At 33.4% G+C, this 72,089-nt stretch overlaps 1 long non-coding RNA gene across 1 annotated transcript; it reads right to left on the minus strand.

Moving 5' to 3' along the window:
* Positions 1 to 3,745: 3,745 nt before the first annotated feature.
* Positions 3,746 to 36,009, minus strand: LOC110665239 (uncharacterized). The gene is made up of 4 exons (XR_002496849.2): positions 35,215 to 36,009; positions 33,906 to 33,982; positions 33,770 to 33,829; positions 3,746 to 4,070 (listed from the first exon to the last, which is right to left on the minus strand). It is a non-coding gene; the product is annotated as an uncharacterized LOC110665239 (long non-coding RNA).
* Positions 36,010 to 72,089: the final 36,080 nt, after the last annotated feature.

Raw genomic sequence — 72,089 nt, forward strand, 5'->3', positions numbered from 1 at the left:
ACAATGTTTATTAAAAATCTTTACTACATTGCTTAATTAAAGATTTTCAAAATTTGCAACTAATTGCAGTATCCATTGCTATTAGCAACGGATGGTCGTTGGTAAATAGTTGCTAGTAGTGATTTAGTATTTTTTTTTTTTTGCAATTTTTATTTTTTTAGGTTAATTAAATTGGTAACGAAAGTCGTTGTCCATTGATATTTGCAACTAAATTTTTTGTTGCTAATAGCAATCGAAATAACAATTAGTTGTAAAGTAAACTAGTAATGAGTTGTTAACATCGATTAGCAACCGATTTGAAGGGATTAGGAACAGACCTAGTCTATTGGAAATCTGCCTTTTTTTTTTTTTTGGTGTCATGGGGTGGCTTTCCCTACTTAGGAGTTGTCCTTTTACAACAAAAAGGAAGGAAAAAAAAAATTACGTCATGTGCAGGTTATTAGTTTGCTTCAAGTTGATCAAGCTTCTTTTGTGAAACAAGAGCTCAACAAACGTACAAATCCTTTTCTTCAATTACCTATATGTTGAGAGTTTGTATATTCCTTTTAAAATACTAAAAAAACCTAAATCCATAAGCCATATTAATTTCAATCTATATAAAAAAGTTAATAGAAGAAAAAAATTATTGAACATTATGTCTTTCTCAATAATTTTCTTTGTTCTTGTTCTTGCAATTCCTACTTTCAGAGCCTTAGATTTAATAACTCAAACTTGTAAAAAAAACCTTATATCAGGATCTATAAAATATGCTTTAGGATCATCCAGTGTAAAAGATATGCAAAATTTGCACTGAAAATTACAACATTAAATGGAAGTTAAGTAGATAAGCGCATCACCCAACTATTATTGAAAAAAAGTTCTAATAAATTCATCCAACAATGCCTAACAGATTGCTTTGAGTGCATCAAGAAGCAATGGATAGGTTTAAAGATTTTGTAGCAGCTCTGAATTCTAATACTTTTCAATGATGTTAATACATGGGTCACTACTGCCATGGCCAGCACACAATCTACTGCCATGGCTGGCGCGCAATCTTGTGAATATGGATTCAAGAAAAAATCTAGGCTTTTATCTCCCTTGACTAATATCAACGCAAAGTTTAGCCAGCTTTGCAGTATTACATTATTAGTAATTAACTAATCTCTTGGTTAAAAATTAGCGAAACTTATCCTTTGTTTGGGTGGGGATCAACATATACGTGATTAAACAGTTTTTCATACCATCTTATATAATGTTTTCTTTGATTATTATATTTTTTTGAAAGGGAAAAATATTATTTAGTTCCTCAATTTTAATGAAACTAAATGTTTAATCATCTTATTTTAAAACAAATGCATTAGTTAGTCCTTGAATTTTTGTTTTATTTACTCTTTTATTCCTTCAATCATTTTAGGCCTTAATTTTAATTTCATTTAGTCCCTGTAATTTGAAAAATATAATTATATATATAATCCTTTTATTTTCTAAGCCATGAACTATTTAATCCCATAATGGTAATTTTTTTCTTTTTTGAATATAGCAACTAATTAAAAACTTGATTTATATTGGAACTAACTAATAATAGTTTCATTGAAATAGAAAGACTAAATAATAGTTTCTGTTTTTAAATCTAGACTGTTGGATTTATTGATTTGGTTATGTAGTACATGCATGTCAAATTTCACATCCCTCCTTTCTTTTCTTATGTCTTGCAACCCACCCAAAGTAATTAACACTTAATATGAGCTGAAAAAGATTGTCGCTTACAAGAAATCAAGTTTGTCCAACTAGGCATGCAGTTTGTGACCTCGAAACTGGCTATGTTGCCAAACACTTTGTTGACCATATTACTGATCTCTTACACAAAGGCAAATTGAAGAACGTTATCGGCATACCCTTTTCCAAAAAAGACCAACCAAGAAGCTTTTTCTCTCAGTATTCCTTCATTCAATATTGATTCCCGTGCCACCATCAATCCAACTATCAATTGCATTATTGAGTGGATGTTGACCTCAATTTGTTCAAGAGTCAAGGTGGGTTTTTACTAAGAGAGAAAATGATTGAGATTAGAGATTATGCCTTTTTATTGGAAATTCACATAAAAAAGGCTTCACCAGTTTTTTGATTATGTGGTTGCATGGCCAAGTTGAAGACTAATATAATGGCAGTGTAAATAGGTTTTTCATTTGTTATGGTATGTAAAAAAGGTAAATTACTACTTAGTGCCTTAATTATATTAAAATTGATGATTTAGTTATTGCATTTTTAAAAAATATGGTTTTGTCTCTCACATTTAATTCCACTAATTGTTTGATCCCTCCATCCATTTTTGTCAATTTAACTATTAGTCAAGGGACTAAAAGATGGTCAATGAAGGACAAAAGTGCTCATAATGGTAAAAAAAATTAGGGACAAAAATGTTTATAATGATAAAAACTTAGAGATAAAAGTGTTTATTATTAACAGTGCAAGTTGATAAAAATAGATGAAAGGATGGAAGTGTATATTAGAATCAAAACTTAGAGACTAACTAATATATTTTTCAAAATACAAGGATTAAGTCATTAATTTTGTTATAATATAGGGACTAAATAATAATTTTCCCTTACAAAAATTTTTCTTTGCCATTTTAGCACTTTGTGGTTTGTGTTTTGGATTTGTTTTGATTAATGAGTGATACAAGAGAGAGAGAGAGAGCCAGTAAGAAGAGGAAGGCAAAGAGACTAAAGAGAGAGAGAGAGAGAAGGAAAAGAGAGATAAAGCAAGAGATGAGAAAGGAGGAAAAAGTGTAACATAAAGGGGGTATTTTTGACCTTTCATCTCTTATTAAGAACAATTGCTCTTTGATTTGAGGAAAGATGATTTTGTTGATAAAATTAAGCTTAGGATATGGATGAGTTGTAGATAAGTGGCATTGGAGTCATCTCTGTAGGACTGTTAGGTTTCAAGTTCGAGTTCCGGTTGGAGCCAAAGCTAAATATACAAAAAAAAAAAAGGAAGCTTAGGGTATAAAATTATTTCATTTTCAAATAAAAGGAATTGAATTGTAGTTATTATCAAATTTCAAGTGCCATTTTGTAAACTAACCGTTTAAAATCAATCAAGATCAAAAATGAAAAATAATGAGAGCTAGATTTGTTAAGTCCTAAGCAATCTTTGAAACACTTCAAAATAAAGACTTTTATAACTATCTTAATAGCCATGCAAGGGACATGAGAGTTATATAACCTACCAAAGCATGGATAGTATATAATAGATATTGGAATTTTGATCCATGCCTTATAGCCATCATTTGATTAACATTAATAAATTGTTAAATAAAAATTTTCAATATCGTTACGAATTTCTTGGAAATCAATATCAATAAAAGAACTTAACAGGAATATATTTACCATAATCTACACAAACACAATAAATAGAGTAGCGAAATTAACATGGAAAGGAGAGAAAGTTGTGTGGTAAAGATAATTAAGTGAAATTTGAACTTAAATAGAAATATTTCAAAGCCAATTGTATTATAAAAATCAAAGTGGCTTGATTGAATATCTAATGGAAAAAAGGATGTGTCATTTTTTTATAAGCACAAAATTTTATTGACTTAGGAAAAAGGACAGCTAAACTGTACAACAAAAGAACAACAACCAAGAAGCAACTAAAGATACCTGAACACATTACTGTCATGTAAAGAGAAACAAGAACAAAGCACTGCCTTGCAGAGATGAGGCGCTAGGTCCCTTAAGAAATGTCCAGGGTTCGAACCTGGCATTATGAATGGAGAAGACTGAGTTGGGAGGATCGCCCCTATAATGGGCCTCTGCAGTACCTGATTCGGATTAATTGGCTAGTGGGCCGGATACCGGGTGGTTCTAGACCAAAAAAAAAAAGGACAACAAATCATAGGCACTCCAGCCGTTATATTATGCTTGCTAAAGTGCTCCAACCAGCCAAATGCCTTGTGCGCCAAAACCTCAACCTGGGTGCTTGAAAGAGAACAAACCTCTTATCTTTGCTTCCTCCTTGATACATCGATCTTTGCAGAGAGCAATTTTTTCGACCACCATTCATTCAGAGAGAGACTGGAGGCTTTGAATCTAACACCAAATCAACCTATGTTACTGTTGCAAAATCTTACAGATGGTTGAATGAACCAAGTCTAGAGCTACTAAATATAAATATAAGCAAACACCAAATACTGCAAAAACAAGAAGATTTTTGAGAATCATAACCACCTAATATGTGGTTCCACTTAACAATGGATGTGTTGTTATCTTAAAGAAGTGGACATATTTTACTTATTGTGATGCTAGTATTTTACTTGTTTTGATTATGATTCATGAATACTTTATGGTTAATCATTAATTTTTACATCATTGGAATTTGGATTATTATTTGAAGCTCTAAATTATTTCAAGCAACATGCAAGTTCAAACATTTTACAAGCTAGTCAAGCTAGGTTTACGGATCAAGTAAAAGATTATAACTTCTAATCCAACATATTATGTGGTGGGTGGCTTTGTTAGAATGTGTCTAGGATTAGTTTGCTTTTGAGGCTGATGCTCAAGCTCTTCTCTTATGAAATAAGAGCTTAACCATATTAATGGAGCAATATCAGGAATAGCCAACCAATCAGGAATGCAATCTCAGCATATCAATAAAGGAACATAATTTCAGTTTACCATCTTTGTAAATTAGTTGTCTGTATACAAATTTGTATAATTGCCTTATTTATTTATTTCTATTTGTACTCTCTACTTCTGTATAAAAAGGAAATCGGGTCAATAGTAAAGTATACCTTTAAACAATTTCAAAAACTTTATTATGGTATCAAAGCAACTTTAGACTCTAAAGAGTACAAGTCAGATCCTTTTTCCCAGCTTAAAACTTCTCCTTTCTGCTTTCATGGCTGATGAACAAAACTTTATAACAGGGGTAAATGTTTTGCCCACTCCCACACCAATAATGATAAATCCCTCATCTCATCCAACCTTATCTGGAAATACATCCAATTCCACCACTCAAATTATTACCTTCAATCCTTCTTTTCAACTTCCAATCAAACTTACAGGAATCAGCAATTTTGCAACCTAGAAGGCTTAGGTATACACACTCGGGTGGACATGATCTTCTACCATATCTTGATGGATCTTGTCAGTGTCCACCCAAAATAATCATTGAATGGAAGTAGATAATCCTGCTTACAAAGTATGGTTTTGTCAAGATAATCTTATACGAAATGCTCTAATGGCATATGTTGATCCTCCCATTGCACCATCTATAGCTGTTGCTACAACTTTCAAACAGGCTTAGGATCACCTTCACACAACTTATGCAAACAACTCATAGATTTGTATCTATAGTCTTTGTGACAAACTTGCTAAAGTCTTATGAGACTCCAAAACCATCTCAGAATATCTTTGCGAAATCCGATCAATTTCTGATGAATTGGCAACAACAGGATCTCCTATCAGCAGTGAAGAACTAGTAGTTAAAATTCTAAGTGGCTAGATCTTAATATCACGAGATAAATGCAACAATTCATGCACGAGATACACCTATCTCCTATGAAGAGCTGTTTGACAAACTCACTGATCATGAGCGTTTCCTCTAACATGAAGATTGGAAATGCCCTTTCTAGTTACTGCCCAAGTCGCACAATGAGCCAACTACAGCACCATAAATAACAAAAACAATTATTGGTGGAATGCTTGTTGACAATGTCTCAGGACTTGCAACTGCTGAAGTTGTTACCAGAATCATAGGAGAAGACCAAGTTTTTAGGCTTTCAGTTTCAGTTTGTTATTCTGTTTTTTAATATAGCTGATGGCATTTTTTTCTGTTATTAGTGGACAAATTTAGCTAGTTTTCAGCAATTTTTTTTGTAATTCAGATATATTTGCACTTGTATTTAAGCAAACATTTTGTTAAATGAAGTATCAGACTTTCCAGTCATTTTTTCTTGTCTTTGCTGATATACAATAATAGTGGTATCAGAGCTTTTTTGTTCTTAAGGGACTTGTGTGTAGCTTGTGAGTTTATTGACTGAGTGAACCCCAAACACTATATCTGACCCTCCATTAAAAAACCTGTAGAAAGATGGATGGAGAAACCTCATTCTCAACAATTGCTCCACCAGTGTTTGATGGAGAAAATTATCAAATTTGGGCAGCCAGGATGGAAGCCTACATGGATGCATGTGATCTCTGGGAGGCAGTGGAGGAGGACTATGAAATTCCTCTTTTACCAGGCAATCCTACTTTAGCTCAGATCAAAAATCACAAGGAGAAGAAGACCAAGAAGTCTAAGGCCAAGGCCAGCCTCTATGCTGTAGTATCTCCCAGCATCTTCTCTAGAATTATGGCACTTGGCTCAGCCAAGGCAATATGGGATTTTCTAAAGGAAGAGTGTCAAGGAGATGAGAGGATTCGAGGTATAAAGGTCCTGAACCTGGTGAGAGAATTTGAGATACAAAGAATGAAGAAATCTAAGACTATCAAAGAGTACTCAGATAGGCTTATCAGTCTAGCAAACAAGGTAAGGCTACTTGGTGCTGAATTTTCTGACAATAGAATTGTACAGCAAATTCTTGTTACCTTACCAGAGAAATTTGAAGCTACTATTGCATCTCTAGAGAATGCAAAGGATCTATCAAGGATTACCTTGGCAGAGCTATTAAATTCCTTGTAAGCACAGGAACAAAGAAGGCTAATGAGGGATGAAGGAACTGTTAAAGGTGCTTTACAAGAAATGCAACAATCCAACTCTGGAGTCAAAGGCAAGAAACAAAAAGGAAAGAAGAATAATGCTACATCAACTGAAGCTGCTATAAGTGACAGCAACACTAGCAGTAGCAACAAGGGGGAAAAATATCCGCCTTGTCAGTATTATGGAAAAAGGAATCATCCACACTTCAAGTGCTAGAGAAAACCTGATATGAGATGCAGAAAATGCCATAAACTTGGCCATGCAGAGAACATTTGTAAGGAAAAGGCGACACAACAATCAAATGAAGCTCAAATTGCAGATCAACAAGAGGAAGAACATTTATTTGTAGCTACCTGTTTTGTAAGTGGTAGTTCAAGTGAAAGTTGGTTGTACAAACCTTATGACTCATGATAAGGAACTTTTCAGAGACTTGGGCATAACTACAACCTCAAAAGTCAAAATAGGCAATGGTGATTATATTGCTGTAAAAGGGAAAGGAACAGTAGCAATTGAAAGCTACTCAGGTACTAAGCTTATCTCAAATGTACTTTATGTTCCTGAGATTGATCAGAATTTGCTATGCGTAGGCCAGTTGCTGGAGAGTGGCTTCAAGGTCATCTTTGAGGCCAAGAAGTGTATGATTATTAATGCAAACAGGCACGAGGTCTTTCATATCAAGATGAATGGCAAGAGTTTTTCCTTTAATCCAATGGAGGAAAAACAAGTTGCATATCCTAGCCAAGTAACATCAGTAGAAGTTTGGCATAAGAGGCTTGGACACTTCCATCACAGGGCACTCTTATACATACAAAAGAATGATTTAGTCCTGGGGCTACCATCTCTAGAGGAGGAGCTCCCAAGTTGCAGGGCATGTCAGCTAGGTAAGCAAACAAGGCTACCTTTTGCCAAGACAACTTGGAGGGCATCTGAGAAGCTCCAGCTAATTCATACAGACTTATATGGACCACAGAAAACTGCATCTCTTAATGGTAGCAAATACTACATAGCATTTATTGATGATATGACAAGAATGTGTTGGATTTATTTTCTCAGGTTCAAATCTGAAGTAGCAGAAGTGTTTTGGAAGTTTAAAGCCCTGGTGGAAAATCAAAGTGGCTGCAGAATGCAAGTGCTGAGATCAGATAATGGTACTGTGTACACATCTAATCAATTTAATAGATTTTGTGAAGAAGCTAGAATTGAACATCAGCTTACTGCCCCATACACTCCACAACAAAATGGGGTTAGTGAGAGGAAGAACAGAACAATAATGGAAATGTCCAGGTGTTTATTGCATGAGAAGGGCCTTCCAAAGTGTTTATGGGCAGAAGCAGCTAACACTGCTGTTTTTCTTTTGAATAGGCTGCTTACTAGAGTTGTAGAGGGCAAGACACCTTTTGAGGCATGGAATGGATATAAACCTTCCTTAAAAAATCTAAAAATTTTTAGCTATTTGTGTTTCTCTTACATTCCATAGGTAAAGAGAGACAAGTTAGATAAGAATGCTGAACCAGGTGTTTTCATTGGATATAGCACATCTCCAAAGCTTACAGGATTTTCCAACCAGATACAGGAAAGATCCTGATAAGTAGGGAAGTATTTTTCATGGAGGATGAACAATGGAATTGGGAGAAAGGTAAACAAAAGCAAATTCCAAATGATCTACAGGATGCTAATGAAGACATAGATGATCAACCTGTGAGAGGAACAAGGTTGCTCTCTGAAATATATCAGAGATGCAACGTGGCCATTTTAGAGCCTGCTGGATTTGAGGAGGCTATTTCAAACCCCATGTAGCAAGCTGCAATGGAGGAAGAGCTTGCAATGATTGAGAAGAACAAGACTTGGCAGCTTGTGGATAAGCCTCAAGACAGAAAAATCATTGGTGTGAAGTGGGTCTACAGAACTAAATTGAATGCTGATGGTTCTGTCAATAAGTTCAAGGCAAGACTTGTTGTTAAAGGGTACGCACAGATTTTTGGAGTCGATTACTCAGATGCTTTTGTGCCAGTTGCTAGACTTGACACTATAAGACTCCTACTAGCCATTGCTGCTCAAAAAGGCTAGAGGATCTTTCAATTAGATGTCAAGTCTACTTTTCTAAATGGTTTTCTGCAGTAGGAGATTTATGTGGAGCAGCCTCAAGGTTTTGCAGTAAAAGGACATGAAGATAAAGGGTATCTATTAAAGAAAGCCCTGTACAGTTTAAAACAGGCTCCAAGGGCTTGGTACAGTCGAGTTGATGATCATCTGCAAGGCTTGGGTTTTAAAAAAAGTTTAAGTGAATCAACTCTTTGTGTCAGGAAATCAAATTCTGATATTGTGATTATTTCACTGTAGGTTGATGATCTTCTTGTGACAGGTAGCAATCCCGAGTTAATTGAGGAGTTTAAGATAGAAATGAAGAAAGAGTTTGAGATGACAGACTTGGGAGAGATGTCTTATTTTCTTGGGATTCAGATTCAATAAGCCCAAAATGCTGTGTTTATCTGTCAAAAGAAAAATTCAAAGGAAATACTGAAAAAGTTCAAGATGGAGGAATGTAAAGCAATGAACATGCCAATGAATCCAAAGGAAAAGCTGCTGAAAGATGATGGCTTAGACAAAGTAGATGAAGGAATCTATAGAAGTATTATTGGCTGTCTCATGTATCTCACAGCCACCAGACCAGATATTCTGCAAAGTGTGAGTGTGCTATCTAGGTTCTTGAATTGTGCAAGTGAAATGCACATGAAAGCAGCAAAAAGGGTGATAAGGTATGTGAAAGGAACTTTGGATTATGGCATTAAGTTTACAAAGTGTCAGAATTTCAAGCTGCAGGGATATTCTGATAGTGACTGGGCAGGATCAGTGGATGATATGAAAAACACTTCTGGATATTGCTTTAATTTTGGTTTTGGTTGTTTTTCATGGTGCTCAAAGAAGCAAGACATTGTAGCACAATCAACTGCCGAAGCAGAGTTACTGCTACTGTAGCAGCGAACCTGGCCCTGTGGCTAAGAAAGATCTTAAATGGTCTTGATTTGGAGCAAAAAGGTAGTACTGAAGTGTTTGTGGTTAATCAGGCTGCCATAGCCAATCCCATAATCCAGTTTTCCATGGGAAAACCAAGCATTTTAATATTAGATTGTATTTTCTTAGGGAAATACAAGAAGGTGGCGAGGTGAAGTTACCATATTGCAGATCAGAAGAGCAAATAGCTGATATATTCACCAAATCTTTTCATGTAAACATATTTGAGTTTCTTCGAGAGAAGCTTGGAATTTGTAGTTCCTGATCCAGGAGGAGTGTTGACAGTGTCTCAGGACCTGCAACTGCTTAAGTTGTTACCAGAATCATAGGAGAAGACCAAGTTTTTAGGCTTTAGTTTCAGTTTGTTATTCTATTTTTTAATATAGCTGATGGCATTTTTTTCTGTTATTAGTGGACAACTTTAGCTAGTTTTCAGCAATTTTTTTTGTAATTCATTTATATTTGCACTTGTATTTAAGCAAGCATTTTGTTAAAAGAAGTATCAGACTTTCCAAGTCATTTTTTTCCTGTCTTTGCTGATATACAACAACAATGCTCAAAAACCTCAACGCCGAAACAATAATCGTCCTCAGCAATCATTGAATGCTTTTTCTCAGGAATGTTAGCGTCCATCATCTCTTGCCAATCAACAACTACGCTTGCAATGCCAACTCTATGACAAGTATGGCCATGTAGGGCATGTTTGCCATTCCAAGTCACATAATCATTTTGAGGTAAAGGCACTATTTGCAAATCGATAATCCAACACCATTGCCAATCCTTGGGCCCTTGATACCAGTGTTTCCCATCACATCACAGCAAAACCTCAAAATCTCATGCTCCCACATGATTACAATGGTGCTGATGAGATATCTATGGGTGATGGTAATGCAATTCCAATAACTCACGTAGCTCCTCTACTCTTATCACTTCCATTCATTCCTTTAACTTACATAATGTCTTATGTGCTCCTCTTATTAAGAAAAATCTTATTTTAGTTTCCAAACTCTGTAATCAAAATCAAACTTCCATTGAATTTTGTCCATCTGCTCGTGTTGTGAAGGCACTGAGCATGAGGCACGGGGGCACCTTCAGAATACGACCGGAATAAAGATGATCTGTATGAGTGGACGATCATTGGAAAATTGACCACCACAACACCAACCCTTTCATTATGGCATCGTAGGCTAGGTCATCTAAATATTCGCATCTTAAAAAGTGTCTTACTTCATTTCTCTCTATCATATTTAAAATCAGACAGCTTTCAATTTTGTAATTCTTGTTGCTGTAATAAAATTCACAGGCTTCCTTTTTCTAGCACATCATTAACTAGCGCTAAACCTCTTCAAATTGTTTACACTGACGTTTGGAGTCCATCTCCAGTTTTATCTGTGGACATGGGGATCACCATTGTCATGACTAATGCATAGTCTTGTGAAGATGGATTTAAGGGAGCTTCACCCATGACTGCTAAAAACACAAAGTTTAGCCAGCTTTGTAGTATTAGCTTATCAATTGTCGAATTGGCTAAAAATTAGATTCTATATATTACCCTCTTTTTGGATGGAAAGAAAATTGATTTTTTTTTTCTCCTTATCAGGCAACTTATTAATTATCTTGAAAAGTTGCCAATGATTATTGTTTCTCATTCTTTGTTAACAACACATTTATTGTTTGTATTTGATTTTGAGCTTATAAATACATTAGGTTGAATTCTTTGGGAGATTTTTGGGGATAGCTTTTGTATTAGAGGGGAGAGGACTTGTTTTGTATTTTGGATTGCTATTGGCAGCTGCCTCTTTGATCTCGTTTATTATATTTCTTTTCACTAGCCTGTATCTTCCTTCATTTTCATCTTTTCTTTATTATAACTTGTGAGCATAAGTAATGTCTCTTCTAGATTGTAAAAGGAATTTCCTTTTCTTGCATTTTTTTTTCTTTTAATTCTGACATGGGTAGTTGGGCGTTGAATAAAATTAAAAAAGTGATTTCAATACATTATGAATTTTGAGTTTTGACATAAATGATTTACTTTTAAAAGACAGGTTAGTCTATGAAACATTCAACACTTGCGAGTTCTGAAGAGGTTTAATGTATAAAATCTCACTCTTGTTTTACTGCAAGGTTATTTTTGTGATTCAAATTCGTGACCTTCTAACTACAAATAGAGAAATTTTACACTAAAGGTACCTTTCAAATGATTTATTCATTTCTATTAAAAAATTGAACAGCTCTCATAATACCAAGGAAAACAAATCAACGATATTTTTTTTCCAACAATGAAAAATCATAGGAAAATCATGTAGCTCAAATAAGTTGGGGATTCTGAACAAGGTTTACTCGCTTGCCTCCATTTTTTCGAAGCTCTTTTTCAGTACTCAGATTAAAACTACAATTGCAATGGGATCAAGATACTCAGATACCTGACCAAGGTTATGGGAATTTGCAAGGTTTCAAAGACATTAATGCCTCATGGAGGTGGAAATATTTGGGTTCTAGGGCAATCCTTGTGATGTTGAGCTTCTTATGTGCTTAGTGTGTGTTTGGTAGAAGGCTAAAAAAAAAAATCAAGGGTTAAATATTACCCTTGCAAGTTTTAGCCTTTGGAGAGGCTAATTATTAACTTAAGCCCTCCAAAGTTAACATTTAACCCCTCAATAAGGCATCAATATTATTTTTCAAAATAGAAGGACCAAGTAATTAGCTTTGTTGAAATAAAGAGACTAAATAAAAGGTTTTCTTTTTAAAACTAGATTGTTGGATTTATTGATTTGGTTATGTAGTACATGCATGTCAAGTTTCACACCCCTCTGCCTTCTTCTACTATTTTGCAACCCATTCCAAGTAGTCTTCACTCAAGATGGGCTTAAAAAGATTGTCACTTATAAAGCAATCTAGTTTGTCTAGTCAGTCATGGTTCATGCCTCGGAATTGGCTCCAGTATCAAATACTTTGTTGACAATGTTACTAATCTCCTATGCCAAGGCAAATTGAAGAACATTATCGACATACCCATTTCCAAAAAAGATCAACCAAGAAGTTTTATCTCTTAGTATTCTTTTATTCAATATTGACTCCCACCCTACCATTAATCCAACTATCAACTGTGCTAGTGGATGCCGACCTCAATTTGTTCAAGAGCTAAGGTGGGTCCTTACTAAGAGGGAAAATGATTGAGATTTGATATTGTGCCTTTCTATTGGAAATTCACGTAAAAAAGGCTTCACCAATTGTTTGATTATGTGGGTTGCGTGGCTAAGTTGAGAACTAATAAAATGGCGGTGAAAATGGTTTTTCATTTATTGTGGCATTTAAAAATGGTAAATTATTGTTTAGTCTCTTAATTAGATTAAAATTGATATTTTAGTTCTAGCATTTTAAAAATTTATGATTTCATCTCACATTTGATTCCGCTAAATATTTGGTTCCTCTCTCCATTTTTTGTTAATTTAACTATTAGTCAAGGGACTAAAAAGTGGTCAATAAAGGATAAAAGTGCTAAATAATGGTAAAAAAAAATCAGGGATAAAAATATTTACAATGACAAAAACTCATAGATGAAAGTGTTTATTATTAATAGTACAAGTTGAGAAAAATGGATGAAGGGATGAAAGTGTATGATAGAATTAAAACTTAGAGATTAACTAATATGTTTTTCAAAATACAAGGATTAAGTCATTAATTTTGTTTTAATACAGGGGCTAAATAGTAATTTTTGCTTGCAAAAATTTTTCTTTGCCATTTAGCACTCTGTGGTTTGTGTTTTGGATTTTTTTTCATTAATAAGAGTGATATGAGAGAGAGAGAGGGAGAGAGAGAGAGAGAGAGGGACAGAGAAGAGGGAGACAAGGAGACTAAAGAGGGAGGGAGAGAGTGGAATGATAGACAAAGCGAGAGACAAAAGAAAAAAGAAAAGCACAGAACAAAGTGGGTACTTTTGACCTTTCATGTCTTATTACAACAATTTCTCTTTGATTTGAATGGAAAGATGATTTTGTTGATTAAAAATTAAGCTTAGGGTACTAATGTGTTGTAACTCAGTAGTAATAGAGTCGTCTACAAGGCCATTAGGTCTTGAGTTCGAGTCCAATTTGGAGCCAAATATACAAAAAAAAAAAAAAAAAACCGTAGGGTGCCAAATTATTTTATTTTCAAATAGAAGGAATTAAATTATAGTTGTTATCAAATTTCAAGTGTCAGCTTGTAAATTACCATTTAAAATTAATCAAGATCAAAAGCGAAAAATAATGGGGACTAGATTTGATAAGTCCTAAACAATAGCTGGATTTGTTAAGTCTTGAACAATCTTTGAAACACTTGAATAATGATTCTTATATCTTAATAGCCATGCAAGGAACATGAGAGCTATATAACGTACCCTTTCCATGAATAATATCTATTAAATAATGAAATTTTGATGCCTTATATATAGCCGTCATTTAATTAATATCAATAAATTTTTCAATAAAAATTTTCTACATCATTAGGAATTTCTTGGAAATCAATATCAATAAAAAGAACCTAACATGAATATATTTCCCATAATCTACTCACAAACAATAAATTGAGTAGCCAAATTAACATGGAAAGGAGAGAAAATTGCATGGCAAAGATAATTAAGTGAATTTTGAACTTACATAGAAATATTTCGAAGCCAATTGTATTGTGAAAATCATAGCGGCTTGATTGAGCATCTAATGGAGAAAATGATATGTTGATATCTTAGAGAAATGGACATATTGTTATTATAATACTTAGTTTTTTAGATAAATTGTTGTGATGCTAATATTTTACTTGTTTTGATTATGATTCATGAATACTTTATGGTTAATCTTCAATTTTTACATCATTGCGGATCAAGTAAAAGATCATAACTTCTAATTCAACATATTATGTGGCGGGTGGCTTTGTTAGAATGTGTCTAAGATTGGTTTGCTTTTGAGGCCGATACTCAAGCTCTTCTCTCGTGAAACAAGAGAATAACCATGTAAATTATTTTCCATAATTAGCTTCATCTGCTAAGTATATAGTGCCCTTCAAAATACCATAACTTAATATCACAAGCCATCTTAATTTCTCTTGCATCTATCTCCAAAAAGAACAAAAATCCTGCTAAACAATGTCTTTCCTAATCTTCTTCTTCTTCTTCTTCTTTTTCTTGCAGTTCCTACCCACCAAGCCTCAGAGTCAATAACTTGTGATGAAACCTCATATAAGGACCTGCGCAATTCTGCTCTAGGATCAGTCGATACAATAGATTTGCATAGCCTAGCCAAATCTGCACTAGAGGCTACAAAATTACAAGGAGGTGAAGTAAACAAGAAAATAGCCGAACTGATGAGTGGCAAAGATTATGATGTACATAAGCTAACAGATTGCTCTGAAATGTACAATGTCGCAATGGATAAGATTAAGTTTGCCGTAGCTGCTTTGGAAGCTAAAGTTTTCAGTGATGTTAACGCAGGGATCACTGCTGCCAGGTCCATTGCAGATACTTGTGAAGGTAGATTCAAGGGACCTTCACCCATGACTATTGAAAGCACGAAGTTTAGCCAGCTTTGTGGGCAATTGACAAAAAAAGTGTAATAAAAAATGTAAAATACCAAAAAAGGGTGAGTTTGAAACTAATTACCAAAAAGGGGTAAATTTTGCTGAGGTGGAGGAGGTGAGTGCGGGACGCTAATTATAATAGCGTTTTTAAGGTCCGGACGCTATTCAAAATAGCGTCCGGGTGAAAAAGTTAATAGCGTCCAGCTCTCAGTTTAAAGGTTGGACGCTACTTATAGTAGCGTCCAACCTTTTTTTTTAATTTTTAATAATTTTATTTTATATTTTAAATAAAATATAAATATTATTTTAATAAATAAAATTATAATATGTAATATTATATATTATAATATTTTTATTATGAATATTATTTTTTAATTTAAAATTAAATTAAAATTTAAATAAATAAAAAATTAAAATTAAAAAATAAATAATTAAAAAAATTTAAGAAAAGTTGGATGCTACTATAAGTAGCGTCCAACTTTTCTTTAAATTTATAATTATTTTATTTTATATTTTAAATAAATTAAAAATATTCTTTTAATAAATAAAATTATAATAATTAATATTATATATTCTATAATATTTTTAATTATTTTATTTTATATTTTAAATAAATTGAAAAAAATAAAAAATTATAATAAAAATATAAAATAAAATAATAATAAAAAAATTAAATTATAAGTTGCGTCTAATTTTTTTTAAACCTTTTTAATTATTTATTTTTTTAATTTTAATTTTATATTTTATTAAATTTTAATTTAAATTTAAATTAAAAAAATAATATTGATAATAAAAATATTATAATATATAATATTATAATTTTATTTATTAAAATAATATTTATATTTTATTTAAAATATAAAATAAAATTATTAAAAATTTAAAGAAAAGTTGGACGCTACTATAAAGTAGCGTCCAACTTTTCTTAAATTTTTTTAATTATTTATTTTTTAATTTTAATTTTTTATTTATTTAAATTTTAATTTAATTTTAAATTAAAAAATAATATTCATAATAAAAATATTATAATATATAATATTATAATTTTATTTATTAAAATAATATTTATATTTTATTTAAAATATAAAACAAAATTATTAAAAGTTTAAAGAAAAGTTGGATGCTACTATAAGTAGCGTCCAACTTTTCTTAAATTTTTTTAATTATTTATTTTTTAATTTTAATTTTTTATTTATTTAAATTTTAATTTAATTTTAAAATAAAAAATAATATTCATAATAAAAATATTATAATATATAATATTACATATTATAATTTTATTTATTAAAATAATATTTATATTTTATTTAAAATATAAAATAAAATTATTAAAAATTTAAAGAAAAGTTGGACGCTACTTATAGTAGCGTCCAACTTTTCTTAAATTTTTTTAATTATTTATTTTTTAATTTTAATTTTTTATTTATTTAAATTTTAAATTAAAAAACAATATTCATAATAAAAATATTATAATATATAATATTACATATTATAATTTTATTTATTAAAATAATATTTATATTTTATTTAAAATATAAAATAAAATTATTAAAAATAAAAAAAAAAGGTTGGACGCTACTTATAGTAGCGTCCAACCTTTAAACTGAGAGCTGGACGCTATTTTGAATAGCGTCCAGCTCTCTTTTCAACTTTTTCACCCGGACGCTATTTTGAATAGCGTCCGGACCTTAAAAACGCTATTATAATTAGCGTCCCGCACTCACTTACTCCACCTCAGCAAAATTTATCCCTTTTTGGTAATTAATTTCAAACTCACCCTTTTTTAGTATTTTACATTTTTTATTACACTTTTTTTGTCAATTGCCCCAGCTTTGTAGTATTAGCTTATCGATCGCCGAACTGGCTAAAAATTAGATTCTATATATTATTCTCTCTTCGCAAGGGAAGAAAATTGAATTTTTTTTTCCTCCTCATAAGGCAACTTATTAATCATCTTGTAAAGTTTCCAATAATCATTCTTTCTCATTCTTTGAAAATGAGATGTATATTGTCTATATTTCATTTTAAGCTTATACATACATTCGATTGAATTCTTTGGGAGATTTTTGGGGATAGCTTTGCATTAGAGGGGACTTGTACTATATTTTGGATCGATGTTAGTAGCTACCTTTTGATCTCATTTATTATATTTCTTTTCACTAGCCTCTGTCTTCCTTCATTTTCGTCTTTTCTTTTATTATTACTCATGTATTTTCAAGCATAAGCAATGTCTCTTGTAGATCATATAAGGAATTTCCTTTTCTTGCATTGTCATTCTTTTAATTTTGACATGGACAATTGATCTTTAAAGAAATTTGAAAAAGCAACTTCAATATATTATGACATAAGTGATTTACCTTTAAAAGATGGTTACATGAAACATTTCGTACTTGTGAGTTCTGAAGAGGTTTAATGTATGCAATGTCACTCCTGTTTCTCAGCGAGGTTAATTTTGTGATTTGAACTTATGACCTTTAAGTTACTAAAAAAGTAATTTTACACTAAAGCTACCTGTCAAATGATTTATTCATTTATACTAAAAATTGAACAGCTCTCATAATACAAAGGAAACAAATCAATGTTATGTCAAATGATTTATTCATTTATACTAAAAATTGAACAGCTCTCATAATACAAAGGAAACAAATCAATGTTATTTTTTTCCCCAATAACAAAAAATCTTAGGCAAATCACATAGCTTGTTAGAAGAAAGAATACAAGTAATGAAGGAAAAGATTGTGTATTTGTCTGTGTATTTGTCTGTTTCTATTATTTACAGAGATATTACATTTATTTATACATGAGAATATGAGCTAATTTAGACAAAAATAATAATTGCTATAATTATGCTATAAATCTCCTATAATCATATTAATTACTATAATTATGCTAATTGCTATAATTATGTTAATTGCTATAATTATGCTAATTGCTATAATTATGCTAACACCCCCCCTCAAACTCAAGGTGGTAGCGCATGTGCCAACTTGAGTTTGCTTAAGAGATCCTGAAAGCGAGTGGGATGATGCGTTTTGGTGAATATATCAGCGGTTTGGTTGATAGAGGAGACAGGAATCAAACTGAACGGGTAGAACGACGAAGAGTAGTGCTAGGAGCAGATGCAGGCGCAGGTACTGGATCAACAACTGGTGCAGATTCAACAGACAGTAAAGCGGACGGGTAGAACTACGAAGAGTAGTGCTAGGAGCGAATGCAGCGCGCGATCGATCAACAAGCGTGCAGATTCAACGAGACAGTAAATCGGGCAGTAGAACTACGAAGAGTAGTGCTAGGAGCGGTGCAAGCGCAGTCTTGGATCAACAAGCGTGCAGATTCAACAGAGCGATTAAACCGACGGGTAGAACGACGAAGAGTAGTGCTAGGAGCAGATGCAGGCACAGGTACTGGATCAACACCAGGTGCAGATTCAACAGAGGCAGGTGTAGTTGGACTAATATTGAGCACATCACAATCACCTGGATCAAGATTTGGAAACGGCTCTTTGGTATAATAACAGAAATAAAAGAATGAACCAGAACATATTGTAGAGAGAGAAGAGAGACCCCAGAAACTATAAATAAAAGCTTTACGGCTCTGATACCATGTTAAAAGAAAGAATACAAGTAATGAAGGAAAAGATTATGTATTTGTCTGTGTATTTGTCTGTTTCTATTATTTACAGAGATATTACATTTATTTATACATGAGAATATGAGCTAATTTAGACAAGAATAATAATTGCTATAATTATGCTATAAATCTCCTATAATCATATTAATTAATGTAATTATGCTAATTGCTATACTCAACTCAACTCAACTAAGCCTTTATCCCAAAAATTTGGGGTCGGCTATATGGATTCGCTTTTTCCACTCTGAACGATTTTGGATTAAATCCTCAGAAATGTGTAATGCTTCTAAGTCATGCTGTACTACTCTACTCCAAGTCAATTTAGGTCTACCCCTTTTTTTCTTTCTATCCTCTAGCCTAATGTGCTCTACTTGTCTAACTGGAGCCTCCGTATGTCTACGCTTCACATGACCAAACCACCTCAATCTCCCTTCTCTCAACTTATCTTCAATTGGCACCACTCCTACCTTTTCTCTAATACTTTCATTACGGATTTTATCTAGTCTAGTATGGCCACTCATCCACCTTAACATTCTCATCTCTGCAACTCTTATCTTAGATGCATACGACTCTTTCAGTGCCCAACACTCACTACCATATAGCATAGCCGGTCGTATGGTATGCAGTAAAATTTTCCTTTTAATTTATTGGGAATCTTACGATCACATAAAACTCCCGTGGCACGTCTCCACTTCAACCATCCGGCTTTAATCCTATGACTAACATCCTCCTCACATCCCCCATCTACTTGAAGAACTGAGCCTAGATATTTAAAGTGAAAAGATTACTTTGGGACAGTGCCACTCCATTCAAACTAACTCCTTCCTTATCACCAGTTTGGCCTTCACTGAACTTGCAATGCATGTATTCTGTCTTCGTTCTACTTAACTTAAAACCCTTTGACTCTAGAGTACTTCTCCAAAGTTCTAGCTTCCTATTGACTCCTTCTTGTGTCTCATCTATCAGAACAATATCATCCGCAAACATCATGCACCAAGGAATACTCTCTTGTATATGTTTCGTCAGTTCATCTAAAACTAATGTAAAAAGGTAAGGGCTTATGGCTGATCCTTGGTGTAATCCAATTGAGATCGGAAAATCTCTTGTGTCCCCTCTCACTGTGCTATAATTATGCTAATTGCTATAATTATGTTAATTGCTATAATTATGCTAATTGCTATAATTATGCTAACATAGCTCAAATTAGATGGGGATTCTGAACAAGTTTACTTGTTTGCCTTCATTTTTTAAAATCTATCATTGTTACTCATATTAAAACTGCAATTGCAATGGGATGCATGTAGAAAAATATCCTTGAGCATCCAAGGCTATAGGAATTTGCAAGGTGTCAAAGATATCAACGCTTTGTGGAGGTGGAAATAGTTAGGTTCTAGGGCAATCCTTGTGATGTTGAGCTTCATATGTGCTTAGGTAAATATGATTTATCTCTTTAAACATATCCCTATGAGAATTTAAAGCACATTATTTCACACTTTCTTATGGACCTAGATATAGAAGACCTGCTCCATAGTTGCAACACCCATGTTATTTCCATCAGTAAATCGCATATATTTTGAACTTTAAACAACCATTATTATTTATGATTGGAATTCTGATAAGTATAGTGACTTGTTTATTAAATTTTCATACACATCTTACGCTTTATATTGTGTTTATTCAATTTCTATATTTGGTCAATAATTAAAAGGTTGAATCCTTGAAGGACTTAGTTCCCTTAGATTTTTTTCTTCTTAAATTTTAATAGAAAAACAGGCAGCTATCAAAAGTTGAATCATTGGCCCCTTGTTCTATGATGCATGTCCATTAGTTTGCAATCACTTCTTTAACTTTGAGAACTCAATGTAGACCACCAATTAAATCACAAAAGATCATTTACCAATGCCTTTTCACTTTTTTGTTTCACAACTTAAATCTCCTGATGCCAAAATTTATATTATATGAATATCTATCCAATCACAAGTATAATTATCAAACTTCTAAGTATAAGATTGATGAGAAAGTGAACTAACAATCATAACTCACAAGGAATGGCTAGAAAGAATGACTCTTCAGCTTTATAAGCCCAAATCACACCTTGTGTTCCTCATTTAAAAGCATAACAAACTACTCCTTCATTTATGTATGTAACACTTCAACTTAAATGTAGGCTGTTTCCTACACTAGAAAATGGGTTAACTTAAGGTTGCCGAAACCCGTAGTTGATACACTTATATTATATAGCTATTTTAAGGTACATTTTACTATATTTCATGAGCATTTAGTTAGTTTATTGCATGGTTTCTTATTAGCTTCATTACTTTTTAAGATTTTTAGTTACTCTAGCTTAATTTCTTGATTTCTATATTTTATGAGGTGATTTTATACAGTTACAAGGCTTAAAACATATTTGGACAAGTTAGGAAGTCAAAAGGAACAAAATCTAGACTATTGAAGATTGCACAGGCCGTGCACTGGGTCCTAGTGACTCGTGCAACCAGCTGCCAAGAAATTACTAAGGAAAAGCAAGCACACGTGATGTGTAAAGGGACCTGTGTAACTTTCTGTCACCCTAACAAATAGTAAGCCTCAAGAGATCTAGAAGATTACATGGCTTAGCCTGTGTAATGAAGCACGGGCCATGTAAAATGCCCCGGTTCAGATTTCAATTTGACTCCAACTCTATTTCACTCAACTTGGATAGACTTTGACAGTCTCTAGGACTCTAAATTAAGGGTTTTTACGTCAGATATAAATACTAGAAGTCAAAAACAAGATAGGGATCACACCTTTTACATTTTAAACTAGTTTTTTTACAATTTGGAGAGATTTACGCCAAGATTCATAGGAGAATTTTATAGCCAAAGTTTTAAAAGTCCAAAGCTACATAATCTTCTATTTGGGTTTCTGTGACATTCTCGTTTTAGGTAGTTCTGTACATTCTACTGTTATGAAGACTAACGTCTGTTCAGACAGTCAGGATGTCTGAAACTACACTTAAACTAGAGTGAAGAGTCATTAATTGATCAAATAAAGACCAAGTAAAACTAAGAAAAAAATAAAAGAAGTGAAATGGAGATAGGTCAAAGGAGCCAGAACTCCTGCGATGGGTAACCCTAACGGGAAGCGACTGTGAAGATAGTTGCCAACCTTAGACCTATGGGAAAACCCTGTAAGATAAATATTAGGACTTAATTGGAGGATTTATGAGGTTTAAATGAGAATAAAAATGTCAAAGAAAATACAAGAAAATTAAGCCAATCAGTAGAGACAAATATAACTCGATAAGTCCAACGAAGAGCATTTTGGTCATTTCACCCTTAGTGATGAATTTTGACCTAAATGTCAAATAAAATGAGAGAGATTAAAACACATAAAATAAATGAAAATTATGAATGTGTGTAATAGAAAAGAAGAAAGAAAGGAAAAGAAAAAAAAAAAAGAAATAAAATCTCATTTATGATGTAAGTATGACATAAGATGACATAATTAAAATTTTAAACCAATTACATTTAAACATATATATATATATATATATATATATATATATATATATATATGTGTGTGTGTGTGTGTGTGTGTGTGTGTGTGTGTGTGTGTAAGAGACAAACTAAATTAAATCATTCTTATCACTTTGCTTCTTCTTCTTTCTCTTTTCAAGCTAGGCCAAACCACCATGAAAGGGAAGCTTCTTCCATTTTCAAGCTTTTAAGCTTGATTTCTCTCCATTTTCCACCCCAAAACTCATACGTGCCTTCATTAAAAATTACTCCCACACCTTGGAGAAGTGATTGGCAGCCAAGAATTGGAAAGCATTTGAAGTTTGGGCAAGTCCAAGTTGGGCACAAGTGAGGTTAGTGCCATATCCAAACTTCTTTCTTTCTTTAATCATTGTTAGTGTAGGGAATTAAGTTAAATTCTTATGTAATTGAAAGAAAATGATAAATAATTGATGGATCAATTTTTGGCAGCCATGGATAAGAGATGGTCTTGATGATTTTTAATTGAATTAAAGTTGATTTGGGATGAGTTTGATGAGTATACATAGATTAGAACTTTAATTTCTATGTAGAGTATGAGATTGAGACTTTGAGAATTAGGATTTGAGCAAAAATTAGGGTTTTGTCAAATTGTTGTTGCATTGGTATTCTTAAGGTCAATTAGTGACCATTTGACATAGTTTGACCTTAAAATGGAAGTGATTGTGGCATTGAATTATGACTTGGATGTGCTGCCCTTTTGTTAGAAATTCTGGACCTTGAGTCTAGTGGGTTTGGGTAGCCATAAGTTGAATTGTGTAGTTTCAATTGGTGTAAGGCCAATTAGAGGTGAAACTAGGGACATAATGCCACATTTTTTATGAAGAGACTCTACTCAGAAAACCAACACAAAGTGACCTAAAATTGACTTGAATTAGGGTAACCAAAGTCTGGACCTGGAAAAATGACTATGTGAACAGTGATTATTCAAATAGCCATAACTTTGTGTAGAGAAGTCCAAATGATCTGATTCTTGAACCCATGGAAAGATTAGACAAAGTAGAACAACTTTCATGAAGAAGATAAACCTAAATTCTAACCATAACCTAATCAAATTGCTAACCAAATTTAGCTCATAAAAACTGCCATAACCAAAATTGCCCAAAAATTCTAGACATTGCCCAATCCAGCCAGTTATGGTAAAAATGCCATAACTTGAGCTACAAAACTCCAAATAGAGTTATTCAAAAAGTGAGTTAAAGTAGAGACATTAAGGAACAACTTTGATGAAGAAAGTTAGCTAAAATCTCACTGTAGACTGGTCCAATGGAATAGAAAACTTAGGTAATAAAAACTGAAATTTTGGAAATACTTCTAAGAAGACTTGAATTGTAATTGGCAACTAATACCAACAAGTTTATAACCCAAAATGTGGTGTGATCATGTGTTTAGAATTTTTATTTCTATTATTTATGAAATAGTCAAAATTTGCATGAATAGTAATGTGAATTGTAACCACAATGACATATGAAATGGTGTAATAAATTAGAGAAGTCATTATAATTGTTAAATATATGATGTGTTTAATAAATTATGATTCTTGAACCTGAGTGACCCTAAGACATAAGAGAATAACTCGTATGAAGGACCTTAGGCTAAAATACGACTGTAACATGTCCAAATAGTTGGACAAAGTTGGGATTCCAGAATCTGCCTGGTTCTAGAATTAGAAAGAGACAATGAACCAGTTTTGGTTATTTGACCATAAATTGAGTTCTAAAACTTTAATTGACATAATGCAAAATGATTTGAAAAGCTAAGATAAAGGTCTAAAACTTTGTTTTAGGGACCTAAAACCAATTCTAAGCCTAAGTGCTTGGAATTATATAGCAAAGAAGATAGAAAATCCTGAAACTAGTAGACTTATGGGGTTCAGCACCCTGGACAGTTATTAATCAATTGATTATAACTAGAGTTATACTACTTCAAAGTGAATGAAATCTATGAGTGCAGGTATCATGTGAAAATAAAATTAGGTGTTGTGTTTTCACTAGGAATAGAATTAAAATGCTACAAAATGTAAATAGAAAATATAATGAAATAATAAAACATATTAACACTTAATGGTACTAATGTGCCCATGTATTGCCTAGACACGTGCGTCAGATTGGATAGATTGGCATGCTAATAGGGGATTGATTTAGCAGTATCGTGTAAGGCTTTATGCCCATTATTATGGCTTTATGCTCGCATTTATGGCTTATATACCCGATTATGTGTTACCATGGCTTTATATAGGTGTTAAATATAAAGCCCAGTGGACATTAGACTGGGATTTTGGAGTCTGGATCTGCAAAAGTGTCCAAGGTATCACCTCCTCAGCAATGCATGTAGATAGGGCCCATATAGGTTATATTAATATATTTTGTACATTATAAATGTTCATTATGTTGTAATGTAAAATATAAATTGGTGTAATTAATTTGTAAATCATTAAATTGATGAAATTTGAGAATTTTTATATATGAATTGAGCATGACTGGACATGTATGGAATTGAATATGGAATGGAAATGTATACATGATATTTGAAATGATGAGATGGTTATGATAAAGATATGAATGAAATTATTGTATGAAAATATTGTTGAAATATTTTTTTTTTGTAGGTGAATATGGAGACACGCCAAATAGAAATAGAACAGGGGAAACTCCATTAGTTTCTCCTTAGAAAAATAATTGATTTTAAAATATAACGAGAATAAAATTATTAAAGAAATAAAGTAAGATAAGATAGGGTGCTCCGATACCGAGTGTGACATGCCTTGCTCGGTTACACTATAGACTGGTGAGGGGTGTTACAGTTTCTTTGTTCTATTTCTTCAAATGTTTTATCATCGTTAATTTATTTTTATGTTGATTGTTAAACTCACCATGAGTGAGTACTATTCTTAATTATAGGATTAGGGTTGTAGCACTTTCAATTCTTTTATGGATTCCTATTGATTTTATTTAATAAATTTGGAGATTTATGTTTTGATTCAATTTCTTATGATCTTAATGTATGCTATGTATAGAGCTTTACTTAGTATTAATTCTAGATATTAATCAAAAAGCTTAAAGGGTCTTAATTAAGATTGATCGCTATAAAAGTAGGGTTCAAGTTGATTAAGATAAACCCTAAGTGCCTTGAGAGAGAACTTAAGATAACCTAGGATTAATTTCCTTCAAAGCAACAAACATCCAATTTATTGAATAAATGAGATTAGATCTATAATAGGTTAAAGTGTGAACCCCTAATTCTGGAATTGCTTTCATCAACTAATTTCTGTAATTAAATTGTTTAGCATTTTTATATTTGATTAGTTTAGAATAACTTAGTTTTAGATTCTCATAGCTATATTTGGTAGTTTAGATAGTCATAATTGTTGTTTAGTTTAGTACTTATCTAGTTTCTCATGGTAACAATACTCACTCACTACTATATTACTTGTTAACAATCTGTGCACTTGTTAGATTTTGCACAACAAGTTTTTTGGCACCGTTGCTAGAGAACTATTATTGATATTAGATGATAGGCAATTTAGCTAATTTAGATATTTTATTTTATTTAATTTTTACCAGTTATTTTATTTTGTTTAATTTACTTCTATTTTAGGCCTTCTATTTAGTTTATGACCAGAATTAAACCTGAAGATATACTTGAATTAGATCTAGAAATTGACAAAACTCTAAAAACCATTAAGAGGGGGAAGAAGCAACAAGAAATTGAAACTTCAACCATGGCAGACAATAGGCCAAGACCCTTGAGGGACTATGGAGCCCCAACTATTCAAGGATTCCAACCGAATGTTACTATACCTACAATAGATGCTCATAATTTCTAGCTTAAACTGGCATAGCTCTAGAAAATTCAATAGCAACAATTTGGGGGGTCATAAATGGAAGATCCACGCTATCACCTCCAATGCTTTCTTGCTCTATGTGACACATTTAAGATGAATGGTGTTTCTGAGGATGCAATTAGACTTAAAGCATTCCCATTCTCTCTTAGAGACAAAGCAAGAAAGTGGTTGCTATCTCAACTAGCAGGATCATTCACCAACTAGGCAGACCTTTCACAAACATTTCAAAGAGGTTTGACATAATGCAAGCTAATGCAATTGGAACTAATAATAATTCCTATGAGCACTGTGCAGGAGGGCACCAGAGTTCAGAATGCAACAACTATAGTAAGCCATCCATAGAACATATGAACTATGTGAATAATAGTGGGATCTTCAATCAGAGGGCAATCAACAATCCTTATTCCAACACTTACAACCCTAGAGGGAGGAACCACCAAAATTTTTCATGGTCAAACTTTTAGAACTAATAAAATTAGCCAATAAAAAGATGGCAAGACCAGCACCACTAGGTTTCCAAAGTAAAGGTCAAAACATAGCAGAACCACTACCACCTCCTAAACTTCAGCAGCCTGAACCAAAGTTGACTATGAAATCCATAATGGAAAATTTTCTAGCAATTTAGCAACCAAAAAAAAAAAATTAATCAAACAGTTGACCTCCAGAATAGACTAATTGGCTACACACAACAAAATGCTTGAGAACTAAATTGCTCAACAAGTTAGCTCTTTAAGTAAAGCCATTAGTAAACTACCTAGTTAGCTGGAGATGAACATAAAGGAGCAGTGCAAGGCAGTTACCTTGAGGAGTGGTAGGATGCTAGAAGACCAAAGGCTAGAACCAAAATAAAAAATAATAGAAGAGGCCTCTGAAGGAATTGAGACTCAAGCAAAGGGAGAGGAGACACAAATAGAAGCAGGCAAGGAGAAGAGGGAGGAAAAGGAAAAAGAAAAGGAGCTACCAAAGCCCTACCAACCACCATTGCTTTTTTCTCAAAGATTCTAGAAGGCCAAATTAGAAAAATAGTTTGAAAAATTTTTAGAAGTTTTGCAAAAACTCTATATCAATATTCCCTTCATAGACACTCTATCTCAGATGCCATCATATGCTAAGTTCTTAAAGGAGATACTATCAAACAAAAGGAAGCTTGATGACTATGAGATAGTAGCTCTCATAGAGGAATGCACTGCAATCTTACAAAATAAATTACCTCCAGAGATAAAAGACCCTGGAAGCTTCTCAATACCTTGTCTTATTGGTAACATGAACATTGACCAGGCCCTTTGTGACTTGGGACTAAGTGTTAGTCTTATGCCCCTATCTATTGTCAAAAGCTGAATGTTGGTGAACTCAAACTGACTACAATTTCATTGCAACTATAGATATATCTGTCAAGAATCTGATAGGGATCCTAAAGAACATTCCCATAAAGGTTGACAAATTCTTTATACCAACTAAATTTATTGTTTTGGAGATGAAGGAGGATGTTCAAATTCCCATAATCTTGGGAAGATCTTTCTTAGCAACTGTTGGAGCAATCATAGATGTAAAAAATGGATGGTTGACTCTCAAAGTGGGAGAAGAAGAAGTGAAGTTCAACTTGTTTCATTCCATAAAACAAAAAGCAAGACATGGACAAATGTTTAATAGTTGATATAATTAATGAACTAGTTAAAAAGGAGTTCAATAAGAGATATCCAGAAGACCCTCTAGAAGCTTGTGTTGTGAACATTTGTACTACAAAAGATGAAAACAAGGAAATTGCAATAGTTGTACAATCCTAGAAGCTAGCCCACCATTACCATTGGTTTAAGCACTTCAAGTGGATGAGTTAAACTAACCATGTCAACACTAAATGACAAGGAGTCAACACAACAGGTAGAACTCAAACCTCTTCCTTCCACTATTAGGTATGCATTTCTTAGATCATACTCTACTTATCTTATAATAATTAGTGCTAGTCTAACTAAGCAAGAGGAAGAAAAATTATTGAGGGAACTAAGAGCCCATAGGAAAAATATTAGGTATAAAATAGAAGACTTAAAAGAGATTAGCCCTTCTATTTGTATACATAGTATATCTATGAAAGAGAATAGTAGACCCACCATAGAGCATTAGAGGAGACTTAACCTAAATATGAAAGAAATGATTAAGAAAGAAATTTGAAACTATTAGATATAAGAGTAATTTACCTTATTTTTGATAGTAAATAGGTTAGCTCAGTACATGTAGTACCTAAGAAAGGTGGGATGGCTATAATAAAAAATAAAAACAATGAGTTAATCCCTACTAGGACTATCACTGGCTATGAATATGCATTGATTATAGAAAATGAATAGTGCCACTCGGAAAGACCACTTCTTTCTTCCATTTATTGACCAAATGCTTCATGGACTAGCCAAGCATTTAAATTTTGGTTAGTTAGATGGGTACTTGCAATTTTTCCAAATCCCAAGTCGCTCAAAAGATCAAGAAAAGACCACTTTCATATGGCCCCTATGGCACTTTTGCATATAGGAGAATGCCTTTTGGTCTATGTGATGCAGCTGCTACTTTTCAAAGATGTATGATGGCTATTTTCTTAGATTTTATTGAAAATAGAATGGACATATTTATGGATGATTTCTCTGTTTATAACACTACTTTTGATGATTCCTTCACTAATCTTTCTAAAGTGTTACAAAGATGTGAGGAATCAAACTTAGTACTAAATTGGGAGAAATGCCACTTCATGAAAAAAAAAAGGCATAGTTTTTGGTCACCTAGTATTAAAAAGAGGCATAGAGGTAGACAAGTCAAAGATTGAAATCACAGAGAAGATGCCACCTCCAACATCAGTCAAAGGAGTGCAAAGCTTTTTGGGATATGTAGGATTCTATAGAAGATTCATCAAAGACTTCTCCATAGTAGCTAAGCCATTGACAACTTATTAAATCAAGATACACTATTTGATTTTGATGAAAGTTGCCTTGCTTATTTTTACAGGATAAAGGAAGCACTAATCTCTATGCTAATAATGCAACCTCCAAATTAGGAGTTACCATTTGAGGTCATGTGTGATGCAAGCAACTATGCAGTAGGAGCAGTTCTTGGACAAAGAAAAGACAAGAAGATCCATGCTATCTACTATGCCAGTAAGATGCTTGATGATGCATAGATCAACTATGTAACTACAGAAAAAGAGTTTTGGCTATTGTATTTGTAATCGACAAATTTATATCCTACCTAATTGGATGAAAATTCATTGTATATATAGACCATATAGCTCTTCGGTACCTCTTAAGCAAGAAAGAGGCAAAGGTAAGGCTAATCCGATGGATACTTCTCCTACAAAAATTCGACTTGGAAATTAAAGATAAAAAGGGAGCCAAAAATATAATAATTGATCATCTCTCCAAGTTGAAGCAAGAAGAGAGGGGAAAATGACTGATGGCACACTAATAGATAACTCCTTTCCAGATGAGCACCTCCTGTCCATAACCCCCATGGTAATCAAATATAATCAATTATCTTGTATGCAGAGTGTTACCATCAAATATGTCCTACCAACAGAGAAAGAAGTTCTTATTTGACTTAAAGGACTATACTTAGGAAGAGTCTTTGCTATATAAGAGAGGTAATAATGGTTGTATTAGAAGATGGATTCTAGAGGAGGAAGTAGAAAGCATACTCCAGTATTGTCATTCCTCAACTTATGGAGAACACTTCAGCACAATAAAGACCACAACTAATATAGTGCAAGTGGGTTTTTATTAGCTGTCTTATTTAAAGATGTTAAAAGATTTATGCTTATATGTAGTTAATGCCAAAAGGCCAGAAATATCTCAAAAATGAATGAGATGTCCCTATATGGAATACTTGAAGTGGAGTTTTTTGATGTATGGGGAATATTCTTCATGGGTCTATTCCCATCTTCACTTAGAAATAAGTATATCCTAGTTGGTGTGGATTATGTATCTAAATGGTTGGAAGTAATAACCTTAACAACCAGTGATGCTAGAGGGTCATCAAATTCCTAAATAAGTACATCTTTACAAGGTGTGGGACACCGAGAGTTATTATCAGTGATGGAGGAAGTCACTTCTACAATAACCAATTTAAAGCACTTCTCAATAAATAAGGAGTGACTCATAAAGTAACAACACCATAATACCCACAAACAAGCAGGTAAGTGGAGATTTCAAATAGGGAGCTAAAGAGAATTCTTGAGAAAACAGTGAATTGTTTAAGGAAAGATTGGTCCTTGAAACTTAATAATGCACCATGGGCCTACTCTACAACATTTAAAACACCTATTGGAACTACCCCTTTAGCTTAGTCTTTAGGAAATCATGCCACCTCTCCGTCGAGCTTGAAACAAGGCTTGCTAGGTAATAAAAACATTGAATTTAGACTTAAAGAGTGCTGGGGAGAAAAGAGACTTTTATAGCTCAATGAATTGGAAGAAATTATGCAAGATGCCTATGAAAATGCAAGGATCTATAAGGAAAGGATAAAAAACTGGCATGATAAGCATATTACAAGAAGAGAGATAATGGAAGAAGACATTGTCTTGCTATTCAACTTTAGATTGAAGCTATTCCTAGGAAAGTTCAGTTCTAGATGGTCTAGACCTTTCAAAGTCCTACAAGTCTTCCCTCATAGAGTAGTAAAGTTATATAGTGAGACATCAGGAGCATTTAAAGTAAATGGTTAGTGCTTAAAGCCATACTTCTCTGAAGAACCTATTGAGAAAGGAGCTATACACTCCTTTGCTAATCCACCCACCTCTCAATAGACCAACAGTACCGTCAAGCTAAAGACTATAAACAAGCGCTCCTTGGGAGGCAACCCAAGTTTTAAAAGCTTTAATTTCTTTTCCTTTACTTTTGCATTTCTTTTCTTTTCTTTTACTACACACCCTTAACCAAACTCTTAACTTGAATTATATCAGGTGAAGAGAGGAGCAACAAGAATCTCAAAGAAGGACAGATTGGAACAACAGAATAAAATAATGCAAGAGAAGTGAATTTTAATCAGGGAAGTCTCTTTACTTGCTAATTCTATGCTACATTAACATACTTAGAATTGAATTAGCATAAGGATGGAAATTAAATAGGTATCACTGTGCATCCTAAGTGCTATTTTATAGAGTTTTTAGTAGCTAGGTAGTAAAACACAACCTAACACAACTAGGAAGATCGAGGAAACTTGAAAATACAAAGTCTAAAAAGCTACATGGGGGGCACCCCATGCATCAAAGTATGCCCCGTGTAACCTAGAAAACTTAAGAAATTAAAGGGAAAAGTACTATAGAATATTACACAGGGTACCCCGTGCAAGCATGCACTTCCTGTGTAATCATAAGGTGGAAGGGCAAGTTTAAAATAAGGGTCTAAGAAGTTATACGGGGTGACCCATGCAACATTACATAGCCCATGTAATTAATTGAGAAAAAAGGAAAAAATATGAAAGGGATAGATAGTTACGTGGGGTGACTCATGTAATGTTACATGGCCCCATGTAAAATATCGCAGGCCCAATTTAAACTTGCACTGTTTCATGAGAAAAATTATGTCACAACCCCCAACTGACCCCAAACCCCTATTTAAACACCAAAACTCTTCCCAAACATCACAAACACACTTCTCTTTCTCCCCCAAAATTCTCTCAAATCCCTCTCCCTCTCAAATCCCTCTTCCAAACCTTTAAAATTAGGAAAGAAAATTCCGCACCTAATGGCTCTAGCAAAGAGAGCGGCACATTGCCCCTTATCCTTCTGTGCAAGAAATGACTCTCCATCTCCTCCATCGTGCCCAAGAATAAGATAAATGCATAGGGAGGAGGAACCTCAACCACAACCCTAACCATAACCATAATCGTAAGCACTACCAAGAGCACCACTATGCCAAGACTTTGAATTGGCTTGGCCATTCAAAGATGCACACCAAAAGGCTCTTACCCTCCAACTATCGATGCGCAAGATCACCCCAACCCTTGATGATGGGCTTTTGGAACAACTGAGGTTAAGGGCATAAGTGGACACATACTTGTACAACATAGGATGGGAACACTTCACACCACTCCATTCCCTACCTATTAAGACCTAACCTTGGAGTTCCTAGGGAGTTTCTAGGCCAACTTATGGGCCATGGATAGGGCTGACAGGGGAAGGATCCAATTTCGACTTTTAGGAGTGGATCGGGCATTGAACATGGATGAGTTTAATGCCATATTCCATTTTGATAGTGATGGCTAGGTAGTGTAGCACCTGGATCCTTGCTTGAGATATTGCTTAGGATAAGCAAATCTATTAGAGGTTATCTCAAAAGCATGAAAAGGCATGCTAACTTGGAATTTTACACCTTATTTCCTCGACACTCAATTGTCCTTATCCCTTTTTGATCAATTTGAGGGCAACTTTGGAGACCATATAAAAGGATCTTTTCTAGTTTTTACCCTAAGAAGAAAAAGAGAGAAAAACACAAGAAAGAAAAAGAAAGAAGGGGGGCATTAATTTTCAAGGCATTGGTGGCTATTGGAGACATTTGGAAGCTATAGAGTTTATAGATTTTGATTTCTTTCACTTGGGTTTTTATATTTTTTATCTATTTTCATGTTACTTTCTTCTTCTTCACCATTTTCTCTTGTAAATATTAGCATGAATGAGTAGAAATTTTAGATTTTAGAGTTGGTAACTATGTTTTAGATTAATTTATGGATTTGGATTGATTTATTCTAGATTTTATATAAATATGAGTTTTGATTCTTTTTCTTGTGTGCCTTATGACTTACCCAATGTTGAATCCTGTTGGGTCTAGTGCTTAATCTTTGATTGAAGAAACAAAATGTGAAAATCATTGATAAGTAATTAAGGATTTAAACTTAAAAATACCTAGATTTAGAAATAAACTAGGGTTTTAAGAGGATTCATTGATTGATTATAAAACTTAATGGGTTTTAAGTGAATCAAGTAGCATACGAAAGTAGGTTTGGTTTTCTTAAAATATTCTTTGGTTTGCTTGAAAAAGATATTAAATAATTTTAAAATTAATCACTTTCAAACTGTATTTTCTTTTAAAATTGGATGAACCAGGATAAATCCCAATTAATTTATGCATAAACCCTAACTTTGGAATCACTTTCATCATTAATTAGTCTTTGATTTTAATTATCCATTGTTATTTTAGTTTAATTTCATCTAGTTTAAGAGCTTATTTGCTTACTTTGCTTAGATTTATTAATTTTACCATTTTTATTCATATTTACACTTCATTTTCATTATCATTAGCCTAAATAATCTCTTTATTCCTAGTTTGGTATTCAAATGCAAATCCTCATGGGAATGATACTTTACTTATCACTTTATTGCTTGATACGGCTTATATACTTGTGGATACCACATCAGTGTCATACTTGAAAAAATAAAGAAGTTTTCCCAACCGGAGCAAATCGCACAAAAGCAAACAAAGGAATCACTGAAAGCAAAGTCAAGTCACAAAAAGTTCACTGTAAATAAAAAAGTTGGAGGAGGTACCTGGAGTGATAGCTGTGGTAGTGGGTAATGTCAACATTCCCACGGTTATGTTGAAAAGACCTAAAAATTTATGGAAAGTCAACTCAATGAAGGAAGTCTAGCAAATGGTATGTTCAAAATGGATAATAATACTTACTTGGTTTGATGGATGAAGGCCTATCCATAGGAGAGAAGTCTATCAAGGGTACTAGTGGAATGTCAACCCAATTCTAGCTGTAAAAGTTAAGCATAGTCAATAATGGAGCTTGAAAGGTATCTCTCATTGACCTAAAGTCTCATTGTTTCAAGGATTTTCGCTATGCTAGATCAATTTTGCTGAGCAAGTTCAATTACAACAAAAGTGAGTTCTGCGTGAAATAAGTTTATGCTTTATGTGTTGAAGTTGGATGACTGGAAGTGGGATTGGGTATCTAAGTTGAATTGCAGTGTGGCTTGAGGTTTAAATTTTTAGCATTGGGTATGTATTCCATAAGATTGCCTCGCTAGATCAATTTAAGTATTTTTGCAAATTTGGTGATGGATTCGTCTAAGATGTAGTGGAAGACAAGTTGGGAAATAATAAAGGACAGTATGGTGTGTGAAGTGAAAGTCAAGTTGGTATAATTATGTAAGAATGTTTTTACAGTTTGTCTATATTGGGAAAGTAGTAAAATCGACATTAGTACCATAAGCAATTTTGGTCAAGAATTTCTTAAAAGGCAATAAAGTATCAGTTTACGCTGTGGATATTAGTTTGCAATGAGCAAGAAAAACTCGTGTTGTAAGTTGTATTGGATGCTATAGAAATTTTGGTAGCATCTTTTCATACAGATGGCTATGCCAAAATTTTCTCAAACACTGCAAAGGGTCACATTCAAGTCCACAAGTCACAAATAATCAAGATGTTGTTCAAGATTTGTAAGTTTTTGGGTCACACAGTACAATTCAACATGTGATGAATATTTGTGCAATAATCAAAGGTCTAAAAAATTCATAAAAGCTGAATTCACAAGTATCATCTATCAATTACATGGTACAAATAAGAATCATATAGTACAATATTAGTTTTATCAAAAGCACGTTACTCAAAAAGTTTTGATACTCCAAATTCATTAATTTTATTCAAAGGTGCGTTACTTGAAAGTTTTCTGAAACTCAAATTTCCTTATTCCCATCAAATTCGTAACCCAAAAAATTCTAATACCCAACATTGTCAGTTTCTATCAGTTTTTTACTACCTGAAAAATCTTGATACCATATTTGTTAGTCTCATCAATTCTGTTTGTTACCCAAAAATTCTGATACTCTAAAAATTTATGCAATTTCATCAAAACTTCATTACCCATAATTTTTTTTAATACTCATAATGATGCAATTTCATACCATTCTCATCAAATTAACCAATAGTTTGTGCCTGAAAAATTCTAATATAAGAAAAATCATGGAGAATCACAAAGAACACATACCTTTTCTCTTCTTCTTCTCTTTTCCTTTCCTCTTCTTTATTTCTTTCTTTCTCTTTTTCCTTTCTTTTTCTTTTTCTTCTTCTTCCCTTTTCCCCCATTGATGAGCCTCCTCTTTGCCACGCTGTCACCTTTCTCTTCCCTCCTTGCCATGCCACTTTCCCTCCTTTTTACTCCTTGTCGATGCAATGGAGGCTCTTCCTCCCCTTTGTGTTGCCAAATTTGGTTGATTAATGGGGTAGGTTTGTGAGATTTTCGAATGGGTGAAAGTTCAAGTGAGAGAGTTTGGGAAAAAAATGAGAGAAAATTAGGGTTTTGTGCGTGAGAATTGAGAGAAAATTGTGATTGAGAGAGTGAGAAAGAGAGATAAGTTGAGAGAGTGAGAGTGTGTGCAAGAGATTAAGAGAGAGAGAGAAAGAGAGAGAGAGAGAGAGATCATTTCAAAGAGAGAGTGAGAAGGTTAGGAGTTTTTTGATGGTTTGGGCATTTATATGAATTTGGATGTGAATGGGCAAGAGAGCTAATGGGCTTGTTTGGGTGAGAGAGATTTGAGATTGATCCATTAGATTTTGGGTTAAAAGAATTGAGATTGGGTCCATTCTATTTGAGAGAATTAATGGGCCCAATATATTTGGTTAGTAAGATTATGAGATGGCTTAATATATTTGAAGGGTTAATGGGCTTATGAAAGTGAGAGTTGTGAGATTAAACCCATTTGAAAGAAATGCTATGGGTGCATTATGTTTGGATAGGGAATTTTTGAGACTAGATTTATCATTTATGAGTAAGAGAGTTGATGGGTCTATTATAATGGGTGAGTGAAAATGTGAGAGAAAAATAATTGTGAGTAGGTCTCTGAGAATTAAAATACCACATTATTTTAATTTTCAGGATCTTTGCGAGTTGAGGGAAAAATTGGATCCATGGGTTGTGAGCTAAAAAAAAAGTGGTGGGTATATATAAAAAAATAAATAAAGAGCTAAGAAAAATTTTGAGCTTAGTCCTAGAAAAAAACTCAAAGCTAATTTTATTAAGTAAATTTTTGACTGGCACATCGCTAGTTAATTTTTATTTAATAAAATCAAAAGGTTCTCTTATTAATTTGTTGAATAAAATTTTGGCTCTATTATTATTGCTAGTTTTTATTCAACATATTAAATTCTTCAAGAATTTCTCCATGGAAACAAGTTGATAAGAGCAACATAGAAGCTATAGAATTTCAAGTCTAGTTCAAGATAGTTGTGCATGTGTACAACCTAAGTTCTCAAGCTATACACATGAGGGGCATTTGTTTAGACCATAATTTAATTTTAATATTTTTGGGCTCTAATTAATTAATGAATCTAAGATATTAAATTAAATTGCCTGTTTAATATGGTCAAACCCATAGGTTAAACTGACAGAAGATAAATAGTCAATGGGTATTATTTATTTAGAGCTAGATCAACTAAATAATTACCTATACAAATGAGTATTATTTATTGGGTAGTTACATATATTTAGTATATCCAAAATATCTGTAAGAGAAAATGGATCATATTGTAGATAGAGTAGTGGCATCAAAAGTGGTGTAGTGGGTGAAGGTAGTTATGGGTGGTTACAGGAGGTTACAAATAGTGGCAAGTGGTGAGAGAAAGGTGCAAGTAGTGAACCACTATCTATTTGATAAAACCACATGATTTTTGTGGAAAAGCTTGGTGTATTAACTGAAACAAGGTGCAAAAAGTGGTGCACAGCAATCTCTTAGTGCAACAAACTTGGCCACCAAGTAACTCTCTATAGATAGATGTGCTAGGCATCATTTCAAAGGACAACTAATCAACCAATCAACACCAGACAATCACAATGACTTAGCTTTAATTTTCTCTTATTTAGCCAATTTTTTTTTTAACATTTTTAGCAATCATTTACTTTTTAGTCTAGCATCAGATTTAATTCCAGCCTTTTATTTTCAATTCAAGCAAGCAAGCAATTTACATTTCTCTTGCAAATCTTTCAATTCTTGTAAGCCATTTCTTCAATTTTTCAATGCAATTTATAGCTTTGTTGTCATTCCTACAAATTTGCTTTTAATTTTCAGTGCTGATTTACAATGCCTACACATATTTACATTTCACGCAATTAGCCTACTTAATTTTCAGTGCTCAATTTACTTTTCCAGTAATGATTTAATTTTCTCAAGCAACAAATTTAATTTTTAATGCACAAATGTACTTTTTTCAAGTGATTAATTTACTCAATTTACATTTTCTGCACAAATTTACTATTCAATCCAACAATCAATTTATTTTTTCTGCAAAGTGATCAATTTACATTTTCAATACTCAAATTTACTTTTCAACAAAGCTCTCATTTTATTTTCTAGTCAAACACTCAATTTACTTTCCAATGCACATATTAACATTTTTCGCAATGACTAGTCTTTATTTTTCAATTAGAAATTTCCTTTTCAATGGACAAGCAAATCTTTAGTTATTCATAAGCGATCAAGTTCATTTCGATTTTGACAAAAACTGAACGAGTAGAGATCCTGACAAAATGCATCCTAGTAGAGTCAAGGAATCTAAGGAAAAATTCGGTTTTTTCTTTCTTACCAATCATTCTATTTAAAAGTTAGACCGATACACATTTATTTCACGTTGGGATCATACACGTACCTGGCATATCCACAATCCAATTCACATTTGAATAAAGGCCGTACATATTTTTTACACGTGTAAATTGAGTAAAATCAATTTCACCAGGAAACAAAGTCCTAATTAATTTTTTTTTTTCATCTCAAATTTAATCAATCCTAACAAAACCATAATTAAAATATCATAGACAAAGATAAGAACAGAGTCAGGCTTACCAAAAAATTCTCAAAAGGTTGCTGGAAAAAGTATAGCCCATTGGACCTTTATCAGCAGCGGTGTATGGCCACCATGTGCCATTTCTATTGTCATCCATCGTCCTAATCACTGCCAACATACTCATCTTTGCCTCTTGAGCTTGTTGGTACATCTCTCTCAGTTGGTTGGCCATTTATGGGAAAGGAAGCCATTAAACTTCGGCATCCTTTCTCATAATCTCGTTTAATTAACTCAAGGCTAAAATAAAGGCTTAGAGGAGGCTCACCCATGGCTATGGGAGGTAATTGATCGATTAAAAGCTTTAATAGAAGCCAAAAATGCTACTGGTGGCATTGAGTAACTACTTTCCCTGTTTGTCTTCTTCAATTTCATGAGCTGCTGGTTCACGTGCTGGTTCTTCAAGGCAAGGAGCTATCATAGAGAGGATAGATTGACTTTTTTAGTGAGAGAAATTGCTGGGTTATATATTTTTTTCTTGGTCTGCGCTGATGCTTTTCTTCCTCGCCTAAAGTAACGTTTTCTAGGTGGGAAACAACAATATAACTAGTCTATGGAGGAAATAGGATAATATGAGAGTGTTTCCAAAAGAAAATGCCCATTAGTTAGCCTATTCCTCTTTCCCTTTTTCTCTGTTTTACGATGCCCCTCCTCCTCCCTATTTCTGTTTCTTTATTATTTCCTTCTTTTTTTTTTTTTTTTTCTCTAGTCAAATTCCCTTTAGTCCTTCCATTTCTTATTTTTAGATTATTCTCTCTCTCTCTCTCTCTCTCTCTCTCTCTCTCTTCTTAATTAACCAGGGTGCTACACATCTCCCCCCAACAGATAGAAAGTAAACCTCCATATCATGTGTTTGGAGTTTGAATTGTATCTCGTCATTGCTTTGGAGCATCGAACATCATATTAGAAGCCCTTGTCTCTCTATAGCTTCATCTCTTTGGAATTGTTGGAGCTATTCATTTTTTTCCATCTTTCTTATGCTCACCTATTTGAGGATTATCTGCTTTATGTTGTTTCATTATATTATACTATGTCTGATTTACGAGTTTCAAATTCATGCTTATTAATTAATTATGGTTTCCTCCATCCTCTTTTTACTCATGTCTTGTAACAATAAGCAAGCATGACTACTGCTTTATACTCTATTCAATAATTTAATTTTTCACTCTCCAATCAATTATATAAATTCCATAAATAATTGAACAGAAAGAGAAAAAGATAATAATTACAATTCTTGTTATAACAAGCATGCAAATCTAAGGCACACACACAAATCGCACAATCACACAGTATTGAAAAGAGAAGAAGAATAACACAGGATATAACGTGGTTCAATCGTAAGGTCTACGTCCACGGGCAAGACAAGAGAAAAAAGGTTCCACTATGATGAAAAGAGCAAGATACAATCAATCAGAACTTTCAAACCCTAACCCCAGTGTGTTTCCCGAATATCTCACAACTCTACCACAAAGGGTACCACTGATCTCACTTTTTATTCCAATTGGGTCGCAGCGTGAAAACTTTCAAGTCAGATCATAATTCGGGTCCATGAAAAAATATATATCTAAAATTCAAGCCACAAAAAAAAAAACAATTCTTCCCCTTGGCTTTAATTCCCTTTATCATCAACAAAATAACCACAAAATACTCTGTCTTGCCATATGCCCTCGCAAGGGCATTACTGAGCACTACAAACACCAGCTAAGTCTAGGCAATACTTAAACTTGCTGACTGGGACTCCCTTGGTCATCATATCTGCTGGATTATGATTTGTAGAGACTTTCTGCACAACTACAGTCCCTTGAGATACAATGTTCTGAATGAAGTGATATCTGACATCAATGTGCTTAGTTCGCTCATGTTACATATGATTCTTTGTGAGATGTATTACACTCAGACTGTCACAAAATACCGTTGCCTTATTCTGTATCAACTCAAGATCACCCACCAAACCTTATAACCATAAAACTTCCTTTACTGCCTCTGCTAAGGCTATATATTCAGCCTCTGTAGTAGATAAAGCAACTGTAACTTGCAATGTTGCCTTCCAACTGATAGCACTTCTCGAAAGAGTAAACAAATAACCTGTCAAAGATCTCCTCTTGTCTAAGTCCCCTGCAAAATCTGAATCCACATAGCCAACAACTAAATCACTCATCTTGGCCCTGTCAAATGTCAGACCAACATCTGTAGTACCCTTCAAATACCTCAAAATCCATTTCACTGCCTGCCAATGCTCTTTCCCAGGACACGCCATGTATCTACTCACAACACTAACTGCATGTGAAATGTCAGGTCGGGTGCATACCATAGCATACATGATGCTACCAACAGCACTCGAATAGGGAACACTAGACATGTGCTCCATCTCCTCATCTGTTTTGGGTGACATATCTGCAGATAACTTGAAATGAGCAGCAAATGGAATAGTCACAGGCTTAGCATTATTTATGTTGAAACGCTTAAGCACTTTCTCAACATAGGCCTGTTGAGACAAGAAAAGCTTCCCAACACTTCTATCCCTAGTAATTTCCATTCCCAATATCTTCTTTGCAGCACCCAAATCTTTCATCTCAAACTCATCACTCAACTGCTTTTTCAAAATGTTAATTTGTGACATGCTTAAATGCTTTTAGAAATAATATGCATGTCATCCACATGCAACAGCAAATAAATAAGGGAATCATCTGAAAGCTTCTTATGATACACACAACTGTCATATGAACTACGATTAAAGCCATTACGAACCATGAATGCATCAAATCTTTTGTACCACTGCCTAGGAGACTGTTTCAGACCATATAAAGATTTCTTAAGTAAGCAAACACGGTTTTCCATACCTGGATTGAGAAATCCCTCAGGCTAACTCATATAAATTTGTTCCTCCAACTCACCATGCAAAAATGCTGTCTTCACATCTAGTTGCTCAAGCTCTAGATCATGAAGAGCAACCATAGCAAGTAAGACTCTAATAGAACTGTGCTTCACAACTGGAGAAAACACTTCATTAAAGTCAATCCCCTCCCTTTGAGTAAAGCCTTTTGCTACCAACCATGCCTTATATCGAGGTGCTTCAACCCCTGGAGTGCCTTCCTTTTTCTTGAACACCCATTTGCAACCTACCACTTTTTATCCCTTAGGCAATGTTACAAGCTCCCAAGTCTGATTCTTGTGAAGAGATTCAATTTCTTCACTCATAGCACCGACCCACTGATCTGCATCTGAACAAGAAATAGCTTCTCTATAATTGCTGGGTTCATACACATCAACTATCTCAGCAACTGACAAGGCAAACACAATTAGATTTGCATATACATATCTCTGCGGTGGTCTAATCTGTCTTCTCTCTCTACCAGTTGCAATGCTATGTGGTTCCTATTGCTGTTGCTCAGGTACATCCTCTTGTTAATCAGGATCTTGCACCTCATCATCTGAATCACTGGATTGAACTGCTGAAGTATCAATATCGAGCTCCACCTATTCTCTGACACCGTGATCTGATTCTGCTATTGACTTCTCCCTCTTACTATCCAATGAAACAGACTAATTAAATGTCACATTCCTATTGATAATTAATCCTGGAGACTTTGCATCATTGCACCATAACCTGTAGCCTTTCACTCTAGATGCATACCTTAGAAATATACATTTTTTTGCCTTCGGCTAAAGCTTACCATCTCTCATATGAGCATAAGTAGGGCAACCAAATACTCTCAGCTGAGAGTAATCAGCAGGTGAACTGGACCATATCTCAAAAGGAGTTTTGCACTCAATAGCTGTAAATAGAGATCTATTAACCAAGAAATAGGCTGTATTAATTGCTTCAGCTCAGAAATCCTTTCCCAATCCTGAATGTGAAAGCATGCTTCGTGCTTTGTCACAAAGCATTCTGTTCATGCGTTTTGCAATACCATTCTATTGTGGTGTCCTTGTATAAGTTCGATGTCTCACTATACCTTCTTTGCTGCAGAATGCATCGAACTCATGATTGTAAAATTCTAACCCATTATCAGTTCTAGACGCTTGACCTTCTTTTCTGTTTGCTTCTCAATCATCATCTTCCACTTTACAAAGGTTGAAAATGCCTCATCTTTTATTTTTAGAAAATACACCCACACCATCTGAGAGTAATCATCAATCAAAGTCATGAAGTACCTGGCACCGCTCTTGGAAGGGATTCTGTTAGGACCCCATAGATCTGAGTGGATATAATCCACCGTTCCTCTGATCTTGCGCACTGCCTTTTTGTTGAGCTTCACCCTGGTTTGTTTGCCAAACATACAGTGTTCACAAAAGTCCATAGATTCTATTTTCTGCCCGTCTAACAAGTCCCGCTTGCTTAACATAGATAATCCTCTTTCACTCATATGACCAAGATGTATATGCCACAATTGAGTCTTGTCGCAAGGACTTTGCGGTCGCTGGACAATTCTCACCGAAGTGGAAAAAGTGAGGAGTCACCACTTTAATTTTAAGGGAAATTAAAGGAAACCATTACTAAAATAAAACCACTTCCTAAACAGAGATTCTAGGTTCGGAGTCCGCTCATGGGTGGGGAAGGTGTTAGGCACTCCACCTCATCTCTTAACAAAGGTCAGCATATTCAACGATGTGCTCTTAACTATTTACGATTAATAATTTTGGGGGTTTTAGAGTCACGATGTCGGTCCTTTTTGTTGACAGAAGGAGCATTCAATATCTCACCATTTTGTGTTTTCCAAGAACTCGGGTACATGGGATGACCCCACAGTGAATTGGTGTTTTGTTTATTTGATTTGTTACATATCTGATCTAATTTTCAGCTTTGAATTTGGGATTCCAATTTCAAAGAGATGTTATTTGAGTCCCTAAAGATTTGTAATGAATGAGACAGGTTCTCGGCTCACATGTTAGGCATCTCGGTATTTAAATATTAAAATTTTGATTAAAAAGATTACGGGAAAGGACTCTCTCTTCATTTCTTAAAATATTCTTATTAGAATTTTAGCTAAGAGAATTCAGGTAAGGACTCTCTCCCCATCTCCTAAGATGTGTATATTAGAATTTTATTAAGAGGATTCGGGTAAGGACTCTCTCCCGATCTCCTAAGATGTGTATATTAGAATTTTTGTTAAGAGGATTCGGGTAAGGACTCTCTCCCGATCTCCTAAGATGTGTATATTAGAATTTTTGTTAAGAGGATTCGGGTAAGGACTCTCTCCCGATCTCCTAAGATGTGTATATTAGAATTTTTGTTAAGAGGATTCGGGTAAGGACTCTCTCCCGATCTCTTAAGATGTGTATACTAGAATTTTGTTAAGAGGATTCGAGTAAGGACTCTCTCCCGATCTCTTAAGATGTGTATACTAGAATTTTGTTAAAAGGAGTCGGTTAAGGACTCTTTCCCGATCTCGTATAATTCATCAAAAATGAATTTTAAAAGGTCACTGTTGTGAGGCCAAACTCGTTAGATCCTATTAGATATGAGAACATTGCTCACATCACCTCCCGCTTTTCATATTACCCCAAACTATTGTTTCCACTCTCATGATTTATTTTCTGAACTTTCCTCAACTTATTACGACTCCTCATTTTGAGTCTTCTAGACATCTCATTTAGGATGTTCCCCGTTTGAACTTGATCCCGAATCTCGATCTCATTTCTGTTTCTTTTTTTTAAGCTAGACTAAGTAGCTAACCTCCCAATTCATTCGTACTATTTCTAATCATTTTTACCCTGATTGGGAATCTCCAGATTGTTTCCTCCCATCCATACTCCTTACAGTACTTTTAGAATGTTAGTACCCTGAATTATCCTTTTTACATGAAATAACATAAAGAAATTAAAGACAACGTAAAAATAAAAGGTAACACTCGTAGACATCACAGAAGGTGAAATAATTCTAGTTTTGACGTAAACTTATTCTAAAGATTTTTTGCGATAAACTATGGCATGAACACTTATGATAAGTCGAGCACTTACTTATAGAAAAGGCTGAAACAACGAGTAAGTTGGTACTGATGTCTTTGTGTATCCGATGCCACTAACACTGAGACAGTAGGGTGATTTCAAGGAGTTGTAAACAATTGAAATGAGATCTTCTTAAAAAATGGTGATTGAGTTCCCAAGACTGTGCGAGGTTATCCAAGGTATGGATTGCAAGCTCTATAGTTTCCGTGGTAAGATCCTTTAAAAAACTTGTTTCTAAAGTTTTTAGAAACCTTGAGGGTTTTTTTTTTATTGAAAATAAAGCTACAACAAAATTCCAGGGTTTTTCCTTAATAATCACTGCTACCTCCATAGCGTTACATGTAGGTATTTATAGGAGATGGGTACTCAAAATAGAGGACTAGGATTCTAGCAGGAGGAGACGAAAGGCCTAGATTCAAAAGGACATAATCTGACGTCTTGGAATTAAAGAAAATCAAAATTGAGGATTGGGATTCCATTTGGAATTTTCGTCCTTTCGTCCCTTAATCCAACGGCCATGGGTCTTGCCTTACAAAATGAATCAAAGGGTTGGGAATAAAAAGCACCGAATCTGTCATTTATTTTTGATCCGAAGGCCTCAAATCCATCCTTACAATTATAATCAAAGGTGTAAATCGAGATGTACTGGGCTGCTTTAATCGTTTGGAATCTGAAGGCTAGGAGTGCATCCTTACAAATGAGATGTGTGGTGAAGATTGGGTCATTCCTGCAATGCTTTAATTGACTCGGATCTGATGGTGGAGGGAGCTAGTTTTTTTGAATTAAAAGTCATGATTAAAAGCTATACAACTCCTCGAGTTCTCCGATCTCTATAGGTTGTCCTTCCCTTTTTCGATCTTCTCATTGTGACTGACCGATTTTAGGATTATTATTCTGATCTTTATTTTCTTTTGCATCTGGTCCTTTTTACTTCTCGATCTCCTCCTGTTCTCCGACCTTCTCCTCATCCCTTCTCTATGTTGGTCAAAGCAATAAATTTTTCGATTGCTGATGAGCCACTTCGAGTTCTGCATGCAATAAATGCCAAGGTCCTATATATATGCTGATGAATTTTGTCCTTTGCATACTCACAACTTTCCTTCTCCGGTGAATCTTCAATGTTTTATTTTCCCGTTCTTGGCTTTTCCGACAAGAATTCTTCTCACGACAACTACTTTAATCTTTTTTCGAATGTTTTATTTGTTTATCTCCTGAAAATGAGCAATTCCGGTGATCAGAGGTTGATGAGGGCATCGTCTGATGACAGTGAGGGAACTGGACTAATTGTCTGATCAAGGTCGAAACTGACTACCGCGCCGATCTCAGATCGGCTCATCGGTATGGCTTGCAGATCGATCTCTGACAAGAGGACCTCTAATTTCAATCTTAATATCAGTGCCCGCCTCTTGAAGTTCATTTGGCTCCTCACCATCTCGAGGGTCCTGATCGCAGCTCGGTTCTCGACAAAGACACTGCTCAATATTATGAGTCATAGTCACCCCATCTAAGCTGTACATCTATCTAGTATTTATTGCTGGCTTTCTGATCAAACACATATTTTGATTCAGCCACAAGACTAGGCTTTAACACAGGCCTACCATGCGACACTTTGGGTTCAAGAGTAGTTCAAGTTAGGTAGAATGTAGTGTAAGGACATTTGTAATTGCTGATCTTGAGAGATTGCCCAAATAATGTAATCTGACCTTTTGAAAATGAAATGAAATCTATTATTGAAATTTGGATTTGCTTATTCTGTTTTTATTATTACATTGGCTATTATTCTGATCTCTGATAACTGTGCCCGATCTGATCCCTAGACGAATCACCATTCTACCGATCTGTTGGTTTGGAACCCTATTCTATCTTATGATCTTCTTTAACTGATCTTATTTGTCCGAACTTTTACTATGTTTTTGGATTCTTCTTTTGATGTGTCATTGAAATGGCCCGGTCCTGCTAATCGATGCATCCCTTGGGGTTTTATGAGTATTTAATGCTCAGACGGGTATAAATAGGGAGGAGGTTAGCTATTTTCTCCTTTATGTCATTTTCAGACTTTTTTTTAGCGACTTTGACACTCTCTCTTATTTTCTAGAGTTTTTTGACGCCGATTTATACTTTGGTAAGAGCTTTAATCTTTTTCAGATCAATTTCATTTTTATTCTCTGGAAATGAGTGGTACTGACGGTTAGAGAGCTACCAGTCCTCCTTCTGTTCACATCTCATGGGCATCGAATGAAGGTGAAGTGATCAGACCGAGTAAGCGACCTGAACCTTTTACAACCATTGTCCCGATCCATGGTCAATCGACCAAGTCAAAACAAGTATCGTCTTCAAGAAAAGAGAACTTACCCATGGATGAGTTGCCATCGGTTCTCAAGGAGACTGATCTCCAGTCTATTAGCTAAGAGTACAACCTTTCAACTGACTCCTTTGAACTTATCAGATGCCATGGTGATCTCCAAGCCAATCATTTCTTTGAAAAAACTAACCTGATCATAGTTTATGAGGAATAATTGAAAGCTGAGCTTCGGTTTCCCCTGAATGAATTCTATAGAGCTGTTCTAAAGTTCCATCATATTTGTGTAGCCTAGGTGCGTCCAAACTCCTGGTGGACTCTGGTGGTTTTCAGAGGTTTATGTCGAGCTAAAAAGCTAGAACCCACGATGAAGGTTTTCACTAAATTGCATAGGCTCACTCGATGAAAAGACGATGAATATTGGTTTTTCTAGGCCAAGCCTAACTACGAGCTCTTCACTGATCTCCCTTCCTCGTTGAAGAACTGGAAAAATCGATTTTTCATATTGAGGAGTAAGGACTCGAATGGCTTTAAAGGCATCTCCATAGTTGGCAGTATTTGGTTCCTTCAGTTCCCAAGAAGATCGCCCTAAATAAGGACGAGGACGCCATGGTAAAGGAGTTAAAAGATCAGGTGACCACTCACAAGTACTCATGTTTAGATGCAATCATGGCCAAACTAAAATGGTGAGTGATGCAAGTGATTACTTGTGAAGATTATAAGCTACAACTCTCTGACCACGGCCCTAGGATCAGTATAATCTAAATCTTCAGTCTCCTAATTTTGGTGATCTCACTAACTTGTTCTCTGTGTAGGCATGGCAGGAGGTGAGAGTGCAAAGGAGAGCTGCAAGAAAAAGAGGGAGCTCGCCTAGAAAGTGTAGGAAATAAAAGCTGCTGCCACTGCTCAGACGTCAGGGCGGGACTTGGTAAAAGTACCACACTCTCCGTTCTGACCTCCAGAGCAGCCAGCCTCGGAGATCGTTCCTTCTCCACCTCGTCGAGCCGAACCTCCACCTCCATCGGTCTCTTCAAATGCAGAAGGGGGACCTTCTCAACCAGTTGTAAAGACACTCTCTTGAGGTGCTCAGGTCCTTAGCCACTCTCTAGAGTGGAACCATTCAATTAGGGGCAATCCTGATCTAGCTAAGGTCCTGGGCGCCACCATCTGTTTTTAAGAAGATCAGAATAGATTGGCCCTAGATAGCATTGACGATCTCTTGGCTCAGATGATGAGCTTGGGTTTGGAGACTATTGCAAACCAACACATAATTAGAGAGAAGGCCCATCTCTTGCGATAGGAGATTCTGAAGGCGGTCCAGGACGCAGCTTTCACCAAAGCCCAACTCTCAATTGCTCAGGACCACATCGCCCAGGTAGAAGATCGGGCGAAGTCTTATGAGGAAAGGATTGCTGAACTAGAGCGAGAACTTGAAGACTCTCGGGCCTACCGATTTTCTGATGTCACTCGACTTACTGAAGAGATCAGGGTGAAAGAAAAAGAGGCCTTGGTGAGGGAGGCTGGTGCTTACGTGAATGCCCATGGCGATCTTTTAGCTGAGCTAGTGAAGCGCTATCCTGAGGAAGATTTCTCTTGGATGAAGGATCTCATCTCGGGAGCTCAAGAAGATAGCGAAGAGGAGCCTGAGGGAGAGAGGGGGAATGATGAAACTGAAAATGTACCTAAAGAGCAGGTTAGGAGAGACCCTCCTGCCGAATGACTTGTATATTTTATTTTGAAATGAATCTAAGTCTTTTTTTTTTCATGTTCAATTTCTTGATGAGATCGGAAAACATCCAAAACAAATTACCTGAGTACTTAATCAATTGAATACAGTTGAACATTAAACCTGAGACTGGTTATTAATCATAAAACATCAAGCCACTTTAAGAGATCGGAAAACCATTACACGTGAACATGAGATCGGATGGTGCTGTGATTGAATATCGACTGAAACCTTTAAACATTTGAAGAGTGATTTGGTAGAATTGTAAAGATTTGAAAATGACTTGAGCTTATTAGGGTCAGAATCATTATTTAGAGATTAGATAAAACCTTAGCTTTGCTTAGAGATTTTTGAACAATTTGAGCGAAATACGTGAATGTAAGATCCAGCTATTCTGAGGACAAACCATTGCTGAGTTCAGAAAGGCAACCTATGATCTGGTCATTAGTTAAGAATGGTTAACATTAAGGTGGAAAATCCATTCAAGAAAGCATTTGAAATTACAACTTTAAAAGGAAATTATATATTCAGTTGTGCATTTGAGGGTCGACCAAAATATGGTTTCTACAAGAGCCTTGAAGAAAATACAATCCTGAAACCAAACTGCTCTTCATGAGTACCATAGAGCCCTTGCACACTTTGAGAACTCCATTCTCTGCATGGTATCTGAATCCATGAGAGTCAAGTGTCTCAAGAGAAATCAGGTTCCTCTTTAGTCCTGGAACATGCCAACACTCTATAGTTCTGACAACGCCATCAAATATCCTCAATCTGATGTTACCAATTCCTTCAATAGATAATGCACGATCATTGCCTAGAAACACCTTGCCACTCATCTGTTTGTAAGTGACAAACTAGTTTCTGTGTGGACACATGTTATAAGTAGCACCAGTATCAAGAATCTAGGAATTTTGATACTGATCTAAACTCATGGATAAAATTTCTCCAGCAATGTCATCACCGTCAAAATCAATAAAACGATCAACCATATTCGCAAAACTTTCTATTTGCTTTCCCTTTTTATTTTTCAACTTGGGGCAGTTTCTCCTATAGTGACCTTGCTTTCCATACTCAAAACAGTAGGCCTTTTTCATTCTTGACTTAGAACTGGCCTTACATTTCTTCCAGCTTGAAGAACCCTTCCTTGAATGTGTTCTTCCCCTGCTCACCAAACCTTCCCCTTAAATCTTTCTCTATTATCTAAAAATTTCTTTTTTAACTCATTCAATTTTAGAGAATTACTAACATCATCTAGTGAAATCCGTCTTTACCATACAACAGAGTATCAATAAAAGTTTCATAGGAGGGTGGCAAAGAGCATAACACAATAAAGGCCTGATCCTCACTATCAATCTCAATATCAATATTGTTCAGATCCATAATGATTGAATTGAATTCATCCAGATGTTCTTTAATGGGCGTACCTTCGTTCATTCTTAGATTATAAAGTCTTTTCTTCGGATACAGGCGGTTGGTCAGTGATTTGGCAGAGTATAACTCCTCTAATTTCTTCCATGCCGCAGATGCTGAGCTTTCACCAGCAATCTCGTGTAGGATATTATCAATTATGCTAATGAAAATCGCACTCAAGGATCTCTCATTTAGATCAGCCTTCTTTACCTCTTTCATACCTTTTGGAAAGTTATACTCGATTACCTTCCATAGACCTTGTAGGATCAAGGAAGATTTAATTTTAATCTTCCACAGACTAAAACTTGATCCACCATCAAACTTCTCCATCTCATACTTCGTTAAAGATGACGCCATCTATAAACCCTAGGTTTTTCGCACAAAGTTCTGATACTAGTTTGTTATAACAAGCACAAAAATCTAAGGCACACACACAAATCGCACAATCACACAGTATTGAAAAGAGAAGAAGAATAACACAGGATTTAACGTGGTTCAACCGTAAGGTCTACATCCACGGGCAAGAAAAGAGAAAAAAGATTCCACTATAATGAAAAGAGCAAGATACAATCAATCAGAACTCTCAAACCCTAACATCAGTGTGTTTTCCGAATATCTCACAACTCTACCACAAAGGGTAGAATATTACAATATTTATACTGGTCCATAGCACAGGGGCATTGCCCCCGCATCTCCAAGGAGATTAGTGGTGGGCTTCAGGCCTAGGCCTATCAGCCTGTGCCCTCCGCTACCACTACAGATCTTACTTTTTATCCTGATCGGGTCACAGCACGAAACTTTCGGATCGGGTCACAATTCGAGTCCATGAAAAAATATATATCCAAAATTCAAGCCACAAAAAATAACAATTCTAATCCAGGATATTATGGGGTGGCTTTCCCTAGCAAGGAGCTATCCATTTACAACAAAAAGGAAGGGGAAAAAAAGATAGTATGTAGGTTATTATTTTGCTTTTGGTTATTCAAGCTTCTTTTATGGAACAAGAGCTCAACAACCATATAAATCCTTTTATTTAATTACCTATACGTAGAGAGTATATAAATTCCATTTAAAATACCAAAACCTAAACACAAGCCATCTTAATTTCAATATATATAAAAAAGTAACAATGAAAGCTAAAAAAATTGTTGAACATTATGTCTTTCTCAATAGTCAAGGGACTAAAATGTGGTCAATGGAGGATAAAGCACTAATAATGTTAAAGAAAAATCAGGGACGAAAATGCTTATAATGATAAAATCTCTGAGATGAAAGTGTTTATTGTTAACAGTGCAAGTTGAGAACAATAGATGAAGGGATGAAAGTATATCATAGAATCAAAACTTAAAGACTAAATAATACATTTTTCAAGATACCAAGATTAAGTCATTAATTGTGCTAAATGCATCGACTAAATAGTAACTTTACCTTACAAAAATTTTTCTTTACCATTTTAGCACTCTGTGGTTTGTGTTTTGGATTTGCTTTTATTAATAAGAGTGGAGAGACAAAGAAAGGGAGAGAGCCCATTAAGAAGATGAAGACAAAGAGACTAAAGAGAGAGAGAGAAGGAAATAAAAGACAAAGCGAGAGACATGAAAGGAGGAAAAAGTGTAGAATAAAGGGGATACTTTTGACCTTTCATGTTTTGTTAACAATAATTTCTCTTTGATTTGAATAGAAAGATGATTTTGTTGATAAAATTAAGCTTAAGGTACCAATGAGTTATAGCTCAGTGGTACTTGAGTCATTTCCAGGGCTGTTAGTAGGGGTGAACATTCAGTTAATCGAACTGAACTGAACTGAATTTTTAATTAATTGAATTATTGGCCGACTTTAAAAATATTAACCAAACCGAACCAAAATTGAGAGAAAATCAAAATTAGCTAAAACAGAAAATATTCAGTAGATTATTGATTATAACCAAATTAACTGGAAATATATATATATATATATTATTAATTATTTAATAAAATATTATTAAAAATATATTTATATTATTTTTTATTTGTAAAAAATAATAATTATAAATAATATAATATTAATAAAATTATAATTAATATATTACTTGATTGAAATTCAGTTATTTCAGTTAGTTTGGTTACCAAATCAAAGGTAACTGAACCGATAATTGAAAACTGAAAAGTTTTATTATTACTAACCGAGAACTGAACTAAACTAAACTAAATTTACTCTTACTAAAATAACCGAATTTCATCAGTTCGGTTCGGTTATTCGATTATAGCTAAATAATGCACATCTCTAGCTATTAGGTCTTGAATTTGAGTATCAGTTGGAACTAAATGTACCAAAAAAAAAAAAAAACTTGGGGTACTAAATTATTTCATTTTCAAATAAAAGGAATTAAATTATAGTAATTATCAACTTTCAAGTGTATGCTTGTAAATTACCCATTCAAAATCAATCAAGATCAAAAATGAAAAATAATGAGAGCTAAATTTATCAAGTCCAAACAATAGCTAGATTTGCTAAGTCCTATACAATCTTCGAAACATTTCAAAATATTGACTCTTATAACTCTCTTAATAGCCATGCAAGGAAGATGAGTGCTATATAACCTACCATTAGCATGAATAATATCTATTAAATATTGATATTTTGATGCCTTATAGCCATAATGTAATTAATATCACATTTTTCAATAAAAATTTTCAATATCATTAGGAATTTCTTGAAGTCAATATTAATAAAGGAACTTAACAAAAATATATTTCCCTTGATCTAAACACACACGCTGATTGAGCAGCCAAATTAACACAGAAAGGAGGGAAAATTGTGTGGCAAAGATTTATGTAGAAATATTTCAAAGCCATTTGTATTGTAAAATTCATAATGGCCTGATTGAATATCTAATGGAAAGTGTTGATATCTTAAAGGTGGATATATCCACAATATTGTTATTACAATATATAGTATTAATGTGCGTTGCACATTGTTAATTAATTTGTATTCATTAACATACTTGCAATTTGATTTTTTATGTGTAATTTTTTGTTATTTTATTAATATTGATTTTTAATAACAAATTAAATTTAGTCTTTTATTATTACCATAACAAATTATCGCGACTATATTTTTTTTCCTAATTAAAATGGTTTCTATTTTTTATTTTTCTTATACGTTGAGTTGTTAATCCGTTAAATATGAAAATTCCTAAAATTATAGTATTGGTATTTTTAATATTAAACTTTTTAAAATTTTAAAATTAAAAATTAAAAAATAACTTTTGGCTAAAAAATTCCTCAAAGTAATAAAAGTAATTATTATTTTTGTATATATTTTTTAAAAAATATTGTAAATCAGTAGATAATTATCACAATCTATAAAATATGAATAAATGTTGTTAAAAATTTAATTGCAATTAAATAGACAAGAAATGGATAGAAAATGTAAGAAAATGGACTTATGACATCATAATGATGTCATTAAAACTCTCCCAACCAACCCAATGTTGACACAATGCATAAACTTATTTAAAAGAGATAAAATGAGTTGAAAAATGAAAGAAAATCAGAACCTTCTCTCTTCTTCTTCTCCTTGCCGTGACCTATCCACCATAACCACCATTAGCAAGCTTTTTCAAGCTTGATTTCACCAACTTCTACCCAACAAAACCCTAACCTAGCAACACAAAAAAGCATTCTTGCATCTTGGTGACTCTTTTGGGAGCAAAAAGACAAGGAAAATAAGAACCCTAGCAAGTGGGGAAACTTCACTCCATAAAGGTTAGTGACCTAACCTTAGTTTTCACCTTAAATTCATGTTAAGGACTATGTATGAGTGTTAATTACAAAGAAAATTTGTTGAATACCATTTGTATGCCAACCCATAATTTTGGCAGCCTTGGTTAAGGCAAGATTATGATGATTTTAATGAAGTTAAAAGGGTAGTATGGCTGCCCACAATATGCATCTTGTAAGTGGAGTGATGAAATGCCATGATAATGCATGGTTTGTGATATTTGAGTTAGGGTTTAGAGTGAAAAATGAGACTTTGAACATGTGATAATGAAAGTAGGTTTTAATGGTCAATTAGTGACCATTTGGTATTGTTTGAATCAAAGATGAAGGGCATTGTGTAGTGGGATTGGAGTATGGTGTGGCTACCCTTGGTGACCTGCAAGACTAGTCATGAGTCCAGCAGGTTTGGGCAGCAATAACTTGAATTGTAGAGGTTCAATTGGTGCAAGACCAATTGGACATGAAACTAGACACATAATGGCACAACTTTGGTGAAGAAACCATGCCAAGAAAACCAAACCAAGTAGACCAAAAGATTACCCTAATCCGGGTGACCTGCATTCTGCCTGGGCAAAATGACCAAATAAACAGTGTTTGGTCATTTGGCCATAACTCAGTGTAGAAAGGTCTAATTGACCTGAAATTTTATCAGCAACAAGCTGAGATATAGACCAACAACTTTAATGAAGAAAATTAACCCAAATTATGACTAAAACATATTCAAAGAGTGAGTTGCAGTCACTGTTCCTAACACTATAGATTTGGTCAGTCTAGAAATTCTGGAAAAATTTTAGTCCAGCCAGTTGTGGTTTATGGGCCATAACTTTAGCTACAAAACTCCAAATGGAGTGATTCAAAAAAGGAAATGCAACTAGACAAAATAAGGAACAACTTTCATGTTGATCATTTTGCCAAATTCCTACTACAAAAATGACTAATAGAACAGTAAAGACAAAGTATGAAAACTGAAAATTCTGTCCAATTAACATTAAGTTTAGAAATGGTATTGGCAATCAATACCAACAAATTTAGAATGTAAAATGTGGTATATTGAGAGTATTAAAACTAATGTACCTATTTCCTATGCAAAAGTCAACATTTTTGTTGACTAATGAATGGAATAGTAACCCTAAAACTTGAATTTCAAAAATTGTGAAACATAAAAGTGTAAAATGCCCTAGTATACCTAGCAAGATTGGTTTGGATAGGTTGGCATGCCAATAGGGTTCTGTTAGCAGTACTGCATACGGCTTCATGCCATTCTGTGTTTCATGGCTTTCCATGCCATTCTATGACATAATAGCCTTTGGCTATGTTATTTGAGTTGTTACACTTGAGTTTTATCCCTGATAATTATTACAGCTTATTAGCTGTTCTGTTGCACACCAGGAGACACAATGTGATCGATAGTGTGATGGTCCGAGGTACTTAGTACCCAGTGCCAGTTTACCCATTTATCCAGTCCAGTCAACTAGTATGGGTTACTCAGGCAATGATAATAAACCTTACCAAATTTTAATTGAACAATACTACAAATAATATCAGAAATTAAGTCTACAAAAAAAAATGTAAACATACATTCTGCATACTTATTTTTATTTTATTTTATTTTATTTTATATTGTCACCACTAAGTAGAATTGCTTAGCGCATCACTTTTGCCACGCGCAGGTATTGGAGACCTAGCTGGGGAGCCCAGCAGACATCAAACAGGATGAGCATTCAGAACTGCATCCGGAGTCCAGAGTCACCTCACATCTGCGGTGCATATGGTAGGACATTAGGACTTTGGGGTAGCATTTTGTATTTTGTATTAGTTTTGGGATTGTAACTATAAACTCTTGAAATTATTTGATGATGTAAATATATGAAATTTCATATTATTGAAATTTTCTGTATATTATGCTAAGAAATATTTATGAATGTGCTTCCAGTAATGAAGGGAAAAGAAAAATTTCTGAAAATAGTGTTGTGATTTGAGATTGAGATTTTGAGATTGACTTGAAATGTGTATAATGGAGTTTGGATTTGGAAATTATATTGGAAGTATTTTTAAACAGGTTCAGAAGGACTGTTTTTCCAATTTACAGCCGGCACTCTGCCGGATTTTCTATAAAATTTGTGAAAAAATTTGGATTTATCAAAAATTGTAAATAAATGAATTAAAGGGATAAATTGTAATTAAAATATGAATTGGTGCTCCGGCACACTGAGTGGTATATCTTGCTCGGCTACACTGTAGACGGGTAAGGGGTGTCACATTATAAGCCGAATCATCTTGTGGACATGATCCCCAACATTCTATCCCTCAGACATCCTCATTCAAAATAGCTGGCTAGATATCTCATACCTAGCATTCCTGCTATGCTCACCATACAACTCTTGTAGGTGAAAGAGGATCTCACTAGCACTTTGCATATTTTCATGCTACTTCTGTAACTCATTACTCATAGAAGCAAGCATGTAACACTTGGCTCTCATATCATGCTCCTTCCATTTGTCCAAAGTGTCATATTCCTCTTGAGTGGCCTCTGGAGGTAAGGGACCAGGAACATTTGAGTCTAGAACATATCCAATGCGTTCTAGGTTTAGGACAAGTTTTAAATTTCTTAGCCAATCAAAAAGATTAGGTCCTGTCAACCTATTGTGATCAAGTATGCTCACAAGGATATTGGATGGTGGTGGTTGTTGTGTGCTCATTATTATCAGAAGAATAACTACAGAAAATAACTAGATTAATTAGTAAATGTATCAAGTAATTAACCAAAATGATTATGGTCTTTTAATCAAATTGGTCCTCCCACTAACTTGGCGAACCCTACACTTCTAAAGTAGGAAATGGAAATCCTAGTTGGATGGATTTCTAGTGGGTGATTGAATTCTTATAGTCTTATTGATCATCCTCAAGTACATCCATTATTGAAATTACAATAAACTATAAGTGAGCAACTTCTTGCCCATCACATCTCATGTGAGGTTCAATCCTTTATCTAGCCCCTAATGCTCAAAATCTCAGGTACATCCATTATTGATTCATCTTGCATTAGTTAAGTTGATCCCATTAAGCCAATAAACATGCAAATAACTTTAATGTCCTCAGGCACATTCATTATTGGGCATCAACTTATTTACATATTTACAACATTTCAAGCTTAACAATTATTCTTAAGAAAATCTCTTAAATTAAATGCATCAAATGCAAGTATTTAAAATTTCTTAAAATAATTACCTTAATGGAGGGCCCATGATATAATTACTTTAATTATACCATTTCCAACTTAATCATTTGTTTGGAAGATTTAGTGGTCGACTTAATTACTATTATGGTCTCACTTTGCACATTATCCATTTGGCATGCATATATCATATACTTGCATACATTCCCATACATCTCATGCATACATGGATAAACAATACATATGGTATGATCATGGACTTTCTAAGGGATTCAATTCTAAGCCACCAAGAATTGAATCTGGGCATTCCTAGGTGCATTTCATTCATTCATTTTACAAGAGTTACTGAAGGAGTACATAATCAACACTTGATCTTGAATTCCTCCCACTGGTCCCAATCAATGCTCTTGACCTCCTTGATCTTCTTGTAATCCAATTACATTGTAATCCTTGGCATACCAAGGTGAATTTACAAGAATATGGACTTTAAAGTCCTCAAATAAATGAAATTACAACCCAAATTATTACAACACTTATAATACATGCCACCAAAATAAAATTAATTATTTTACAACCCAAAGAAAAATAAAATAAATAAATCCAATCACATTAGTCTTTTATTGTCCATGATCATCCATTATGCATATTACCATTTAACAATTAAATAAAATATACATACTAAAATTAAATTGAATATCTCATATTCAACTAAAAAATTCAGATTTGAATCTCATTCAAACAAATTTAAAAATTCATATTTGAATCTCTTTTAAAAAAAATTTAAAAATTCATATTTGAATCTCATTCAAACAAATTTAAAAATTCAGATTTGAATCTCATTCAAACAAATTAAATTTTAAAACTGTTTCCAAATTTAGTACCTTGAAAACAATTTTTCAAAATTTAATTGTGCGATTAAAATTCTTAATTAAACAATTTAATTAAGGATGGGCCTAAAGACATACAACAATTATATGTTGAAGCCCAACAACCATGCACACCATGAGGTACACAACCATGCTGCCACCTCTTGGTGAATCTAAACAGCTTTAGATCAATCATAATTTGATCAAAATCATACAATTAAATCTCAATATTCAGTCTAAATGCCAAATATAGTGGCTCTGATACCAATTGTAGGAGCGAAAGCATGAAAGTTATTCATTAGAGCATTGAATTTCAAAAATTTTCTTCTAAGGTTACATGCATCATACCACATCTCTTATGTGCCAAATCAATTTCAATGCTCAATTGCATATTAAAATACTTTTAATATGTATTAGGATCAATATTTGCCATTCAAAATTGTGAATTAACAAATTAATTCATTTAAACCCTAGTTTATAAGAGGAGTTAGAACACTAACCTCTTTGATGCACTATGGATGTAATTGGCACCTTTAGGAAGCACCTAGGACCCCAAGTGTTGTCCCTTTAGCTTGTCCACACCAAGATCACCAATGGGTAGCCCCCAATTTGCTCCTCAAGCCTTTGCAAACCAATTATAAATTGGGTTCTTGTCTTTAGAGAGGTTGTATGTGTGTATAGGACACTATAAATAATTTTCTAGCAATTTTAATTCAAAGGAATGGAGTGATTCTTTTTGAATTGATGAGAAAAGATTAAGAGAGGAGAGGGAGAAAGAGGTGCTGCCACACATAGACAAGAGAGAATGATGTGTTTTGTAACACCCCGATTTACATAGCTTGGTAAATTATACTGTTCTGGAGACCGGTGTCGGTCCGGACAATTAAGAGGATTAAAACTATATTTAAGACACCAAGAGAAGTCTTGAAAATAAATAATTAGTAATTGTCAAATAGTTAAGTATAAATGAGAAAAGCAGAACATAAGAGGTTAAATGAGCTGAGAGTCATAGCGATGGGTGACCTTCTCGGGAAGGATTGCGAGGTCGATTTAAACTCAAATTTTGAACTGTAAAATGTGACACCGCGGTCCTTAGGACTATTGAAAACACAGTGGAAAAGAGAAAATCATGAAAAAGAATTGTTAAGCTGGTCAAATAATTAGGTCAGAGATCCGGAAGAAATATTGAATTATTTGCAAACCGGGTCGAACCGGCGAGGGGCAATTTGCTCAATTCACCCCTAGAGGTGACTCCTGACCTAACTGTCCAATAAAATCGAAGAAAAGAAAATTTCGAAATCGAAAATTAAATTAAAGAACTATTAAAAAATTAAAGAACTATTGAAAAATTAAAGAAAAAGAAAAAGAATAAAAATGGGACTTATTACATCATGATGATGACATCATGTATGATGTCAAAATTAATTTTAATTTTTCAATCTTTTTAACTAAGTCAAATAGCCAAATAATTACAAAAAAAAAAGAAAAAAAAAAGAGAAAAGAAAATAAGGATTAGTAACATCATGCATAACATCATAAAGCTATAATTAAAATTTAGGAAATTATGGGATAAATACAATACAAAAAGGACCAATTAAAATTAAAGGATAAAAAAAAGAAAAAAGTAAAAACTCAAATTTTTTTCTTCTTCCGTCACTCCCTCTCTCCCATTTCTCTCTCTCATTTTCTTTTCATTTTCACCTTTTTTGGACTTAGAAAGCTTGATTTTCTCTAGTTTCTTCCCATAAATTTCTTAAACTTTAATACAAAATCACACTCTTAGACCTAGATACATCACTTGGGAATAAAAAGGAAGAAGGAAATTGAAGATTGGAGAAGAAGAAAAATTGCTTGAATAAGGTAAGCCAATTTTCTCACCATATGCATGGTCTATACATGAAATATAATTGAAATTGATGAAATTATGTAAAGAAACTTGGAAATTTATTCATGTATGGACTTATGGGAAATTTTGCAGCCATGGGAATACTGGGGTTTATGGTGTTTTAGTAGAATTAAATGTGTAATTAGGCTTAAGAGACTAAAGATAAATGATTGGTATGTTTATATTTCATGAAATGTGGTAAATGCCAAATTAGGGTTCTTGACCTAGGTTTTGGGAGACAAAATTTTGAGAATTGGTCAAATGGTATGTTTGACCTTGTTTGAGCTGAAAAATGATCATATGTGACCAATTGTGGTGTGTAGGAAGTGTTGGAATTGAGTTTATATTCGGATTGGTTATAGGCATTATGCAGGCAGCATGACTAAGGTCCCTTTCAGGGACCAAAACTGAAAATTTACAAACCCAATTGGCATGAGGCCAATTGGGAATGAAACTAGACACAAAATGACACATTTTTTATTCAGGAATCATGCCCAGAAAGTGACCATAGCATAGTGAACAAATTGGCCAAATCCGGAATTGGGTGTTCTGCCTTGTACAAAAATGACCAAATGAATAGTGTTTATTCATTTGGCCATAACATGGGCTAGGCAGGTCCAAATGACCTGAAATTTTACCAGTAAAAAGCTGAGATATAGACCTAAAACTTTTATGGAGAACACAAACTCAAATTATGCCCTTAACTAAGTCATTTAGCTACCCAAAATTAGTGACCTAAAACTGCCAAAACCAGTTTTGGTGCCCAGAAATCTGGGTTAGGCCAATATGGTCAGCCATGTTCAAATGGCTATAACTTGAGCTACAAAACTCCAAATGGAGTGATTCAAAAAGGGAAATAAAGTTAAGAAATTAAGGAACAACTTCTATGAAAGAAACTTAGCCAAATTCTAACAGCAACATGACCAATGGAACAATACAAATTAAGACACCAAAACTGAAAATTTGAAAGTTTGCCTAAAAGACTTAAGTTTTGAGAAAATGACCAAAACCAACAAGTTAGGTAACCAAAATGTGGTATGTGGGTATAATTGAATTTTCCATACCTATTAAGCATAAGAAAATCAATATTTTGACTTGAATAGTACCATGAATAGTAACTCCGAAATGAAAATTTCTAAAAATATTCGTTTAAGCATAATTGGGCTAGAATTAAGTATTTATGAACTAATTATTAGATTTATTATGAGATAAGATACTGAAACACTATAAATTTCGTGTTTCAGCTGAAAAAGACCCGGAAGGTCTAAGGGACTGAGTGAAGGCCTAGAGGCGACTCACGTCAGGTTTGTGCACAACAAACTTAAAATTCTTTGTTTCTACTTGACAATTCTTGAAATAAATGTTGTGAATAATTTTGATTGTTATGACTTTGAAAATCTTATTTGAAAAATAGTGTGTTGCCTACTTTGTAAATGAAAAGTTTGGAATGAAATATGATTTGTGAATTGTATGAAATGTTTGAATAACTTGATTTAAATTGTTTTTGATTCACACTTGGAATGGCAATATTAATATGTTCCTCCTCCACTTGTGGGGTTGAGTTTGATATTTGATCACTTTCCTCCCTCTTTGGCTTCCCAGTCTGAGGGGTGAGTTTGGATGAGCACTCATTAGCTAGCCACCTCCCTCATTGATTTCGATTAGTGGGGTGAGTTTGCCTTGTCGTGATGTACAACACGGCATGTTTGGAAATTTTGTGTCATGGCCTAAGTTATGTTATTGATTGGCAACACTATGATTATTAAATTGTTTGATCAAAGTTGTGTTATATTAAGTTTTAAAATTTGTGAATTGTTTAAATTGTGATTTGTTATAAATGTGATTTGAAAAAAAAAATTTGTGAAATGTGATTGTGAAATATTTAAACTATGAATTAATGATAAATGTTTTATATTATGCATTTTATACTTTATTGTGCACCACTGAGTATTTTTATACTCAGCAATAGCTTTAACTTGCTGTTGCAGATAGAGAAAAGGACATAGCAGCAGAGTGAGCTGCTACAGTCAGAGAGGAGCACAGTTGAAGAATTTTTGTACGGGTATTTATCTATACCCTGGTAGTTTAGTTTGAGGTAAATATGATAGTATGCATATGTATCTCTATAGTTTGAGCAGTTGTACAGATAAAATTGTAATAATATTATTTTGAATTTTCTTTCTGTATATTAAGATTGTGTATGTAAAATTAATTTTAATGCCACGTTTATGAATGGAATTATTTTAACAATATTTGAAATATGAATTTTGATTTAAATTGTGGTTGACTGTATTGTTTGGGATATTATTGCAGATTAAGGCTATGAAATGAAATTATTTGGAAGTGTTTTTCACAGATTTTAAAGAACTGTTTTCTCAACATACAGACAGCATTCTGTCGAAATTTTTATAAAATTTATGAAAAATAAAATGGGACAAAAATTTTAACTTGTTTTCAAACTTCAATTAAATGTTTTTAATTCCTACCAAAACGCCCACCACTTCCAAAAAGTAAGAAAATTATTTTAAAATCCCTTGTAGGTTACTTAATGAGTTATCGGTAGGTGAAGTTCGGTAATTCATTAAGTATTCTACGGGATCATGTTATGCCTTATAGAGGGATAAGGTGTGACATGTTTTGTTCTTCTTTTGTTTCTCTTTTATAATTAGGTCATTACGTCACTTAAACCCTATGCCACATTTCTTATCCACATTGCATCTTATTTTTAATTAACTCAATCACATTAAGCTAAGTGTCAAAGCTAGACTTAATCTTAACTTTGATCATCTTACATGATAGAAAGACAAATGGCAAGCTAATATGGTGTCATGTGTCACCATCTCATTGTGTCACATGTCACCATGTGAAATGACCAAATTACCCTTATGTTGTAATTTTGAGTTCTCAACCCAAAATCATTATTTCTCCTCTTCTAATCAATTTATATAAAATATGAATTAATTAATCTCCATTAATTAATTTCTCATAATTAAATTCATATTTAAATACTTTAAATATAAATTTAACTTATACTATACATCCAATTTTCAAGTCATGCTAGGGACTTTGCAATCTTATTGCAAACCAAACCTATTGAATTAATTAATTAAACTCTTTAATTAATTAATTAAATCACATTTTTCTTGGTGATTATCTTGTATATGTGTGTGACTTACTAGGCTCATCACTAATTGGCAATGAGATATGATATTAACTCTTAATATCATCAGAACTCTTTCTTACCATGAATGATTTCTCTAAATCATTTTAGGCATCTCATCGACCATGACTGACACTTAGTATAGTGTGCCATGGCCACCCAATCAGTAACAAGGAATACTTTAAATGAACATTTAATCATATGTTACCATGCACTAAAATCTCTCTGTTACAAAATCCTAATTCGAACTAGAGTCATAGTTTATGTCAAACCCCATTTGCTATGAATATTATGTTCTCTTTTAATTCTAGTTCTTGATTAATTAGATTTTCCTGTCCGAAATTCTTTTCTAACTAAATCTGTTTGTCCTGACCAGGAACTTGAAATATCAAGAACAATTAAATGAACAGAGGATTTTATCCCTATTTACTTAGGGTAAAAGATTCCATCTTGATCAACACCTATCTCCATATATAACTAGTAGGAGCCAACACATGTCCGTATACCCATACACAGTACAAGTATGAAAGCAGTATCTAACTCAAACCATCTATATACAAGATAACTTTGTTATCTCAGGTCTAAAGATTATATGCACTGATGTGATATATGACAATACATTGACAAGAGTAAACTCCATGTACTTGTCATATGCATCACTGGTTCGACCTACTTATCATGTATAAGTGCTTATCATGTTTGTTATATGGCATGAGACTCACCATTTCATCTTATTTATATCTCATATAAATACCTTGGGAACAAACATGATTACAATCTTTTTGGATAAGTCATGTCCTGTATGAAGTATCCTCGATTGTAAACTAATTTATGATACTTTGTGCTAGAAATACTTGCTAGTAGTATGCCCTAGAGCATATCATTTAGTATGTATCTTGTACATATTTTTATTAATAAAAGGCATTTCCACTTTTTTGTTTACATAATATATTTATGTGTAATAAAAAAGGTCCATTGATATTTTGTTAGAAATATTATTCTTAAGTTATTAAGAATATGAGTGACATTATTTCTAGCACAAAGTATCATAAATAGGTTCACAATCGAGGATACTTCATAATAAGGACATGACTTATCCAGAAAGATTGTATTCATGTTTGTTCCCAAGTTATTTATATGAGATATAAATAAGATGGAATGGTGAGTCTCATGCCATATGACAAACATGATAGGTACTTATAAATGATAAGTAGGCCGAACCAGTGACACTTATGACAAGCACATGGAGTTTACTCTTGTCAATATTTTGTCATAAATCATATCAGTGCATATAATCTTTAGACCTGAGATAGCACAGTTATCTTGTATATAGGTAGTTTGAGTTTGATACTGCTTTCATACTTGTACTGTGTATGGGTATATGGGCATGTGTTGGCTCACACTAGTTATATATGGAGGTAGGTGTTGATCAAGATGGAATCTGTTCCTCTAAGTAAATAGAGATAAAATCCTATATTCATTTAATTGTTCTTGATGTTTCAAGTGCCTGGCCAGGACAGATAGATTTATTCAGAAAAGAGTTTCTGATGATAAAAATCTTTTTAATCAAGAACTGGAATTAAAAGAGAACATAATATTCATAGCTAATGGGGTTTGACATAAACCATGACTCCAGTTTGAGTTGGGATTTTGTAACAGAGAGATTCTAGTGCATGGTAACATATGATTATAGGTTCATTTAAGGTAAACCTTATTACTAATTGGGTGGCCATGGCATGCTATGCTAGGTTGTTAACCATGGTCTATGAGGTGCGTAAAATGATTTAGAGAAATCATTTATGGTAAGAAAGAGTTCTGATGATATTAAGAGTTGATATCATGTCTCATTGCCAATTAGTGATGAGCCTAGTAAGTCACACACATACACAAGTTATAACCTAATTAAATATAATTTAATTAATTAATTAAAGAGTTTAATTGATTAATTAAATATGTTTGGTTTGCAATTAGATTGCAAAGTCCCTAGCATGACTTGAAACCAAATCTAGATTATTGGATGTATAGTATAAGTTAAATTTATATTGAAAGTATTTAAATATGAATTTAATTAATGAGAAATGAATTAATAGAGATTAATTAATTTATTTATATTTGATATAAATTGATTAGAAGAAGAAAAATAATTATTTTGGGTTGAGAGCTCAAAATTAAGACACAGGGCATTTTGGTCATTTCACAGGGTGACATGTAGCACCATGAGATGGTGACACATGGCATAATACATAAGCTTGCCAAATGTCTTTTAATCATGTAAGATGATTAAAATTAAGATTAAATATAGGTTTGACACTTGGCACAATGTGATTGGGTCAATTAAACCTAGAACCAATCAGAGGGTGACATGTGGCAAAGATTTGATGTGTTGACCTAGCTATATAAGTGTTGTTGTGAATTAAAAATATGACAACCAGCAGCCACTCCTCTTTTGTCACGCCATTTTGAGGCTCTCCATCTCTTCTTCTTCATCTCTTATCAATTCAAAGAGATTAGCCATTAATCTCTTGAATTAAAAATACTAGAAATCGTTTCTAGTGTCCTGTTTACATCTTTAATCTCTTAAAAGGCAGAACTTGATTTTCTAAATAATATAAAAAGCTTTAGAAGCTGTTCAAGGGCTGCCATAGGTGTTCTTGGTGTGTACAAGCTAGAGGGACAACATCTAGTGTCCTGAAGATGAATCTCAAAGGCACAGACACGCTGCAGTGCATCAAGAGGTTAGTGCAATCGTTCTTGATTTAATCTAGGGTTCTAAAATTAATCTGATTAATTTAAAAATCTTAAATGGCAAATACAGATCCAAAAACATATTAAAAGAGTTTTAATATGTTGTTTATCATTGAAATCAAATAGATAAAAATAAATCTTGCATGATGAATGTGACCCTATGTGAAAATTTTGAATTCAATGGCATAAACTTGTGTTTTTCACGCTTTCGTTCCTTCAATACTATCACTCATATTCTTAACAACTTAAGAATAGAATTTCTAACAAAATATCAATGGACCTTTTCTATTACACATAAATGCATTATATAAATGGAAAAGTGAAATTGCCTTTTATTAATATGCTCTAGGGCATACTACTAACACCCCCAATCTTGCTGCATTGCCTTTTAGCAATCTGCTTATCTGATACCACAAAAAATATACTTATTTCCTATGACTTGTTTTTGTCGTTACTAAGTGGATGTCGCTAATTGTTTTAGCAATGGATATTGGGTTGTCACTGCTTGTCGCAAATACCTCCCTCGCTAATAGTTCTTTTGCAATGAAGTCGTTCCAAATTATGTGTTGGCAAGGACTTTTCATTAGTCGTAAATGATTTTCATTGTTGTTGGTAATAAACTAAAAGCAATGAGAAGAGAAGATGAAGTAACTGTAAGCGATGAATAATTGGTCATCGCTAATGACAACTGACGACAAAATCTTTTAGTTGCAATGAGTAGTGTTTTGTCACTGAAAAAATAATATTAGCTATTGTGACCAATAAAAGGCGGTGGGAAATGGTGATACTCAAATATTAGCTATCAAATTATTTTTGAAGTGACAAGATAAGTTTTGTTGCTAAAGAAAATTGTCTCACTTGTTTACTTATTAGTGACGATCTTCGTGTTATTAGCAACATACATAATCTCATTGCAAAAATATATTTTGTTCTTTAATTATAATTAGTGACGATTATTATCGTGTCACTAATCAAAATTTCCTCTCTTAGTTATTAGCAACAATTGTGGCTAGCGACAGTCATCCATTTGTCGTTAAATATATTTTTAACGTTCACTTATAAGAGATAAATTTTATGTTAATAACGACAAATATAAACACATCTTAACTATAAGCTTTTGTCAATTATTTTTAGTGACAACATTTATGTCATTTTTAAAATATTTCCTCGCTTACATATCTAGTAGCAACAAATATTATTTTTTCAGTGAAAAAACACTATTCATCGCAACTAAAAGATTTTGTCATCAGTTGTCATTAGCGACGACCAATTATTCATCACTTACAATTACTTCATTATCTCTTCTCATTGCTTTTAGTTCATTACCAACAACAATGAAAATCATTTACGACTAATGAAAAGTCCTTGCCAATACATAATTTGGAACGACTTCATTGCAAAAGAACTATTAGCAAGGGAGGTATTTGCGACAAGCAGTGACGACCCAATATCCATCGCTAAAACAATTAGTGACAACATCTACTTAGTAGTGACAAAAACAAGTCATGGGAAATAAATATATTTTTTATGGATAATAACAATTATGCCCTCACTAATAATGCAATTTGCAATGATATTTTATAGTCATCGCTAATTAATTGTCGCAAAAAAAGAGGTTTAAGACAATTTGCGAAGGCCTCTTTTGGTCATCATAATAAATAATTTACTAAAGCACATATTTACGACAAATGCAAATTACCCCCGTGAAAGCCATTGTATTTGTGACAACATTCTTTATGTCATCACATATAATATAGGTTTTGCGAGGATATATATCAAGTTGTCGCTAATATTATGGCGCCAATTTTTCCCTCCTAAATATTATTATTTGTGAGGGCAAAATATAATATTAGTGACGAAATTTTATATAATTATAATTGTTTTGATATTTGGTGACTTATTTGTGATAAGAACAATAACACCCTCACTAATAATGCAATTTGTAATGATATTTTATGGTCATCGCTAATTGATTGTCGCAAAAGAGAGGTTTTTTTTGTAGTGGATATAACACAAATACCTTTATGATTTATCACAAACACCCTTAAACAAGACATAAATCAATCCCAATTTCTTGTGTTTTCATAATCAACTATTGCCCACACAATTGGGAAAATATGGTTATTGCTGTCTAGTGCTATCATACAAAATAAACACCCTTTGTACTTTTCGTATGACAATGTTGAGTCTATGAAAATAACCAGTCGACAGTGCTTAAATCCTTCAATTGTTTATTTATAAGCCTAAAACATTATGTCAAAAACCTGATAATTGGGATATTATTTATTATTAATAAAAAGAGGGCCATCTTTAATCAGGAATGAGCAATCAGGGCTGTGTTTACCCAAAGCATTCATGACTTGGAGCAATCTTCCATGAGATTCCTCCTAACCACTAAAGATCTTAATAATTGCATCGTGTTTAGCCTTTTAGGTCTTTTGATAATTTGGCATATATCCGACCTTATCTTTGATTTCTGCTTGTAACACAACTATCTTCACACTTGGTTTTTCTCGTACAATAGCCTGGATGAACTTAGATATAAATCTGCTATCCAATTGCTTATGGTTTTGTGAGAGTGATGGATTAACACATGTATGGGATTCGTTATATCATGTAATTTTTCATATATCACATCCTTCTGGCCATGACGCACGCATTTTCTACTTATAATTGCTATTTCTATCCTTGCACCTAATGGCATATGTTCTACTCTTTGTCTCATCATTACAAAACTCATGGTACCTAAGTAAATGATATTCTTTGGCAACTTTTTGGACAGACTCTCTAGAAGGGAATATCATTCCTACTTTAAACTCCTTTGATGGATCCCAAATTGAACTACACGATGGTTTTGACCATGGATCAACCATTAGTAATGAAAAATCTATTTTAGAGTAAAGCGGAGGAGGGATAAGCGGCATTATTGGGTTTGTAACTTAAATGTTATAGTACAAAGGCAAATCTAATACCAAGTCATTATGATGATCAACATCCTCAATTATGTTCATGTCATCATTGTTAATCCATTCTTCTTCACAATCTTTTTTGTCCTTATCATCATTCGGACAATAATCACTATCAGTAGATTCTGAATTATTCACCAATCGGCTTGGACAAATATATGCACCTTCATTAGTCATCCCTATCACTTTCTCCTCAACAGTATTACTATCAATTTGAGACAATTGATAGTGTAAAATCATCTCATCACTTGTATTTATAAAAGATCCTGCGTCAGTGGAACCAACATTTGATGGTCCCACTTCATCAACATCGTATTCGGATGCATCCGGTCGAAAAATGTCAATATATAATTCAATTGATGAAATACCTCCAATTTCATCAATGAAATGAAACATGATATTTACATCATCATTGTTAGCCAATGAAATGAAACATAATATTTACATTATCATCATTAGCCAAACCCATGTAGTCCAATTTCATTTAACTATCTCCTACAATGGGTTGTCTAAATAAGATATTCAATATAAATTCATGTCCAACCATAAGACCAATTCTACAGACTATTTTTATACCTAAAGTACCAAAATCCATGCGTCTACCAATAGTAATGACAATTGATGAACCCCCACAATAGTTATAGCCTTCATCATCCATAACAATTTCTCTATCCCAATATAAAGTAGCAAAAGATGAAATTGATATTTTTTTTATTAAATAAGAAACTAAATTATTTAAATGAAGCATAAAAAAAATTATCATTAATAGTATTCAACAAGGTTGTAACAAAAAAAAGGAAGCCGAATAAAGATCTAATTCCGTTTAACATTTCAAATCGAAATTATCATAACTAGTTATAATCACTACAACTAACTGCATAAATAGTCAGGTTCACCACAAGTATTCAATTATATATATTTGAAAAAAAATAAATCGAACCGGATGAAGATGCAGTTCGATTTAACATTACAAATCGAAATTATCAAAACTGGTAAGAATCACTACAACTGGGAACATAAACGGTCCAATTCACAATAAGTATTCAATTTTATTTGTTTCCAAAAAAAAAAAATGAACTAGATGAAGATCCAATTCGATTTAATATTATAACTCGAAATTATCAGATCTAAGAATTGCTACAACTGGCAATATAAATGGTCTGGTTCACAACAAGTATTCAATTCTATTTTTTTTTTTAAATTAAACTGAATTGGATGAAGATTTGGTTCCTTTTAACATTACAACTTAGAATTATCAGAACCGGTATAAATCACAACAATTACCAGGATAAATAGTTGGGTTCAATACATGTTTTTTTTCTGTTTTTTTTTTAAGTATTATATTTTTTAACTATAATTATTATATTTTTATAACCTTTACATATTATATTTTTATCAATTAAACTATAATTGAAGGTTAATGTAAAATTATTTATTCAACTTATTAAACTATTATATTTTTTTATACAAAACTTAAAATTCAATTGATATACAACTTATTTTTGGCTATAATTTATATTTCTATTTTTTTAATTTTTGTTTGGAATATTATCTCAATAATATAAACTTATATTATATTTTTTCTACATTCTTTAGTATAATATATTATAAACTCAATTTTGGATGAATTCCTTTCTTTTTTATATAGCTTTTACAAATTTTTCTAAATTTAAACTTTTATTTTAGGTTAGTGAAATTTTTGTAATTGACTTATTAAACTATTTTTTTAATACAAAAATTACATTTTAATTAATATAAAATTTATTTTCTGCAATTTCTTATATTTCTAATTTTTCATTTTTTTGAATATTATCTTAATAATATAAATTTACATTACATTTTTTTATACATTCTTGAGTATAATATATTATAAACTCAATTTTCTATTAATTTTTTTCTTTTTTTCCATAGCTTTTACTAATTTTTATAAACTTAAACTATTATTTTAGGTTAAACTAAAATTTTCTATTCAACTTATCAAACTATTATATCTTGTTACACAAAAATTACATATTATTTAATATAAAATTTATTTACGTCCTTAATTTAGATTTCTAATTTTTTCATTTTTTTTGAATATTATCTTAATAATATAAATATATATATATATATATTTATAAATTCTTTAGCATAATATATTATAAACTTAATTTTCTATTAATTTTTTTTCTCTTTTCTATAGCTTTTACTAATTTTTATAAACTTAAACTATTATTTTAGGTTAAACTAAAATTTTCTATTCAACTTATTAAACTATTATATTTTGTTATACAAAAATTACATATTATTTAATATGAAATTTATTTTCGTCCATAATTTGATTTCTACGTTTTATATTGCATCTTTATTTGATGAAATGTTATGAATGTTATTTTATAGTAATTTGGAGCAGTGTTCGTGTGTTGGGGTGCGTATGGTGTGTGATACTGGATATGGACAGGATGAGTAGACGCTGCTGGAGCTTGACTCGCTAGGCCTCAATCCTTTTATGGATAAGTTGGGGTAGGCATGGCTCAAGATGATCTCACTAGCCCCTGCATTTGGTCTATTAAGAGAAAGTTCGGCTTGAGATATACTTGCTAGCAGAGGTTGGATTAAGAAAGCTATATAGGAGATCAGCCCCCATATATGTACTATTTGAATATTATATGGGTGTATGAGTGCTCCAAATTACCTTTTTGTTGTTTACGATGTAATTTGTATGAAAACTATAAAGGTATTGTATTCCACTCTTTAGGATGTATTAGCTTTAGCTATAGAAATTGTACTTAAAATAGATATTTTACTCTCTGAGTCAAACACTCACTCCTGTTCACTATTTTTCTAGGATACAGGAAAGTTTTTTCCTTGCGTTTAACCTGCTTTCATTCTTCGCAGGTCTACTTGCTATTGATTTTACGTTTTGTAGTGTTAAAAATAAATTCTATTCTTCCGCATATGTAGAAACATACCATTTAGTTTGGGATTGTAATATTTATTAATATTTGGGATTGTAACTTATTAAACTTTATGTATGTGAAATTGGATTATTGGATGCCTATAATGGATGAGGGCCCATTGATGTTATTTTGGGATTGTGAATGATTGACGGGTGAGCTGAGCTCCCCAAATATATTTTCATTGAGATTACAGGTTGGGTAAGTTAATAATTCTCCGTTAGATAGTCCATTTTATAGCCAAACTCTGTCCGGTTAATTTCTTGAAATTGGGCTCAAAACAAGCTTAATGATGGGCTAGAGTTTGGGTGGGCTTACTACAGGCTTCGGGGGCCTTATGCTGACTCAAGTCCTAGTGCCGGTCCGGAACATAGGTTAGGTCATGACATGCGTAAAGCAAAGACTGTTTTTGATCAACTTGTAGCCCTAGATTCTGTTCTCTGAAGAAGCATTGGTGAATGAAATTATGGAGGGTATTGGCACTGAATACCGCCCATTTATCAAGGCTATTAAAGCCTGAAATGAACCTATAATTTACGATGATTTATATTCATTACTACCCAGTAAAGAAACCCAGCTGAAAATGGAACCACTTTCTATTCGTAACTCTATTCCACCAATTGCTCACGTTGCCTCCAAACAGCACCGAAACTCTGGAAAAGACAATAGCAAGGGACAAGGGCAAAAATCAGCCCCACAATAGTCACGTGCAAATGTCTAACTCCAATACAGCTGTCATCATATGCCATAATTGTAGTGGACTGGGCCATATTGCTCGTCAACGTCCCTGATCCAAGCAACTACCTTCATTCTAATGATCACAAGCCTACAAATCACCTCCACCACAATACTGCTCATTTTTTCTCAACCTACAATGCCTCGGTACCAACTTGGAATTAGATACGGGTTGCTAATTATCACCACACGACAAATGATGGGAACATAACTGACAAAGTACCCAATCATGGCAGTGATGAAGTTGTTATAGGAAAAGATAATACTTTACCTATTTCCCATGTTGCTAATTCAACTACTTCTCTCAAAAATTTCTCTTTTATGCTTAATAATATTTTGTGCTTTCCCTCTATTAAACACAATTTACATACTGTTGATTCAATTACCAAATCTAACTATGTGTATGTTGAATTCTT

The sequence above is a fragment of the Hevea brasiliensis genome, chromosome 14 (genome assembly GCF_030052815.1).
Source record: "Hevea brasiliensis isolate MT/VB/25A 57/8 chromosome 14, ASM3005281v1, whole genome shotgun sequence".
Taxonomy (NCBI): domain Eukaryota; kingdom Viridiplantae; phylum Streptophyta; class Magnoliopsida; order Malpighiales; family Euphorbiaceae; genus Hevea; species Hevea brasiliensis.